This window comes from Oryza sativa, chromosome 12, assembly GCF_034140825.1.
Source record: "Oryza sativa Japonica Group chromosome 12, ASM3414082v1".
NCBI classification, from domain to species: domain Eukaryota; kingdom Viridiplantae; phylum Streptophyta; class Magnoliopsida; order Poales; family Poaceae; genus Oryza; species Oryza sativa.
In genome coordinates this window covers 26,285,763-26,353,852 of record NC_089046.1, presented here as the reverse complement: position 1 = coordinate 26,353,852, position 68,090 = coordinate 26,285,763, and the positions used below count along the sequence as shown (strand labels likewise).

General features: G+C 45.2%; 9 protein-coding genes across 13 annotated transcripts in view; 2 read left to right on the top strand and 7 right to left on the bottom strand.

Annotated features, from left to right (window-relative positions):
• Positions 1-5,832, bottom strand: part of LOC4352746 (ubiquitin-like-specific protease 1C) — a 6,000-nt gene extending 168 nt beyond the window's left edge. Inside the window, exons 1-14 of one of the 2 annotated variants that reach the window (XM_015764625.2) lie at positions 5,402-5,832; positions 5,193-5,238; positions 4,714-4,802; positions 4,351-4,553; positions 3,516-3,558; positions 2,974-3,050; positions 2,863-2,892; positions 2,681-2,776; positions 2,253-2,355; positions 1,803-1,885; positions 1,518-1,640; positions 1,268-1,379; positions 946-1,053; positions 1-838 (exon numbers count right to left, since the gene is read on the bottom strand). The exon at positions 1-838 is cut by the window's left edge and continues 168 nt beyond it. In XM_015764625.2, the coding sequence (XP_015620111.1) occupies positions 251-838; positions 946-1,053; positions 1,268-1,379; positions 1,518-1,640; positions 1,803-1,885; positions 2,253-2,355; positions 2,681-2,776; positions 2,863-2,892; positions 2,974-3,050; positions 3,516-3,558; positions 4,351-4,553; positions 4,714-4,802; positions 5,193-5,238; positions 5,402-5,731 (2,031 nt within the window). In that variant the 5' untranslated portion in view covers positions 5,732-5,832 and the 3' untranslated portion in view covers positions 1-250. The remainder of the gene's footprint in view (positions 839-945; positions 1,054-1,267; positions 1,380-1,517; positions 1,641-1,802; positions 1,886-2,252; positions 2,356-2,680; positions 2,777-2,862; positions 2,893-2,973; positions 3,051-3,515; positions 3,559-4,350; positions 4,554-4,713; positions 4,803-5,192; positions 5,239-5,401) is intronic. The other variant, XM_015764626.2, reaches the window with a different exon arrangement.
• A 1,282-nt stretch (positions 5,833-7,114) lies between these two features.
• LOC136354660 (uncharacterized) lies at positions 7,115-7,631 on the top strand. Its single transcript, XM_066306174.1, has one exon. The coding sequence runs from the start codon at positions 7,116-7,118 to the stop codon at positions 7,629-7,631; it is 516 nt and encodes a 171-aa protein (XP_066162271.1). The 5' UTR covers position 7,115.
• A 2,413-nt stretch (positions 7,632-10,044) lies between these two features.
• LOC4352745 (uncharacterized) lies at positions 10,045-15,523 on the bottom strand. 2 transcript variants are annotated; one of them, XM_015763203.3, is made up of 13 exons: positions 15,336-15,523; positions 14,018-14,114; positions 13,840-13,920; positions 13,483-13,575; positions 13,258-13,378; positions 12,721-12,787; positions 12,600-12,641; positions 12,319-12,447; positions 12,169-12,228; positions 11,973-12,015; positions 11,622-11,704; positions 10,900-11,406; positions 10,045-10,814 (listed from the first exon to the last, which is right to left on the bottom strand). In XM_015763203.3, the coding sequence occupies exons 1-13, from the start codon at positions 15,405-15,407 to the stop codon at positions 10,314-10,316; spliced, it is 1,896 nt and encodes a 631-aa protein (XP_015618689.2). In that variant the 5' UTR covers positions 15,408-15,523; the 3' UTR covers positions 10,045-10,313. The 2 variants fall into 2 exon arrangements, with proteins under 2 accessions (XP_015618689.2, XP_066162770.1); XM_066306673.1 differs by having other exon boundaries at positions 13,840-13,887.
• A 7,658-nt stretch (positions 15,524-23,181) lies between these two features.
• Positions 23,182-23,706, bottom strand: LOC107275539 (uncharacterized). The gene has a single exon (XM_015763834.1). It carries the CDS (start codon positions 23,704-23,706, stop codon positions 23,182-23,184), a length of 525 nt encoding a protein of 174 aa, XP_015619320.1.
• A 281-nt stretch (positions 23,707-23,987) lies between these two features.
• LOC107276867 (putative F-box/LRR-repeat protein At3g58880) lies at positions 23,988-25,974 on the top strand. The gene is made up of 2 exons (XM_015763833.2): positions 23,988-25,247; positions 25,465-25,974. Exons 1-2 carry the CDS (start codon positions 23,988-23,990, stop codon positions 25,825-25,827), a joined length of 1,623 nt encoding a protein of 540 aa, XP_015619319.1. The 3' UTR covers positions 25,828-25,974.
• Positions 25,975-26,634: 660 nt separating this feature from the next.
• Positions 26,635-32,827, bottom strand: LOC4352744 (uncharacterized). 3 transcript variants are annotated; one of them, XM_015762729.3, is made up of 18 exons: positions 32,703-32,827; positions 32,451-32,539; positions 32,157-32,317; positions 31,769-32,029; positions 31,587-31,681; positions 31,095-31,257; positions 30,887-30,997; positions 29,161-30,291; positions 28,937-29,089; positions 28,743-28,842; positions 28,475-28,569; positions 28,221-28,394; positions 28,095-28,151; positions 27,944-28,015; positions 27,653-27,751; positions 27,451-27,582; positions 27,180-27,353; positions 26,635-27,072 (listed from the first exon to the last, which is right to left on the bottom strand). In XM_015762729.3, the coding sequence occupies exons 3-18, from the start codon at positions 32,295-32,297 to the stop codon at positions 26,941-26,943; spliced, it is 3,090 nt and encodes a 1,029-aa protein (XP_015618215.1). In that variant the 5' UTR covers positions 32,298-32,317; positions 32,451-32,539; positions 32,703-32,827; the 3' UTR covers positions 26,635-26,940. The 3 variants fall into 3 exon arrangements, with proteins under 3 accessions (XP_015618215.1, XP_066162585.1, XP_066162584.1); XM_066306488.1 differs by having other exon boundaries at positions 32,451-32,536; XM_066306487.1 differs by lacking the exon at positions 32,451-32,539.
• Positions 32,828-44,590: 11,763 nt separating this feature from the next.
• LOC4352743 (L-type lectin-domain containing receptor kinase IX.1) lies at positions 44,591-48,299 on the bottom strand. Its single transcript, XM_066306112.1, has 3 exons — positions 47,849-48,299; positions 47,264-47,590; positions 44,591-45,888 (listed from the first exon to the last, which is right to left on the bottom strand). The coding sequence occupies exons 1-3, from the start codon at positions 48,297-48,299 to the stop codon at positions 44,591-44,593; spliced, it is 2,076 nt and encodes a 691-aa protein (XP_066162209.1).
• A 6,281-nt stretch (positions 48,300-54,580) lies between these two features.
• On the bottom strand, positions 54,581-57,770 carry LOC4352742 (serine/threonine-protein kinase 52). The gene is made up of 6 exons (XM_015763945.3): positions 57,299-57,770; positions 56,412-56,533; positions 55,952-56,178; positions 55,690-55,867; positions 55,378-55,521; positions 54,581-55,127 (listed from the first exon to the last, which is right to left on the bottom strand). The coding sequence occupies exons 1-6, from the start codon at positions 57,606-57,608 to the stop codon at positions 54,906-54,908; spliced, it is 1,203 nt and encodes a 400-aa protein (XP_015619431.1). The 5' UTR covers positions 57,609-57,770; the 3' UTR covers positions 54,581-54,905.
• Positions 57,771-58,959: 1,189 nt separating this feature from the next.
• Positions 58,960-64,519, bottom strand: LOC4352741 (methylcrotonoyl-CoA carboxylase subunit alpha, mitochondrial-like). The gene is made up of 16 exons (NM_001404739.1): positions 64,037-64,519; positions 63,432-63,553; positions 63,185-63,332; positions 62,757-62,894; positions 62,551-62,646; positions 62,410-62,469; positions 62,183-62,275; positions 61,663-61,774; positions 61,315-61,419; positions 61,100-61,236; positions 60,538-60,763; positions 60,293-60,456; positions 60,051-60,167; positions 59,711-59,953; positions 59,521-59,616; positions 58,960-59,305 (listed from the first exon to the last, which is right to left on the bottom strand). Exons 1-16 carry the CDS (start codon positions 64,373-64,375, stop codon positions 59,288-59,290), a joined length of 2,214 nt encoding a protein of 737 aa, NP_001391668.1. The 5' UTR covers positions 64,376-64,519; the 3' UTR covers positions 58,960-59,287.
• Positions 64,520-68,090: the final 3,571 nt, after the last annotated feature.

The window sequence follows — 68,090 nt, the reverse complement described above, 5'->3', positions numbered from 1 at the left end:
AAAAACTACCACCATGGGCAAAGAACAAGAGAAGGGAGAGGGAGGCAGATTATGTGTAACCCACCTTCACTCATTTACTTCTTCAATTCAACAACCATCATGCAGTTGAGATGTTGTATCAGGTAGTCACATCATCCATTTGGCATGTGGCAACAGGCATCTCCAAAATTTTTGCATGCACAAGCATCTGCCAAATTTTGTTTATCATCCTGGAAATGGAACAGATGGTGTGACGCATGAGCCCTTCATGTCAAAAGATGCGACAATTTTGCTTGTTAGTTCTTTGATATGGATCTTCAATGATCTTCACATCGTCCATCTCACTGTCGGAGCTGTCGCAACATATATCTGGCTGTGGCTGTTTATGTGTGTTCTCTTCACTGTTTTTCCATGCACCAGGGGATAAAACTGCAACTTCTTGTTCATCTTGTGAGCTAACAGGATCTGCTTTTGTAGTGTCTTCTTCATCCTTCATCACGCTATCCGACAATGTAGCTTCTTCCAAAAGAACACAGCCCGCGAGATTGTCAGCGCTTCTGCAGATGCTAGAGCTTGCTTCTTTTGATGCCGCGACCCCCTTGATGTCTTCATTACTTATGCCAGTGTCTCCACCCTCTACGATCATTTCTGAACTACCATTGCCAGGGGCTGCTGCTGCTGCTGCTTGTTCTGATTCTGCGCTCTTTGTGGCATCTTCTTCATTATCGGATCGGTCAGATGTGTCAGCCTCCGACAAAGCTTCATCCAGCCTGGCACTTTCAAATTCTTCCAACAGCAGTTCTCGTATTCTCTGTCTTAGATCAGAAGCATCTTCAGGCTGGAACCAACTACGACTAAACTGTATAACAATTACAACCGCAGTGTTAAAATTTCGAAAACACACTGAGATCTAAACAGATGAAGTTCTACAAGAAACAAGTACAGAAAAATGACAGGGCCACTAACCATGCTAAGATTATCTCGAGTGAATCTTTCTGGTGCTAGCCTTATAAACCGTTCAATATAATAAAGCATGAAGATACCACAGTCATACTCATTCTTCTGCTGTGGAACCTGGCAGGTGTGAAAATTGTGTACAAATTGAATTAAGCGCAAAAACATCTAAGTGTTTATTGCAGCATTACTGTAATCTGAACAATTATTCAACACAAATATTCAATATGCATGCAGTCAAACAAGCACAACAAAATTGTACCATAACCTTCTAATAGAATGTTAATTGATTAATACTATTGATATGTACATCACATGTCTAACAAAGGTTTACCTGAACTTTTTCTTTCTGTATATTGCTTGGAAGATCATCCCATATTGTCTCTGAAATTGAAATATCGGGAGGGGGATTCTTCCGTAAATGGCACCATTCTGCTTCAAGGTATCTATAACATGTATAGTTGCCAACATCAGAAAAGAGGTCACTTGCGCTAGAACTCAGTATAAGGTTAAGTTATCCACAAAATAGTGGCAGAAAACAACTTTTAACATGATCAATTATGAATAGGAGATCAGCCACTCACCTCCTAACGGTGTCAAAAATCTTAGCACTCGAATGCAGCTCAAGGGAGTCCAGATGAAGTATGATCGGCCCTGAATTACTTTCTTTGGAAGGAAAGCAGATGATAATCAAGCTCCAGTGTGCCCTGATTTAGGAATGCAGATAGGCAAACTCATCATAAATTGAAACCTACTGTAAACAATTACACAAGGTATGGCATTAAAGGCACACTAGCAGTAACATACAATGTTGGTGTGAATATTTCAAGAAAATGTTTGAATTATTATCCGTATGAATAGCAACTTACGTTCCATGGATTGGCAAGATGATGTATGATGTGTGATATATATTGACACCTTTCCACCATCTTCTCAATTTCAGAAACTCACCCTAGAACAAGCAACCAATTAAAACGTCTCTATGTGAGATGAGCTATATACAATATTTCAGTCCAACATTATCATGTGAAGATAATACAACACTGAGAAGCAAAATGAGATAAAGCATCATAAAAGGTATATAACAGCAGATATAACAGAAGAGATCAACAAACAGCAATAGAATCAGGGTACTAGCAATGTTAGCACTACTACAAAACAGAAGTGGTATTCTTCATACTGCTTTTTATGGAGAGAGTGATTAAGGTTTGTACTCCACACTCATGGCAACCACGACAATAGAGTTAACCTTCTCTTTTTGCGTCAAGAAAAGAAACACAGTCGGCAGAAAACATAGTGTTCATTGCACACAATAGTACCTTCCCCAATAAAGCCTCTTCAAGCTTGCTATAGAAATATGTGTTAAATATGTAGAATTTTTCTCTGCAATCATCATCATGCAGTTTGGTCCTCTTCATGTACCTGCCATAACATTATGTAGAAAGAGTAAACTAACAATATTTATAAAATGAGATATAATCCAAATTCAGGAGTCCTAACTTTATGAGGTATTCATATTTTTTGTGCAACTAGATTGATCAGGAATGCATATCATTTTAAATATCTTGACTTTGTTTTATATATTTAAATGTCAAATGGCAGAAAAACTAGCATCAAAACAAATCCTGCACCAATTATTTCTTTTTAAAGGAAGAAAAAGATTACACTCAAGTAGTCTCCAAAGAATATTTTAGATATTAGAATGGTTAAAAGCTCAAACTTAAAAGATAACAAGGTGCATTCTTACTGAATGTAGAAGTTTATCACTGGTGATGATAAATATACCCCAGGATCAAGACATTTAATATCTGAGCTGCTAAGCTCTACAGCTTCTGGATCATCTCTGTTCATATAAATAACATTAACAACATAAGGAAAAAAAACACTTCCATGAAATCAAAACTTTCAGAAAGAATGGAAAATGTTCACCTTGATGGGTAGTAAATCATGGTCTCGTTCCTGAAAACACATTTGTTATGTTACATAAATCAATATTGTGGCTTGAAGTACACAACAACACAATTTTCTCGAGAAGCTTACCTTCTGTCATGCATCCTACAGTCTACTTGACCCTCAGGCTGAACATCTTCATCATCCAAGAGAACTACGTCTTGAACCTGATAGGTCAAACATTTTAATTTGAATAGTGAAACTTGCATGTGGTATTAGGATCACCACTAATGTGCCATACATAATAATACTGAGGGAATATAATGATTTTCACTCATACAATGTATGATGGCCAAATTTCTAAGCAAAGAATTTACTGGAATGGGCAAACTATTAAATGAAAGCATATCGCAACAACAAACCAAAGACATCACCACCCACTCAGTCATCATAGAGTTCGTGAAGTCTGGCAAACATAATATCCTCAGTTATGTACAGCATGGAAAAGAAATGCATATACATGCAGCTTGTTTAATTCTCACTTTTAGCTATTGATCCAAAATGAAATAGACAGTGCTTTGAGCATTCAATAGATCAGTAGGGAAATATGATAGTTTGTATGGAAGAAGATACTACAGAAAAGAATAGGTTCATCTTGGGATAGATGCTTTATCACTTATCAGCGTACCCACCTTTTGAAAATCAGAGAGACACGACTGATGTTTTTCCTTCCTCCTGCAAAGAAGAATTGAAGAGGAATTTTTCGTTGATTGAACAAAATAATACACAATTAACATATCAATGCATCAAACTGATACATGAAAAGAGATGTGAGGTACTAGGTGATACTTCTCACACTAGAGTCCCACCAGAAATTAGATTCCTACCTATCGACTCAATGGTATGTTTCCATTAAGCGATGCCCGAATCAGAGTAACAAAGTAGTGAGTAGTGATTCCAAAAATACTCCTACCCATAATGTAAGACCAAAAAAGTAAAATACGCCTATACTGGACTAAAGAAGCATAAGAGATGGAATTGTTAATAATGAGAGTGCTCCAGAAGCATGACCTTGCTGGACACATAACTGTGCATGTATGAACTCTAGATCAATCAAAGATACAAAGGTTTCGTTACATTTCTCGTTGGAAGGATTAAAGGTTCTTGATATCTCTATCTTCGAAATTTCATGAACAATAACAAGTATTGCAATACTACAGAACAGAATGAACCCATCATAGAAAATTCACAATGTTACAAAAATATTTCCTTACTAATAGGAATTTCAAAAAAAGATGCAGTAGTAAACATCACTTATATATCTGCGATTCAACAGAACTACAGAAGTAACTAGGAATTTCTCTAATAATAGCACGGTGTCATCATGGAACATCAAGCATGCTTAAAAAAGTTAGTTACTTACACATAATGTTAAGGCAAAATTATTGAAATTCAGTAACAGCTCAGGTTGAACAAGGAATACATAGAACAAGCGTTCTAAACAGCTTAACAGTTATTGATACATACTTCTTAATATAATTTCTGAAAGAGTATCTTGTACTTGGTTCAGATTTTTCATCATCAGCTTTCTCATCAGGATCAATGGCATGAACTCTCAGTTTGTGCCCAGATAAAGTTGAAGAACATGGTTTGCTCGAGTACATCTTATCCACTGAAATGGGTTTCCGCTGTTCAATTTGCCTTGAACTTCTCCGTGTTTCAATACCTAGCTGCATTGAAAGAAAACATATCTCATCCTGGTTACTATGGAATATCAAAAGAAACCCCTCACCTACCCGCGCACGCACCCCCCCCCCCCACACCCCCCAAAAAAAAGAAGAAAAAAAGAGAAAGAAGAAAGCCAAATGACGTCATCACATTACTGTATACCTGACCATAGTTCTCCTTTGTAGAAGAAACGGGCCATGGTTTACCACAGAACCTGCGAGATGCATCTTCCCCAAGCTGATCTTCAATATCTGCAAACACACCGAGGCATATAAATATTGTGTCAATGGTAGATCATCAGGATGTACCTTTTGTCTTGATGAAACAGAATATAAAAAGGCAACAGCAAATGATCTCCCATTGCCATGTCTATTATCCCTAAAAAGCCAACCAAGGTATCTTTTACCATATGGTGATAAGTTTTCCCAAATACTATAATCTATATTCCTTGACAATGTATATAGTTTAATAGTAAAGGCTCCCCCACCCCACCCCCCTACTCGTCAGACTAACCGAATGTGTTTTCCACAGGAATTCACTAATACAGCAGATGAACAAAAAAAAAAACTCCTAATCATTCTGTTGGCGTTGTGGTATAAGCCTAGAAAAAACAGCACCGACACTGAATGCGAAGATCATACCGAAACTGAATACATCGCGTGAGGTAGAGTGACGGTCATCTCCATCCTGAAATAATAATAAGGACACTGGTTAGTGGACTAACCAACAAACATAAGCCAGAAATGCACACTAATTGCTCCACAAATGGATGATCAAACACTCCAATCTCATGGGGGAACGAAGCTGCAGCTACAACCCAGTCCAATCCGATCACACACGAGCAGAATACCTTCGCGGCGGCAGGGCCGATCCCCCGGCGGCGCGCCTCGGCCTCGAGCAGCGCGCGGCGGCGGCGGTTCCCCTCCCCGCCGTCGCAGAGGATCCCCTCGAACCGGGGCCGGAGGCGGCCCGCGAACGCCATCTCCCTCCGCAGCTCGTCGTCCCTCATCCTCACGATCTCCGCCTCCTCCTCCGTCCTCGCCCCCCGCGGCCGCAGCCGCTGCGCCACCGACGACCGCGTGGAGGTCGAGACGAAGCGGACCTCGACATCGTCGCCGTGGGAGGAGGAGGCGGTGGTGGTGGTCGGCATCACCTCCTCCCAGTCGATCTCGATCGGCATCGCCGCCGCGCCGCCGCGATCGGCGGCGGAGGGCGAGGAGATTGGGGTTTTGGCGCGGGGGGGGGGGGGGGAACCGAAGGGATGGGAGAAGAAAAGGGAAGGGGAAAAATTTTGGGTTGGGAGGGGGAGGTTGCGTTGCCGCCCGCCTAATCAATCACCAGGAGCAGCTTTACACATCAAGATTTTGGTTTGAAATATTTGGATTTAATTAATGCTACTTTCAAATATACGAATTTACTGCTACTTTTGAATGAGGTTTCACGAAAGTTCCAATCAGAATTTATGAAATTTCATGAAATTTTCATAAGTTTTAGCCTAAACCCTGCAATATTTGGTTTGAAATACTTGGATTTATACTACTTTCAAATACGAATTTACTGCTACTTTTGAATGAGGTTTAATTTCACGAAAGCTCCAATCAGATTTTATGAAATTTCATGGAATTTCCATAAGTTTTAACCTAAACCTATTATTACAAAGTGAAACGAGAGATACGCTTTTACCGATGTAAATTGTAATTTTTATACTCTCTTAATTAGATTAGATAATATGGTAGGAGTGGTGTAATTTTTATACTTCTCTTTAAATACCGATGTAAAAATCATTTGTTTGCTCGGAGTAGCACGTACAGTGTACGGACCGCCCAGTATTTACATGGCCGTGTATTCTAGCTGGGCCCATCACGTTCCCGATCCGGCCCAGCCGATATCATCATCTAGGCCCAGCCAACATGAATTGCCTTGCGTAGTCCCTAGGGGTCAGCCGGATAGGAAACGTGTGCACATTGCGCACGTAAAATGGAGCCATGCATCGGCACGTGATTAATTAAGTATTTTTTAATTTATTTAAAAAAATAGATTAATTTAATTTTTTTAAGCAACTTTCGTATAGAAATTTTTTGTAAAAAATTCACCGTTTAACGGTTTGAAAAGCGTGAGTGCGAAAAACGAGGGTGGAGAGATGGAAACTCCCAGCAACTAACACAACCCGGTGTGGTTCGGAAACGGAAATTGATAAGGGAAAATTGTAATCATGCCATTATAATTTTGTAAAATTTGAGATATGACATTTTGACCCACATATCATTGAGTCCTATGTGGGTCCTACATATCATTGAGATACCGATGGTATATCTTAAACTTTGAAAAATTATAATGGCATATTCCAAATTACCCGATGGATAACTACCGTTGGATCAGGTGGCTTGCGGTATAGATCGACGACGGACCGTATGCTCAAGTAGAAATTGTTTCCGCGTACGGTCCGTCGTCCACGGCAAACAAAGGAATTGTTCATAAATTAAAAGTCCCTCCATGCATGCCGATAAACTAACGATCATAGCTAGATTAGATAGCTTTGAGGAACAAGCTTCAGGTAGGAGGAGATGGACGTGAACGCCGCGGCGGCGGCGTCGTCGACGGCGGCGACGATCAACTTCTGGAAGGACCCAAACGCCGAGTCGTGCTGCATCTGCGGCGGCGAGGCGGCGGCGGCGACGACGGTGGCGGAGGCGGAGGAGGAGGAGCACACGGAGCTCACGTGCCCCTACAACTACCTCGCCCCGGCGGCCGCGCGCTGCTACGTGCCGTGCCGGGCGAGGCGCGCCGCCTGGAGGGGGGACGCGGCGGGGGCGTCGGAGCGCCGCCGCTTCCTCCGCCGCTTCGTGCGCGTGAGCAACCTGCCGGCGAGCTGCCGGCCGGCCGACCTCGCCGGGCTCCTCACCGGGTTCGGGCCGCTGCGGATGTGGCACGTCGCCATGGACGGGCCCCGGGAGTGCAAGGGGTTCGCCGCCGTCGTGTTCGAGCGGCGGGAGCACGCCGACGAGGCCATCGAGGGGCTCAACTGCTTTAGCTTCGGTGGCCGTAGCTTGCGGGTAGATTGGGCTTACCCAAGTGCCTAGCATACAATTTTTATTAAAAAAAATAAATATTAATAAACTATTAGTTATCTTAATTTTTAAGTGCTACTACTAATGTAACACGTATATACTCCCTCCGTTTCACAATGTAAGTTATTTTAGCATTTTCCATATATATATATATATATATATATATATATATATATATATATATATATATATATATATATATATATATATATATATATATATATATATATATATAAAGATTCATTAACATCAATATAAATGTGGGAAATACTAGAATTGACTTACATTGTGAAACGGAGGAAGTACAAATTAATTTAATTTCAGCAATTGGTGTGATCGATAATCGATACTATATTTGTTTTATAGTTTATTATTGTTATATGATCATATAATGTGGCTGCTCGATCATCGGGTGACGTGACGTCGCGGAAGGGACACAGATGCCAAAGTGGACGCGGCATATGGTGCGGTGCGTCGGCGCAGCATTGCGTCGAGCACTTGGCGGGTGGTGGGGGAAACGGGCCGTCACGGCGGTTGGGCACTTGGGCTGGGATGATGGGTGGAGCGAACGGTGACGGAATGGGCCGGCCTATCTGGGGGAAAGGAAACGGGCTGGCCTTGAGGAGAGAGAAGAGGGAAAGGGTGCACTTCCCTCAAGTCCTCGCACTCGCCGGCGACAGCGTCGCCGCCGCTGTCAGCCTCAGCTGGTTGGGCATCACGAGCTCCATGGCGAGATGGCCGACGGCGAGAGAGCAGGCCTGCAGGAGCTGCATGGTGTAAGGGGCGTCGATCGAACTGGTCGCGCCGCCGGACCACCGCGAGCTTGAGTGGCCCGTCGAGCCGGCGAACACGCGCCAGGCCGGAGCGGAAGGGTGAGATGCTCCGGGTAGCTGCAGTGCCAGCCGGCGGCCTCGATACTCGGCGCGGAGACGGCGGAAGCAGGAGCGGACGTTCAGGTTCAGGCACCGGAGGTTTGGGCGCCGACACGTCGAGGGCTTCCAGGTCGTCGACGCCGTTGATGTCGAGGACCTCGAGATGGTCCAGCGTGTGGAGGGCCAGCCGGCGCACGGCGCGCAGCCTCAGCCGCGGGCAGCACGACGACAGGCTCAGCTCGGCCAATCTGCCGAACACCTGATGATCGTCGTCGGGGAAGTGTCAGGACGGTGACGCGCACGGAGCCGATGGCACGCTCCATCGCCTGGCTGAACTACCATCCGTCGGCGGCGACGTTGATGTAGTGGTCGATCTCGAGGGAGAAGGAGGGGATGCCGGTGGTCGGGAACCGGAGGAGGGCCTCCCTGGCGGCTGGCGAGAGCGGCGAACTACAACTAGCTGGCGCATCGGCAAGTCCAGTCCAGGTTGAGCGCGGCGACGTCCGCGGGCCACACTCGCCGCCACCGCCGCGACAGCTGGGACGTGAGCGCGGCTTCCCGGGTGGGCAGGAAAGAGAGGATGCGGCAGATCAAGTCGTCAGGGAGGCTGCTCAGACGATCATCGCCGGCGACGGCGACGACTTCATCTGGGTCGACGTCTGACTGATCTGATGATATCTCCTTGCGTTTCATCATGCCTGCGGCCTTCGCATCGATGGATCGATGTGTTGGGATATTGCCATATTGGAGATCATACTTAAAAAACATTATAATTTAACTTGGAAATTCATTACCGTATCCGTATACAACAGCGATTAATATAGAGATAAATAAATATAATTAGGTATTCGATCGCAACAAGAACAATAATAAGAGAAGAAGGGTCTGTTCACTTTGATGCCATTTTAAACCTTACTAAATTTTGGTAAAGTTGCTAAAAAAGTGGCTACATTTAGTTTGCTGCCAAATTTTAATAACTATATAAAAAATCCTACCAAAATTTTGGCATAGTTGTCAAAATTTGGTATTGCCAAAATTTAGTAAGGTTTTTTTTGGCATCAAAGTGAACAGGCCCGAAGAATCAGCAGAACGGGACATGGCAGCCACCACGATGACGACCAAAGAGGAGGCGACGGCGGGCGGAGATGCAGCATCTGTGGATGGCGATCACACAGCGAGTGCTTCAGCGTCTTCAAATACATGGACGGGTGTCTCGCAGGTCGCAGCTTGTACCTGCAGAGAGCTGGCCAAGAGGAAAGAATACAAGTATCCATTCATACTGCGATCACACAGACAATAATTAGTCATCAAACATCGATCAGCAATTAAATCAAAGCTTGGAACAGCATTATTGACGCCAATCTTATCCAATTTTTATCCATCAGAGAATAGCATCCCGCCCTATCGCACCGACGCCGCATATTACAACAACGCAAGCCAAAGATAGACGACGAAACACACACACACACACAGTGAATACATCAAACAACACCACCACAAAGAACAGGCACAATACATCAGAGAGAACCACACAAACAGAGACGCAATGGAAGTAAACAATTGGAACAATCAGTGTGATAAATGAAGCTTGTCAGTAGTCAGTACACTTAAATGTACTCAATCAATGACTGAAATCAGATAAGTAGTCCACTCATCAGGTACACAGTACAACCCTACCAAAGTACTGTAAGCAGTTGCACTGAAAATATGCCAAAACGGTTGACAATCAAGATTGGGTTGACAATGAACATTCAAGATGAACACCAATTCTAGTGAAGTATCCGATTCTCCCGTGTGTGGGGTGGACTCTCAGGTTTCATGTCTAACTAAGTCGCAGCCTCTTAGTTGCTTGGGCAGTCTTCTTGCCTTTGCCCCTCATATTCTTCGTGTCGGCTTCTTGTTTTGGTCCACCATATCCTTCTGCTGCTGCTGCCAACATCTTTGGCTCCTCTTTTGCTGCTGCTGCTGCTCTACTGTCTTCACCGGGTTTCAACAAGTACGTTCTAGTCGCCCTATCCAGTTTGCCAACCCCTCTCAGCTCCAACCCATCCTTGTGCACTATGCAGCATTTCTTATCGTTAAAAGTGAACCTATGGCCGCTTAAATCCAACATTGGGCCTGATATCATTTTTCTTGTGACTTTTGGGCAGCACAACACATCCCTCAATATGAGATTTCCCTCCTTGACCAATCCTTTATGGGTTGATGACACGATTCCACATGCTGCTTGGAATGTGACCTCCTCACGCTTGACTTGGGTTAGTATACTAATATCTGGAATCATGTGTCTCCCGCACCCTGTGTCAATTACCCAGCATTTCTTCTGCATATTGACCAAAATAAAGGATAAGATAATATATGAAACCAAAGTTATTGAGAACTTAGAGAGAGAGTTATGAGTGACTCACCTCCTCTTCCTCATCGATTTCATCATCATCTGCCCGCAAGGGTTCAATTAACTTCTCATCATCACCTTCAATCTCCCGGATCAATGATTTGAATACATATTCATGGTATACTCTGCCATCAACTTTCTCTGTTTTTCTTTGTAAATGCCCTTCACCAACCACTCTCGCTTCCTTTGCATCAATGACACTGAACCGACCATCCCCGCCTGTTGTTATCAAACCTTGGACTGCCAATTGTCCAATGGATACGACATTGAATTCCATTTCAGGTATATAGCCCACTTGGCTGAGTTTCATATCTTTTGTGACCACAGTTCCCATCATTTCCGCTTTCAGCTCTAACCCACCACATGAAGCAAGTGAAACTTGGTACTCCTTCTTCACGTCCTTCAAATTGCGCATGATGGCTTTATCATTACAAATATGGTGAGAGGCACCTGAATCCAAAAGGAACTTGATCTTTTTTGAAGAAGATACCAGCACAAATCCAGTTTTCCTTTTACGCGTCTGCACCACAATTCACACATGTTAGCTCAGCTCAAAACAAGTATTGGAGAAGGCAACTGATAGACAACAATTATATCTGAAAATACACCACAAAGCATTTCAAGGAAGAATACAGACAAATTTCAGTATCAAGGCATGGTTTGTTTTAAATGCTTTTGTGTGACCTTATAAACTTTGCACAAAAAATAGCAATATAAGGAACAATAGTAAATTACCATTTGAGTTCCAGTGTCTTGTGGGTACCATGCTTTAATTGGTGATGCTAGCATTCCCGTGTGATAGTCTTCTTCAGTATCATCTGCAAACATAGCATGTCAAAAGAGCAAACATGCATGTAGAATAACAGCAGTAACATGTATCGAATTCAGAAGTGCTGGAAATACAAATACATCACTCAATTAACAAAATATGGCTCTCTAAGTGGTAAGGAATGAATAAACCTACGCATTGGCAAACATTAAGCTACACACACCAAATATACCTTCTGCAATAGTACCGGTACTTGGACCTTTGCATTAGTTACAGAAACACCAAGTACAAAGAAACATTATTGAGGAAACAATTACCATTGGGAGCTGAAGTGTAACCATATGTTTCGCATTCGCACATCTGTGGTACAATGAAAGATTATGTCAAGGAACACTTCAAATAATAAAGAAAACAGGAATATAGATTTACTGTATCTTAATGGTAGTAACACACAGCATTGCACATTAATGATACTAAAATTTGTTCTCATTGTATGATTTGTTTGATGTTCACCTCATAGTCAGAACAATCATCAACTATACTGTTCTTGCAGTAGGACTGGGCACTCTTAACCTGCATAAAGGAACAAACTGTGATAAGAATCATCTTTAATTAAAAGGGGAAAAACATGGCAAAGCCCTTCCGCCTTATTCTCCATTTTACCTTCAATGTTAACACAACGTGCTTGTTGTTTATATTCCCTACTTCCATCTTCAAGATGTTGTTGTTCCATATGGCTACATCCTCACTGTTAACACAATACTTGGGAAAAGGTGGCTCATAATCTTCAGGCTGCCAACATAGAAAATAAACCAACAAATTTAAATAGAACAATGGAATTTATCTCCTTATTTGTTGAGATAAAAAAATAAGGTTATATGTAGTGGAGGTTCCCAGGAATCAATAAGGTTAAATAAATAAACAACAAAAAAAGTTTTACTCACAGTTGTATCCTCGTAGAACGATAGCTTCATTTCAATAGCATGCTGAACATAACAAACCACAATATCATCTCATCACAATCAGTTGTGACTTTGCAACAAAAGTAGAATGTGAAAAAAGTACCTCCTCTTGTACCGGGTATGTCCTTGTCTGCTGAACTATCAACCGAATCATCTTACAAGCAGAGCTCCTGAAACAAAACCGTGGCAATGTCAATATATGACCATCATAGGTGACAATTTTACTTTCCCACCTAACAGGCACATATCAGAAAAGGATGAAGTAATCTTTAGGACATGAAAAACATCAATTCTACAAAGATGACTACCTCAAAACCTTCAATACTACAGGCTTGTAAGCCAAATGAAGAAAACCAAGAATAGTTTGTGGCCGTAGTGTCCGCTAATGGAACTGAATAAGTTCTTATGATGCCATTCATTTTTTAAAGACTTCCACATCATAAGCTATGTGCCTAGCAATTTTCAGTATGTCCTTAGTTCTTGCACAAAGAAAAAAACATGTGACATTTTAAGTCTTTAGACTCCTAGTTTGTGCTGCCAACTTCTTAGTTCTTACAATCATAATGTTTGTGAAGACAACTACTTTTGTACGGAAAATGCAATTTCATGTAAGAAAATTGCATTTAAGGTATGAAACCACCTCATTTGATTAGGAGTTACTTTGACAGCACTTGCTTCGAACTTTGTAATCACTTTGCTTCCTGTGCGAGTCATCATCATCACAACTTCATCAGGACCTGTGCTGGGGTAGCTAAACGAGACTGCAGGTAAACATTGGCACATAAAAGGCAAATGTGTGACATATGATTCCCAATCCAAATTATAAATATTACAGGTTATTCAGATTCCACAAGGCATAACTTACAAATGAATTCCTGAAGCACCGGGCCTTCGTATTTTTCACAGATGGAAAAGACCAGTGTTTTCAAATACTTCTTCTTCAGTGCATCACACAAACCTAAAATTTTGATTTCAAAAGTTTGTTGAAATAACAAATTAGAAAATTATCATCACACACTCTGTGCTAGAATTTATAGCAGTAGAATTTTCATCAAAGTACTTTGGTGTCGTTGCATTCTGACTATGATTTGCTCGTGTAAATTTAGAAACATAATGGTGAAAGACATGTTGGACCACAGAAACAACAAAGGTCTATTGTAAGGCAAGAGATAGATAGTACATTAAAAAAAAGAACAGTAAAATCATTGAGTGAGTTCAGTACATGCTTCAGCTTCATCTATCAAATTCATCAGCCTTCTTGATTCAGAATCTACGATTGGGACAAGCTGCTTTATCACCATGTCTATAGCAACAAAAGGTCATTTGATATGATAACTTGATATCATATATACTAGATTTTGGATACAAAGCCTTAATTTGACGTCATATCCAATTGTTACCATCTTCTCGAACTACAATGTCACTGAAGTAGGCATCTGGAAAAAATCCTTCAACATATCCAATGTTGTAGATAGCAATACGGAGTAACCTCCTTATCTGTTTTATAAAAGTAACATGACTGTTATCACAGATTGAAGAAATTGAAACGTCAACATGTCACAAATTATTGCTACCGACATAAAGAAATATTGAGAATGAGTCAATGTCATAAAGAAATACATCAGATGTGTTGTGCCATTCGCTACTGAAACACAGAATAAGCAACATACTATGGGTTTCTTTTGTTCAAACAGAAAGTTACACCGTACATAATTTCTAAAAACATATAAAGATGAGCTTATGCACTGATTCTTGTAATATAAACGGTATCCTAATGGTCTAGAGCATTGTGCAGTTGCAAGGAATAGCATCACACATTAAAATCCCACCCACCATTTCCAAGGGAATTTCTGTAACAAATAAACCATTCAGTAAATAACTTATATTGCATCAATGTCTGGCTAAATTGAAATAAACATTGTGCTGTTCAGACCAAATTCCTACATAACAAAGACAATACACATGATACATCAATGTGTCTCTTACTCTCAGTTCCACATGCAAGCAGCATTAAAGAGATTAATAAAAGGTAAGTACCAAACCTGCTTGTAAAACAATAAATTAAGAACGATGACGCACTAATTGATCAACAGAAATGAAGTGGGACTTCAATTAGATAACATTTTCTAGAGATTCCTATATGTATATGGTTTGCATCCCCTCAAAAAATAAATAATTGAAGCAACGAGCTTGTATGGAAATCCGTCCGATCGGAACTATATGCATATACCACACAATTCTGAGACAATTGACAACTATCAAAGTTGGGAATCAACTAATCCATCCCCCCTCCCTTTTCCACCCACACACCACCACCACCACCCACCCACCCACCCAACAAACACACACACAGATCACGCTCCAAATCGGCTTGAATCCCCACGCAAAAATGTGTAAAAGCCCACCGACAAAATTCGCAAAACGGAGATCACGCATCAACTCGTTACACGCGATCCCGGGTCCCAAATCAAACAACAATCCGCAGCTCGCGAGCAAACACGTACCCGGGGTGACCTAATCAGCACTGCACTGAGGTATGCATATTTCACAACGGATCAAACAAAAACCAAGCGGAATCAACTGGTGGGGAGCGGGAAGCCAGTAGAGCAAAACGCCTCAAATCGCAAGCTCTCGACGAACCCTAGCAAGCGGCTAGCCGCAAGCTCGCGACGAACCCTAGCAGCGGCTGGAGGAGGAGGGCGAGGAAATCGCGCGTACCTTGTCCACTGGATCACCCTCGCGTCCCTCCCCCATGACCTCCTCCCCGTCCTTCGCCTCTGCGCTCGCCATTTCCCTCCCCTCTCTACGGCCTGCGCTGATCTCGCCCGAGAGTTTGCGTGCGAGCGAGCGAGCGAGAGAGAGAGAGAGAGAGAGAAGCCGCAGAGCGCGCGCGAGGGTTTGGGAGGGAGAGAGACGGAGAGAGAGGGAGGGAGGGAGACAGATTTTGGGGGGAGGCAGCGTCAGATTTGGGCGGTGCTAATTGCTATACTAGCACACTGTACACGGCACGCCACCACGCCAGCCTCGCCAAAAGCCCAAGACCTCTCGCCGATTCTCCGTTATTTTCAAACCAAAAAAAAAAAACAGAGGAACTCGTTGCGCTGACAAAAAGGATGATGGATTTTTATTTTTGAGAAGTAAGGGTAATGGAATCTAGAGTTTACACAAGAAGAAGAGCACATGATTTTGATTACGATGGAAGTTTTTGTTTGTGATCGCCAGTACGAATGGATGCTTGCTCTCATTACAAGCATAGGCCAAGCCCGTTCTCATTACACGGCCCAATCAGGCCCACGATACTTTAGGTTGCTTTTCCTTGGGAATAAGTTCACCGAAGGTTCCTCAACTTTAATAGCGAGATTTTTTGAGATCCCTTAACCACAAAACCATAAATGTATACCCCTAAACTCATACAAACCATGCACTCAAGGTCCCAGGGCAGTATACATGGGTGGTTTCGTTGATGTGGCATCCTAGTCAGCAAAAACTATTAAAAAAAGTATGTGGGGCCCACATGTCAGCTGCGCATATTTTTTATTCTTCCTTTTCTTCTCCTTCTCTTCTCTTTTCTCTCCTCTCTCTTCTCTTCTTCAGTCAACTCAGGGAGGCCGGAGGTCGGCGGAGCGGCGATTGGCGCGCGGCGGGCGAACGCGGCGGCGGGCCGCGCAGCAGCGGAGGCGGCGGGCGTAGCGGATGCGGGCCCGCGCGACAGCGAAGGGGTGGTGGGCGAGCGCGGTGGCGGGCCCGCACGGTAGCAGAGAGGAGACGGGCGAGCGCAGCGGGCGAAGCGGCGCCCAGGTTGCGGGCGGAGCGAAGGCAGGGGAGCCACGAGTTCTGCTGCTCCGGCTCGTCGAGATTATCCTCCTCGTCCGGCCGTCCGAGCTGGTGTGCCTCGTCTGCGCCTCGGCCGTCTGCAAGCAGGCCATCTCCTCACCGACCCAGCCTTCCTCCGCCGCTTCCGCGACTACCTCCCCTGCTGGGGTTCCTCCAAAATGTTGCCGGCGGCAGTGAAGATCGGTACGTCCCCGCCGGACATCGCGTGCCTGTAGCGCCCGTTCCGTCGCGCCTAGCGGGAAAATTTAAATTCTAAAAAAAAATAATTGCAAAATCTGTTTCTTTGCTTGTTGTCAGTCTCCGTGCCAATCCCTGATCTCGAATCCCCAATCTATCGTCAAATTCAAATCCCGAATCCAAATCCTTCCCAAATCAAATTCCTCCGCAAAAGTCTATTTTGCCTCCCTCAGGTTCGGTGGGCCGATTTCCTCTCGGCCCATCTCTCTCTCTCTCCCTCAGCTCTGCCCGTGCGCCGTGTGAGCGTGCGCATGCGCGTGAGCCGACGCCGAGCCGAGCTCTCCCTCTCTCTCTCGTTCTCCCGCTCTCTCTCCCCGCTCCATCCCCGGCAAGCTCCCCACGCGCCGTTGCCTCGCGCGCGCGCGCCCGCGCGGTCGCTGCCATCATCAACCGCCTGCTTCCCGTGCCTGCGCCATCCGGCCCCGCGCCCTGCCGCGCTGCGCCGCCTGCCCCGCACCCTGCCCCGCGCGCGTGCCCGAGCCGTGCCTCCCGCTCCCATCCCTCTTCCTCCCCAAACCGGCATAGCGCGAGCCTTCTTTCTCCCTCTCCATTTCCCGCTTTCCTCTCTCGGCCCGGCCTCTGCTCTCCCTCCGCTCGGAGCTGGCGCCAGGGCAAAGGAACAGCCGCGCCGCGCCAGCCTGTCCTCCGCCGTTTGACCGCGCCCGTGAAGCCTATCCCTTCCCCTCGAAGCTCCCTCGCCCCTAGTGCCGTCCAAGGTTGGTTTCCGAACTGACATTGCCGCCCTATAAACCCGAGCCCCTCCCCAAACCAATCTCCCCCGTTTTCGCCCTCGCCATTGCCGCCCTGCCCTGTTCGCCATCGCCGTTCGTCGTCGCGCGTGTCGGAGGAGCCGGCACGAGCGAGGACGCGTGACGTGGACTCCGGGCGCACCCTCTCCTTCCTCTTCCCCGGCCCGAGGCCGGAGCGATCACGCCTCGCGCCGTCGGCCATCGTCACTGCGCCCCTTCACCCCGCACGGTAGTGCATCCTCCCCATTCTCCCTCTCGTTCCTCCTCTTCCCCTTAGCTTTCGGTAGAGGCTTGTATAGCCTCCCCGTAGCTAGCTGGCGCCGCCCCGACCGCTGCCGCCGCTCGCTGTGTGCTCGCCGCCGTCGCCGCCCGTGCTCGGTAGCGCCCGCACGTCGCCGGCCTCTCTCGTAGTGTCTCCATCTAATCCGACGCTAGAAACGGACTCCGGTGGCCGCGTAGATGCTATAGTCTGGAGGAATTGATCCCTAGTCGCGTCATCGCCGTTTCCCTTTTTTCTCTCCGCCGGTTGCCGCCGCCGCAATCCGCCGCCGTCGAACTCCTTCCGGCGAATCCGAGCCGTTGGTTCGTCTCCCCTCGTCTCGTGCAACCACCCGGTGTGCTATCTTTCGCCTGTATCGCCGTGGTTCGCCCCGCTGTTCGCAGCCACCGTCCGCCGTCCGTTCCGGCCGGCGCCTTCTTCAACCTCCCGCCGGCCCGCGTGGCAGCCACGTAGGCGCCAGCTCGGCCGAGACTGGGTCAAGCCGACATCGGCCTGCCGCTCCCCTCTGCCCTGCTCGCGCGCGCGGTCCACCGCGAGCCGTGAGGCTGCGCGTGGGCCCGCCGCATCCGCACCCACCACGAGCCGTGCGCGTGCGCTGCGCCCCGCTCCAAACCCTAGCGCCGCGTCACGTGCTCCTCGCTCACGGTGAGCCGAGCCGCCGTCAAGCGGGTCCCACTCAGGACCACGCGAGATGGACCCGGCCCACCGGCTCCCTCTCTCCTTCCCTCCCGCGCGTGCCTTGGGCCGCCTTCTCGGGCCGGCCGGCCCATTAAGCTCGGCCGAGCCGCCCCTTTCTCTCGGGCCGCGCCCTAGCCGCCCGAGGGAAGTCTATTCCCTCTCCCTCTTTCATTTCTTTTTCCAAAAGGGTTTAAACAAATCCTTTTTCCTTTAGACCAAAAATCCAATAATCTTAGAAATTCAATATCTTCTCAACCGTGTGTCCGTTTGACTCCGTTCAACTTCCAAAATTCCCCAAATCTCGAGATCTATCTAATGGCAGGCTTAGAGGTCAATAATAGGGCTTTATTTTCGCCGTTTGTTGAGTTGTCCCGTTTCGCATGTAGTTTCGGAGCCCGAAGACCCGCAGTGCGAGGATTTCGAGGATCAAGCTCAAGATCTCGAGCAAGGCAAGTCACCTTTGATCATCTTGCACCTATAATTTAAATCTAAGTATTTCTTTTCCGCAAATATTGCATGAATAGGATTAACACGAGTAATTCGGCCACGGCTTGCGAGATAGCCTACCGGCCCCCAAATCCTAATTGCTGCAATTACCCTTCTTGAATTATTGAACACTTAAACCTCCTTTGTCAACTGTTGTGCTTCGATGCATGGGCCCTTAGGCACGCGCATCGGAACACCTCCCCTCATATTTAAAATATCCAACGATGGGTAAAACTTGGGGTTTTACAAAAGACTTGGAAAAAAACCCGACACCTGGGTCGGTGCTTGCGAATTAAAATGAATTTCCAAAATCGCGGACCGGGGGACGTACCGGGAGTACGGTTTCCCGCTCTTGCACTTAAGGACCGTTTCCTTGGAATTTCATCCGAACATAAGGCAAGTGTGACCACATGGGTGGAATGGGATGCCCCTGCCTGAGTAATTAGCTAATCGGGGGAGCCATGATGCCAAGAGACATGTGGATTCAACGGGGTGGTGCCGGGGAGAACCCCCGGGCTTCCTGGCACAGTATGGTCTGGGACCTAACCTGTTGTCGGTCTGGGACCCCTCTCGTTGGCATATGGTGAACCTATGTCAGCTTCCGAAATGCCTTGTCATGAAAGCCTCAAGGTCTCCAGACGTGGCTGTTCTACACGGGCTGGGTGATCCGGGTTAGTAATGTCGTGTGGGTAAAGTGTACCCCTTCTGCAGAGGTTATTAAACTGTTTGAACAGCCGTGCCCACGGTCATGGGCGGACGTGAGGTGATTCCTAGCGTAGTTTTGTTTGACTACTGCTTTGTGAAACTGATGTCGTGGAAAGGATTCGATGTTGGGAAAATCTGCGGCTGATGGGATCAGCTAGGCCCGGGTGGCCGTTTGAAAGCTGTTGGCCGGGTGCCAACCCTGAATCAATTCAAAGACTGATACATTGCACATACTCCGACCGGACGAGACGCACTGTCTCATCCGTGTCGTTTGAGAAGCACTCACTTAGTTGTTTCAAAAAGGAGTTTAAATAAAATCAATTGCAAAAACAACAGCCTTTCCTTTGAAGCCTGCATTAAACACTTAATTCCCAAGGCTTGCTGAGTACTCCCGTACTCACCCTTGCTCTATATAAATAATCCCCCCCCCCCCAGTTGCTGAAGAAGACGAAGTGGATCCTGCTGATGAGGAGTTCTTCCAGGAGCAAGTCGGCTACGATGAGTTTTAGGGTTTCGGCCTAGTTCCCGGGTCGCGCCTGTGATGAATGGTCCAAGTCTTGGCTTCCGTTTTCCCTTTTGTAATGCAGTTGTGAGCTCGGGATCTGTTCGCAGCCCAACATGACTGTACCCCTACTCTGTAATAAAGAGACCTCTGTTGCTGTGATATTCTGTCTTCCTGTGATACCAGCACTGCTTCCTGGGACTGGTATCGATTAACAGGTTAATTTGGAGCGTCACGGGCTAGTTCCGTTTAGGGCTAGCTCGGGGCGTGACAGTGCCCTTGCTGGGTCACCCTCGACTACCGCCAAGGCCACGCCCTCCTTGACGAGTTCCCCTTCAGCGCCGACTTCACCGTGTGGCACCTCAGGACGGGACGACGGCGCCGGCTCCCCCGTCCGAACCTCCCCTACTTCAGGTCCTACGCCACCGCGGTGCTCTGCTCCGCCGTCGGATGTAACCACCTCGACTGCCGCCGTAGCGGCCCCTTCCTCGTCGTCAAAACCACCCATATATACTGCCCTGGGACCTTTCGCCCGCCGCCCGCCGGTCACCCTGAGTTGACTGAAGAAGAGAAGATATAGGAGAGAAAAGAGAAAAGAAGGGGAAGAAAAGAGAAGAAAAAAAACAAAGATGTGCAACTGATATGTGAGTCCCACATACTTTTTTTAATTTTTTTTTCTGACTATGATGCCATGTCAACGAAACCACCCATATATACTGCCCTGGGAACTTGAGTGCACGGTTTGTGCGAGTTTAGAGGTATACCTGTCTGGTTTTGTGGTTAAGGGATATTAAAAAATATCGCTGTTGAGTTGAGGGATCTCCGGTGAACTTATTCCTTTTCTTTGTACGCTTCTCTTTAGCCTTGTTGCCTCCAGGATTGCCGCATGACCGCCTTCATCTTCCTTGTTGCTCCCACTCCCAGGATCATCAGCTGGTCTGTCCGCCGATGCCCTGACAATGTAATTTCTGTTGGATGAATATATACTAAGGTTAGGCAAGGAGCAAGGTGAAGGGGAGGAAAACGGTTTGTGAACTTACAAGTTATTATACAAAATCAATCACTCTGTAGCATCGCCATGTAATCCGGAATTTTAAAAATATAATGACGTCTCATATGAAATTAGTGAAAATATATTGGCTTCTTCTGATGATATCATTAGCATGGATAGGACGCATGACCAAAAGCCCTGAAAATGCAGAAGCAAAATGAGTGAAACAAATTAAGGCATTCCTCTGACAGGGTAGAAAAAGATCGAAACCAATATATTGTGCGGAAATGACAGATAACAAATAGCTCCAATCTTTCTGAAATACATCATTTAGAATAAGTACGTAGTGAACAATGCTTATGTTTTTGCTAAATGCACTGAACATCTGTCCGTAAATACTTTTCCTAAAGGCAAAATTTGCTACCGGCAGCGCGGCGAATTCAGGAGTGCGTACGCTAAACAACGGTGGAGACGACGGCGGCGTGTTATGACCAATGTGTTGGTTAAGTTGGCCGTTAGGCCATGTAAGAGCTGGGCCAAGGCCCATGTACGGATGGAACACTTCATAAACCTGTGTAATAAGTTTTACTTTAGGTCTCTCAATTTGTCGACCAGTCTGATTTTTATCCTTGAACCGCAAAACCGGATACAAGGCATCTCTCAACTTACAAAAACAGTGCACATAAGGTCCCAAGGCGGTTTGGATGACAATTTTGGTTGACGTGGCGCCTACGTGGCTGGTTTAAATTGGTCCTCGTTCTACGTGGCAATAACATGGACTAGAAGTAAAATGTATATTTTTAAATGTGAGGCCCACGTGTCAGTCAAACAAAACATAAAAAATGTTGGGGGAGCATCCTCTTTATCTCTACGGATGGTGGCTATCCTTCCCGGCAATACCTCCCTCCTCGAGCTCCCTCGCCAGCGGGCGGTAAGCCGCCCGAAGCTCCTTGGCCACGGCGCTCGCGCAGTCTGGACCAGGTAGTTGGTGGCGGCGGTCACTATGGCATCCGCAGGAGGCGGCGACGGTGGTGGGAGGTGAGGAGGTCCACGGTGATGGGGCTTAAGAAGGCATAGGCGGCGACGAAGCAGATGCAGGGAAGGAGCTCAAGGAGGCGGAGATGGTGGCTGCTGGGGATGTTGGTGGAGGCTTCTTTCTCTGCAGGAGGGAGGGAAGGGGCGGGTGGGGGAAGGGGAGATGAGATCTACGTGAAGAAGCCAGTGGCGGCGGCGGCGACGCAGGATGAGACGTTGGTGGCAATGCTGATGTCGTTCATGACGAGGTCGGTGGTGGGGAAGTGGTTCTACCGCAAGGCTCCCGTGCGGCGCACCGACGACAGGAACAACGGGAGAAGAGGCAGCGGTGGGGCGGCGGCCGGGGGAGGGGGTGTCTCGCTTTCGGTCGCGGAGGTGATGCCTCCCGTGAAGGCCTCCCGTGCGCACGGGTGCACGGAGTGCGGCGTGGAGTTTGACTCGGCGTCCACATACGGTGGCACCACGTCGTGGGCTCCGAGGCTGAGGAGGTGACGAGCGGGGCGGAACGGCGGCGCGGAGAGAGGGCAGCAAACGAAGCGGGTCGGGCGGAGCGGCGGCCGCCCTGACCAGGCACTCGAGGCCATCGACTTCGTCAGTTCGTCGCCCACGCTGCCAAGTGCCACGCACCCGCTCAATAGATATATATCAATTCCTAGAAAGGGGCCTTGTTCTATTTGAACATCATAGCTAGCTTTATAGATAATTATGGTTGCAAGAAGATGGAACAAGTTCTGATAACTTCATGCATGATGGATGGATGTTTTTGGGCGACGGGCGTCAGCTCCAATATATCAAGAATGCCAATTAATTTTGAATTGTTCTGATAATGGGGAAAGTGAAATCATCCCTCAAGAGGATATCCCTTGATAAGATTTCTATAAAGTATTGTAATAGGGAAGAAAACCAAGTACTAGCTTATGAATTGGCCAATATAGCTTTATTAAAAATTCATGTATCTGGGTCGATAAACTTCCTCGCTTTTATTACGAACAAATTGGTTAAAGATGTAACTATGTTTTCAGATCAATAAAGTCTAGCCAAATGGCTTCAAAAAAAAAAAAAGAACTTCATGCATGATGACTGAGCACCACGACGCGAGGGTACGCCAAGTCGACTCGCAGCCTACGGTCGCCGGCGAGATGGCCATTCAGCCCTTCCACCGCCGCCTCCGCGTCGCCGCCGCTGTAGAACGTCACAAACGCCAGCCCGCCGCCGTCGCCGTCGCCGGCGGGCTGGCCTTCCCTGGACAGGGAGCACGCGCGTACGGGCCCGAACCGCTGGAAGAGCCACCGGAGGCTATGCCCCTCGACGCCCGCCGCCACGTTGGTGACGCGGACGAAGCAACGCCGCCACTCGTCGGCGTCGAAGTCGTCGGCGGCGGCGGCGGCGTGCCGGTGCCACCCCGGCTTGCACTGCTCCCTGCAGCTACGAGATGAGAAATAGCCGTCCATGTAGTTGAAGACGCAGAAGCTCTCGTTGTGTGATCGCCATCCGCAGATCCTGCACGCGTCGTCCTCCACACATCTCCTCCCGCCGCCGCTCGCCGCCGCCGCCACCACCATCTCTTTGTTGCTCGTCACCGTCGTCGTCATCTTCTTCTTCTTAATTATTGTTGCGATCGAATACCTAATTTTATTGGTCTTCCGGCTAGCTTCATAAGGCGTTAGGCTAGACAATCTAGATTCGAAACCTTACCTTTTCTAATTATTTGATATTAGCTTATTTCCTAATATTCGCGTCTAATTAATTATATTTATCTATAATAAAGTTTAAGCCAATTGTAGTTGTATACGGATACGGTTGTGAATTTCCAAGTTAAATTATTAAGGTTTTTTTAGTATCATCTCCAATATTCCAACTCATCCAATCAGGCATGATGAAACGCAAGGAGAGATCATCGGAGTTAGAGGTCGCCGTCGCCGGAGATGATGACGATGATCGTCTGAGCAGCCTCCCCGACGACGTGATCGGCCGCATCCTCTCTTTCCTGCCCGCCCGGCAAGCCGCGCGCACGACGCAGCTGTCGCGGCGGTGGCGGCGAGTGTGGCCCGCGCACGTCGCCGCGCTCAACCTGTCCGTCCTGGACTTGCCGCGGCGGCGCCGCCGGTGCCCGGGGATGATCCAGAGAGAGTTCGCCGCTCTCGCCGGGGAGGCCCTCCTCCGGTTCCCGACCACCGGCATCCCCTCCATCTCCGTCGAGGTCGACCACTACATCAACGTCGCCGCCGACGGATGGTTCGGCCAGGCGATGGAGCGCGCCGTCGGCTCCGTGCGCGTCACTTCGCTGCGCGGGCTCGTCGGCTGGCTGCCGCTCCCGCCCTGCGCCCGCGCGGCGGCCATGGCCGTCGCCGCGCCGCGCACCGTGCTGACACTCCCCGGCGTCGACGACCGGCAGGTGTTCGGCAGATTGTCCGAGCTGAGCCTGTCGCTGGTGCGGCTCGGCGGCGGCGGCGAGCGGCCGCTGGACGAGTTCCTGTCGTCGTGCTGCCCGCGGCTGAGGCGGCTGCGGCTGCGCGGCGTGAGGGGGCGCCACGCCGTGCGCCGGCTGGCGCTCCACACGCTGGACCATCTCGAGGTCCTCGACATCGACGGCGTCGACGACCTGGAAGCCCTCGACGTGTCGGCGCCCAACCTCCGGTGCCTGAACGTGCGCTCCTGCTTCCGCGGCGGCGGCGGCGACGTCGCCGTCACGGCGCCGGGGATCGAGGCCGTCGTCTGGCACCGGAGCTACCCGGAGCATCTCGCCTTCCGCTCCGGCCTGGCGCGCGTTCGCCGGCTCGCCGGGCCACTCAAGCTCGCGGCGGTCGGGCGGCGCGACCTGTTCGACGCCCCTTACACCACGCAGCTCCTGCGGTCGTGCTCCCTCGCCGTCGGCCATCTCGACATGGAGCTCGTGATGCCGGAAGACATGGCTCTCGCCAACTGGCTAGGCGGCGGCGGCGGCGCGTGCGAGGACTTGATCCGCCATCTGCCGGAGCTGCCGCGTGTCACTGTACTCTCGCTCAACATCAGGTGGAGCTTCGCCAGCGGCGGCGGCGGCGGCATTGCGGCGAGCTTGGCGTCACTACTCTCCAAAACACCAAGCTTAACAAGGCTTCACATTCGAACAAGCCCCTACTGCTTCTCAGTCTTTGTATGCTCCCTCATTGTTTCTTGCAGACCTGAAACGTGTGCCCTCATTTTCCACGCTCACACTCCCCGAACAGCTAAACGTTATAGTATATAACTTTTTTCAAAAAAAATTATAGAAAAATTGTTTTAAAAAGTTGTATTAATCCATTTCCTAGTTTTAGAAATGTAATACTTAATTAATCATACGCACTCTAAATGTGTTTTTTTTTTAATCTTAGGAGGGCCAAGAGGAGGTTGAGGCGGTGGCGGTGGCGGCACGAGGAAGCTGGCACATGTGGATGACAGATGGTGAGGACGATAGCCGGAAGCCGAGGCTTGGTCGTCGTCTCGACTCCCTTCGAGAGGTGAGCGTGGACGGGCTCACCGGCGGCGACCGTGAAGAGTACAGCGTCGTCGTCGAGCTCTTGCTTGCGACCATCGTGCCACCGTCGCTAGAGAGGATGTCTCTTGCGTTCCATGGCCATGCCGCGCCAGCCATCATTGATGACATCGCTAGGGAGATCCCGCTGCACTTCCCTATCATGGCGACCGGCCGCTGGGAACGCTCCCCGCCGAGCGCGGTCACATGGAAATCAAGCTAGATGACAGCTCGTCAGCTCCCACGGGGATGCAACTGGGACGGGCAAGCGGTTTTTTTCCTTCCCGTTTATCACAATTTAGTTAAATTTTTCTTTCAAAATTTGTGTATTTCCTATATTTTTGAAATATATGGCGCATTTATGTTTGTTATAGCCCTATATTTTGACTGAGAAATGTGTGTACTTCCTATTTTCTTTCAAAATTTGTAACTTTTTTCCTTCTATATTGACAATATGAACTTCGCATTGTCTGGTGTGAGTCGTTCAAAAAAAAAACACTTAAAATCCAATCTTCCTCCAACTGAAAGGCGTCACGTCGGCTAAAACTATTCTCAATACTATAGAGGGACTCGATTTGCTCTAGTTAAGAAGTTGTGGAGGTGTTACATACCTGATTTTGTGTGGTTAAAGGACGCGAATGAAACTCAATGTGTTGTGCAGCTCCCGCACCCGCTGCGCCAGGTGCACGGCGCTCCCGTCCGGCCGCGTCATCACCAGGCACCTGCCGCAGGCGAGCTCGAGGAGCGCGACGCCGAAGCTGTACACGTCTGACTCCACGCTGGCCCTGCCAGTCACCATGCACTCCGGGTGACCTCGAGCTACCGGTCCAACAAAAAGGAAAAAGGAAGATTTGCTCCGCTCCATCAAAAAGTACCTCGAGCTACCGGTACCTCACAGTATCAAATCATTTTCGATCATTGGATTTAACAATGTCCATCCTACCTAGATAGATCCAACGATCAGAAACGATTTGGTACTTCGAGATACTTTATGTTGTACCGGAGTAAATCTCTTTCAACAAAGCCTCAATTGAACGCGATGGCAAACGACTTGTATTTAAGCCATCATTGAAGGTGAACGTGGGATAAGTATTGAAAAAACAACAACAACAGACTGGCGCAAAAATTTACAGCTTACAGAAAACCATACTGGCACAAAACTTACAACCTACAAATCCCTAAACATTCTGTAAGAATGCATTTGCATCCTGGGATATGGTGATGCCTTCCTGGCTGCATCAGCATTGACCACACTTTACAAATCCAGTATATACATTCCCCACAAAATGGAGAGCAACACCTAAGATCCTATATTCCTATGAGCACTGCAAGACTGCTACCGTGGCCGAGATCCAGGGATGGCAGAGAAGCTTCCGCTGTCAGACATGTAATAGTGGTTGTAATTGATTCTCGTAACGAGATCCGCCAGATGGGGGAAGTGACCAACATTGAGCTTGAAAGATAGGATCTGAAAAAGGATATTGAGATTGTCATGAATCTACTGAAAATACCAAGTTCAGACAACATAGGAGATCATCGAGTTTTGCTGGTAGTAGATGGAAACAGGAAACATACCCGCAGGAGAAATACAACGCACTCGTCAAATTGCTTCTCGATGCGATCCACTTCCATCTCACATCTTGCCTTGACGGCTGGAGCAGTTCCACCAGTACCAAGAGTCTGTTCTATGTTGTGGAAGTCAAGTGCCAATCCAAGAATGGTCTTAACTCGACTGGCTATGAGGGCCCACTGCACACAGGCAATTGCCGCAATGAACAATCTTAGCTAGAATAAAGTTTTTGGAATTAAGCTTTGATGATTGTAATAAGAACGACAAGTTACTCACCAACTTATCAGAGGCCACAAAGCATTGTCGCTGAATAGAAGAGAGGTATGCTTCATGAACTTCCATGACTTCATCCAGTGTAGTGGCGGATGCCATGCCATCACAAAGCTCAGTCCACGCACTATGGTATACCTACTCAAAACTGTGTCATGAGTACAGTAGAGAGATGTAGAAAGGAATGGATCAAAAATACCCAACTCACCCGATCCATGACATATTGATGAAATGCATCAACAAAATGAAGGAGCTTCTGCTCAACTATTAAATGTTGCTTAAAATTATGCGTAGTGCTACCTCCGCCCTGCCAGTGGGGAAAGGTTTGATACATCAGAATGAATCTATCATATTGAGAAGTTAGAGCAGGTTCAAGTACCCAACTATCAAACACTATATGAGTTTATACTGTTTCCAGATTTATCAGACGACAACATGAAAAATAAATAAATAAATAGATTCCATAAGATGGTGACAGGGTTATAGGATGGATAAGTACCTTCCACATCCACTTTCGAGTTTTGTCCAAAATAAACTTTGCACGCTTGACCTTTAGTAAGAATGCCATGACCTGATCGAGCAAAACAGCAAAAGGTCAAAAGCCATCAAATACATGGCACTGTTAAATAATTAGTCTAGAAAGTAAGTACCTGGTTATACTTCTTCAGTGCCTCCGTATTGACAATCAGATCAAGAGGCCAAGACACCTGCCACCCAACAGCATAACATGAACACATGGTAAAGAACGCAGAATATTGGTGCTGTTTTGTGCATACCTTATATGTAAAATTAAGCACATCAAGTGCCTCAATGCCAAAACCTTGTGCACGACCTTTCCTAGAAATTGATGTAGTTTCTTCATCGTTGCGCGTATCATGCTTTGCTAACGAGACAACCAAAGAATCTGGCGCAGTCAGGAGCATTTTGTCAGCTGAGTTTCTTATGGATTCCTGCAGACAAAAATTGATAAAGCTATTAAGATCCTTATGTGGCATCAATTTTGTCGCACTAGATTAGCATAGTGAATCACCTGTAGCAAAGTATTCAACTCAAAATCATCATCCCAGGGATTTCCTTTATCGAGCTTGTCAAAAATTGTTACCAGAAACTGCTGCAGCATGTCACCTGAAGGCTCAAGTTGGTCAATAGAATTGTATTTATTTCTACATTTGGTTTGAAAATAATGTTTGTTTCTTTGATGAAACATGTATTTAACCTAGACATAGTAAAAAGATTTTTTCAGGGAAAATATTACGAGAGGTTAAGAACAACTCAATGATAGGTTGATAGCATAATACCTGACCCTAGCAAATAAATAGCACGTAAAACAAAGAGTTCGTCCATTAATCTCCAGTCACCCATTAGCTTTGACAAGATTTGCTTGCCAATGTGATCAACCTGTTGAGGGGGAAAATGCAAAAACCTGTTATACGGACGACTAACAAGATATATAACGTAAATAACTAAATGCTAGTATAATGTTTGAGCAGACCTGTCTCTTTATACATTTAGAAAGGCATTCTTGGATGATACCAACTGGTTGAAGAGGATCTCTCAAACTCATGCTCTGAATAAACTTCAAAGCTCTTGAGGCAAGTGTGCTATCTTTCTGCAAAGGTAAGATCTCTGACAGCGGGACATTTTCCTGAAGGGTGAAAAGGTTAACAACTAATAAGAAAACATGAACAAGACACTATACTTCAGAATCAGTCTCACATTTACACATGGCAGAAGAGTCGGGAATGTATAGAGAGACTCCAAGGTTCTCCTGTCATCCTCTTGGCGGATATATTCTGAATCATCAAACTGAAAACCAAACTTGTAATCAGTTCCGTCTAGTCTGGGGAAATATGTTGTAGATAGGGTATCACCAGGGCTAGTCCCTGAAGAGTCTCTATCACCAAATATAGACTTCCGTATGTTCTCATCATTCAGTGGAGGAAGATGGAAACTTTTAGAGATATTTAAGTCGCTCCAGGAGTTTTTGTTCCTCTCTAGTATTTCTTGACAAGCAGTGATGCCAGGGTTTTCATAGCAAGATAGGTTGAAATGGCTTTCTACTGCAGTGGAAGATACATCTTGATGATCTCCAGGGACAAATGTTGGATCCCTCATAACAGCATTTTTTGCTAAAGTTTTCTCCATGCCGTCATAGTCCCTACCTGATGTAGCATCTCTTAGGAGCTTTAACCAAGTCTTCTCAGAGCTGTTTTCTCCACATACCTCTTCTGTTTCTTGTACATTACTCTTACTGTGCACAATTGATTTGTTAACTGGAGCATGATCAGCACACAACTTTCTTAAGTAATCATCAACATGGTCACCATTTTCCAACAGACCAGATAGGCATATCAAGAAACTCTCAGACAAGGTTAAGAAACCCATTTTGCAAGCATTATTTCCAAACTGGCCTGCAGATTCTTCAATAATATCTTCACGCTTATCTTGAATTCTTATACTTGAGGTATCAGGCCGAAACTTCTGTTGACTAATGTAATTGCCATGCTGATCAACATTAAACTCATGTACGACTTCACGAGTTTGAATCCGATGTGTCTCTTGAACATGCTGAACAAGCTGAAATGATTTCCCAGCAGATAAAATGGCTCTTGCAATATCTTTCAAGAACACTGGGCATAATATGTCCGCGCAACCTTGATTGCTAGATTTCAAGAGAGCTGCTGCAGCAGTTGCTTCCTGGTTGATTAATTCCTTTTTCCTGATAGATTCATTGTCAGCTAATGTTGATGAGCTATCAGTTCGTGGTCCTCGTACTCTGAGCATATAACTCATTTCCCAGAATGCTGGTTGATCTATTGTAACTGCTTTGTTCGCGTAAAAGAACATCTGCAGAAAACAGGTTCCCAAACCACAACAGGGAAGTTTTAAAAATGCAAATTTAAGTAACACATTTCATGACAGTTGCTCAATAAAATTAAAATTAAAGGACTTACATCCCTAACAGGATTACATTAGGCATCGAGGTAATGTTTAACTACATGATCACACGCAACTCCTCAGCAGGCATTAATAAAACGGAAGGGTTTATAAGACTCACCAAACTTAAAAAATGAGCCCAACACAAAGAAACATTTCAGACACAAGAGTAATAACCTTATACTAGAAAGGATTATAGTATGCTCATACGGAGTAGAAGATATACAGGTCAGGATCATAATTGCATATACTTATATGTGACTTTCAGGAGACAAATCGAATAGGATTAAGATCTCTGCCAAGCGCCAATCCAACAAAAAAAAACATTTGCGTTTATAACATAATGATATTATCATGATTTATGTTTGAACCAAGGTAGCTCAGGTCAAGCAAAGGATGGCCATCCTTACAGTATTTCACAGCTAACGTGTAGAGAAAACTTTAAATTTAAGAATACCAGTTAATAATTTCAAAATGTAGTTCAAAAAATGTCTTCCTTCAATACCTCTTCATAAGGGTCATCAAGAATACCATCATAGAGCCAGGAATCAAGACACTGGAGATATGGTAACAAGGTTTCAGCGAATATCACAAGCAGCATATGATAAGGTTCACCCTGGAATTTATAAAGATTTCAAATGTAAGAGAGTTGAACATTCTGTTAATAAACAAATAAGACCAAGTATTTGGACAACTGGCTTTTTTGTGGCAACCTCGCCATCTTCCACAAGACAGACTTCATTTAACTTCTTAAAAAGATGGTTTACAGCATGAACCGCCACTTCACTAGATGCTATCTGTGCGCCAGAATTCCAAAAGGCATCAGGCACAGCTCCTTGCACAACTTGATACAAATGTTCTGCTCCAGAACATAAACTGCATAAGATTTTATATTATGGGGTGAGTGAAAGCAACAATCTGTCAAGTGATAAAGAAGCATGAAACTGAAAACACAAGTTGTCAGTTGTACAGTCCTCTCCGGCTTTTAGAAAATTACCTAAAAAGGTAAAAAGGAAAAAAAAAAGGACTATACTATCATGTCTCTATAATCTCATATCTCTATGCAACTTTTTTTGCCATCACACATTACATAGAGTTGCTGATGTCTCTAGAATCACCTATAGTAGCATACAACATCACTACTAAAAACTAACCTAGTTATCCATTTCGTACAACAGTAATGTTATAGTAGAATAGACCATGACCTTGACATAGAATCAGTCAATCCCAGCAGAGTTATAGTCCTGTCAACTGAAAGAAACAACTGCTCTTCCTCCTTCAGAGCTGCTTTGCGGAGCCTCTGATATTAACATGACAACAATGTAATTTCGGACAAAACAAACATCATCCCCGAAAAATCTATGCACAGTCTGAATTGCAACCTCACCATTAGCCAAGAATCGACCGAACTAGCAAATGCACTCAGCGTCGGAGTTCCATGACCGCACGATCTTACCCTCCCAACAAAGAGCTCCACCTGCTTCAACCATGTCGCAGCAAACAGAAAAGGCTTGAGCACAGCTCTGAGGCTCGTCTGCGACAGGTGCGAAACATAGACCCCTGCTTTCTCACAGTATCCAGGTGCAGTCTTATCCCAGTAGAGCAAGACCGTGTCAAAGCCTTGGAGCACTTGGAAAACACTTTTAACCTGTAACATGTGCAACACCAATATAGTGCATATCTACATGATATCATACACATAAAAGAAGCATAGCACCAATTCCCACTGAGAATGAAAGGAACAGACGTGAAGGCAGTCAGAATGAATTACCCACCAATTCATGCTCTTGCGTACTCAGTTCTGGAACAGGCGCCGCATGAGGAAGGCCATCAGAAACGCTGAGCTGCAGCTTGCGTATAAAGCTCGCAGAGCCATCGGCCTCCATCAATCCCGCGTTTTGCTGGGGAAGAACCATGGGTGGATCCACTCGAGACCCTGCGACATTTGCGTGAATGAAAAAGAGTTAATTGCACATTGAGCTAGGTACATTGGCCATCCATTTCAATTGACGCCATAAATTTGCATAACTTTGCAGGTTGAATAAAAAAAAATTAAATGCAGATTGTACCAGGGTGGGCAGAGAAACATTGCACCCAAGTCCCCAAAATGGCCACCCAAAATCACAAAATAAACAGGGGCGGATCCAACTTGGGACTTCTGGGTGAACAAACAAACTGTTATTACTTGAATTATTTAAGAGAGGTTTAAGGCTATCAAATCAAGGAGGAGGAGAAGATCTAGAAGAGAAGCGCAAGCAGATTCCAGTCCCGGTGGGGTGGGAGGGAGAGAGAGAGAGAGATGAATCAGAAAGAGGACGCACCAGGATCCCCTCCCCTCCCCTCCGCTGCGATAGAGATCGCCGCCCAGCCCTCCCCTCCCCTGTTCAGCCGCGACTCGTCTTGGCGGCGGCGCAAGGAGCGGAGGAGACAACCAGAGATTTCTTTCTCTTTTACGCGATACTCGACTCAATATTTTTATTTACCACTCCCTCCGTCCAATGTTTAACTTTTGTCTTATTTAAATTTTTTTTATTATTAGATGATAAAACATGAATAATATTTTACATGTGACTAATTTATTTTAATTTTTTCATAAACTTTTCAAAGACGGACGATCAAAAGTTCGACACGGATTGTCATGGTTGCACTTATTTTGGGACAACACGGTATTTTAAAACTAGCTAGTGCTATTTCTTTATATAACTGGTGACCAACGTATCATCAATACTTAGGAAAAAATTAAACGATTGTGTCAAGAACAAATTCCTCATACCACCAGCAACCGCTAATTAACTGCCACTCTACGCACCGCTCTTTCTCCATGAGCCACAATCGTTTCTCCCCTTTGCCTTTACATGCGCGGCCTTAACCTTTAGGAACCGACATATCTTTTTCTCCTCCCCTATCGTGATGCGCACTATTGTTATGGTTGCCATTGAGGTCGGAGATGTCTCAATGGTCGGAGATGTCGGGTTTGCAGGAACTTTGGAAAGCAGGAGCTGACCTGACGAAGAGCGCTATATCCGGGCTCTTTCTTGCTAGATCTATCGGTTATCCAACTGTCGGATGGAAAAAGAAAATGGAGAGAGAGAGAGAGTTAATGTGCGAAGTGATTACTGAGTCACCGGACTTGGAGATGGATAGAATATGGTGGTCCAAATTAAAATGTAAAGTTAGCTATTATGTAAATGAAAATGGTTAAAGGATAACATTATATGAAAACTTTTAAGAATTTCTAAGAATACATAGTATAGTATGGATTGTAATTTACTCCCTTTGTAAAAAAACGAATGTAAAACTGGCGTGACACATTCTAGTATAACAAATCTGAACATATGCAAGTCTCGATTCACTGAAAATTTTTAAAATTGAAACCACGCCACTCCCGTCCCTTCTTCCGTCTCCTCTCTCACGTCTTTTCCGTTTCCATCCACATCCCCTCCCTCTTTCCTCATCTCCGGCGATTGAGCCGGGCGAACTTCTGGTCCTCGATCGATCATGTCGTCGGTGAGGCCGAACTCCCTCAGCTCCTCCACCGAGTGGTGCACCAGCAGGGCTGTGTTGGAATTAATGAATGGGCCTTAGCCCACTCGAAGATTAATTCTTTGGAAAATCACAAAAGCCCACCTCATGGGATGGCATGCTTGTGGAGTTTAGTACCACCTTGCTTATTCTAGGAGAGGAGGACCTCCTTAAAAGGGAGGATGTCCTCCTAGCCACTTGAAGCATGTGTGGTGGAGAGAAGAGGGGAAACACGCGCGCGCTCGCTCGCCTCGCCTCGCCTCGCCGGGCCGGCGGCGCGCGTGCAAGACGTACGCGTCGAATGGTCCGAAAAATTGGCTCCTTACCCTTGCGCAGATGCAGCCTCCTTTTGCAGTTTTGTTTTGCTGCAAATTCGGATTCGTTTTTGTTTTGGAAACGTTCCGAAAAATCCGGTGCGTGCAAACGGCGTGGAGTCCGGATAAGTTACGCGCGACTTATCCGGTTCGGTTACGCGCAGTAGAGATCGTGCGGGCGCCCTGATCAAGCGACCCTTCTCTATATAAACCGACCTGCCGTCTTCACGCAACAAGAGTGAAATCAATCTAGGGTTTGCCTCCAACTCTGTACTGCGCCGTCGCTCGTAGACTACTCCATCCCGTTCGCCGGCGTGCACCGGCGATCGGGAGAGCAGGTCTCCGGAACCTCTGCCTTCGACGTCCTGCACCGGGAGAAGGCGGCAATAAGGTTTTTGGGAAGCGCTTCGCGCGACTGCTCCCTGTTTTGTTCGCGACGGCTCGCCTTCCTCTTCGCTCGCGTGTTTCGTGTCTTCGTAGACACCTGCGAAAAGTTTCGACCAAGCAACCGGTCTTTCCGTCACCTCGGTACGTATTCAATATGTTGCGCATATTTGATCTGTTCGTGTTTTACTGCTTAGTTTACATGTATAGATCTAATGACACGTTCATGCTAGTTTTCATCTGTAATGTCATGATTTATTTATAGAATAGATTAAATCATTATATGTCTATAATCTCAACAATCCAAAAACCTTATTATAGGCACTGTGATTTTACTATGGCTGGTTTTGCCGATGCACTGAGGCCGGATAAATTCACCGGTGTGCATTTTAAGAGATGGCAGATCAGGGTCACTCTGTGGCTGACAGCTATGAAATGCTTCTGGGTGAGTACTGGCAAACCTGAAGGAGTTCTTACTGCTGAACAGCAGAAGCAATTCGAGGAAGCCACTACTCTCTTTGTGGGATGCATTCTTAGCGTTCTTGGCGATCGTCTGGTCGAGGTGTATATGCATATGACCGACGCTAAGGAGTTGTGGGATGCACTGAATACTAAATTCGGTGCTACTGATGCTAGCAATGATTTGTATATCATGGAGCAGTTTCATGACTACAAGATGGCTGACAACCGTTCTGTAGTCGAACAGGCTCATGAGATAAAAACCATGGCTAAGGAACTCGAACTCCTTAAGTGTGTCTTACCCGACAAATTTGTGGCCGGGTGCATTATTGCAAAACTACCTCCATCTTGGAGAAGTTTCGGTGCTGCACTCAAACACAAGAGACAGGAATACTCCGTTGAGGGGTTGATTGCGTCTCTTGATGTTGAGGAGAAAGCTCGGGAAAAAGATGCCGCGTCTAAGGGCGATGGTGGGCAGTCCAGTGCCAATGTTGTGCACAAGGCCCAGAACAAGAGCAAGGGGAAATACAAAGCTCAGCAGACCACCAACTTCAAGAAGCAGAAGAAGAACAACAACAATCCTAATCAGGATGAGAGGACTTGCTTTGTGTGTGGCCAAGTTGGTCATCTGGCTAGAAAGTGTCCACAGCGCAAGGGGATGAAGGCACCTGCAGGGCAGACTTCTAAGTCTGCTAATGTGACCATTGGCAACACTGGAGATGGAAGCGGGTATGGTAATTTACCTACTGTTTTTTCAGTTAATCAATCTACTAATTGGTGGGTTGATACTGGGGCCAATGTACATGTTTGTGCTGACATCTCATTGTTTTCTTCTTATCAGGTCGCACGGGGTTCCACCGTCCTAATGGGGAATGGGTCACATGCTTCTGTTCATGGTGTTGGCACGGTAGATCTGAAGTTTACTTCGGGAAAGATCGTGCAGCTGAAGAACGTGCAGCATGTCCCTTCTATCGACAGGAATCTTGTTAGTGGCTCCCGTCTGACTAGAGACGGATTTAAGTTGGTTTTTGAGTCTAATAAAGTAGTCGTGTCTAAACATGGATATTTTATTGGTAAAGGTTATGAGTGCGGAGGCCTGTTCCGCTTTTCCCTTTCTGATTTCTGCAATAAGTCTGTGAACCATATTTGTGGCAGTGTGGATGATGAGGCTAATGTTTGGCATTCACGTTTATGTCATATTAATTTTGTCTTGATGTCTCGGCTTTCCAGCATGTGTTTAATTCCTAAGTTTTCTATTGTCAAAGGTTCTAAGTGCCATAGTTGTGTGCAATCGAAGCAACCTCGCAAGCCTCACAAGGCTGCCGAGGAGAGAAATTTGGCACCACTAGAACTCTTACATTCAGATCTTTGTGAAATGAATGGGGTGTTGACGAAGGGTGGAAAACGATATTTCATGACATTGATTGATGATGCTACTAGATTTTGCTATGTGTACTTGTTGAAAACGAAAGACGAGGCTCTAGACTATTTTAAAATTTATAAGGCAGAAGTTGAAAATCAACTTGACAGAAAGATAAAAAGGCTTAGGTCTGATCGTGGTGGAGAGTTTTTCTCGAACGAGTTTGACTTATTCTGTGAGGAACATGGCATCATACATGAGAGGACGCCTCCCTATTCTCCCGAGTCTAATGGGATTGCTGAAAGGAAGAACCGCACACTGACTGACTTGGTGAATGCCATGTTGGACACCGCGGGACTGCCTAAGGCATGGTGGGGGGAGGCATTGTTGACCTCAAATCATGTGTTAAACAGAGTTCCTAACAGAAATAAGGACAAAACACCATATGAGATATGGATTGGTAGAAAACCAACACTTTCTTATTTGCGCACATGGGGGTGCTTGGCGAAAGTCAATGTACCAATAACGAAGAAGCGAAAACTTGGACCTAAGACTGTGGACTGTGTTTTTCTGGGATATGCTCATCATAGCATTGCCTATAGATTTTCAATAGTTAAATCTGAGGTACCGGACATGCATGTTGGTACAATTATGGAGTCTCGTGATGCTACCTTCTTTGAGAGCTTTTTCCCAATGAAGGATACACATAGTGGTTCGAACCAACCCTCTGAAATAATTCCCAGTTCAATCACACCACCAGAACAAACTGAACATACACATGAACTTGTCTCTGAGGAGGATGTCAGTGAAGCTCCTCGAAGGAGTAAGAGACAAAGGACGGCTAAGTCTTTTGGTGATGATTTCACTGTGTACCTCGTGGATGACACTCCTAAGTCAATTTCAGAAGCATATGCATCTCCTGATGCAGACTACTGGAAGGAGGCTGTCCGTAGTGAAATGGATTCCATTATCGCTAACGGGACTTGGGAGGTGACAGAGCGACCCTATGGGTGTAAACCTGTGGGGTGCAAGTGGGTGTTCAAGAAGAAGCTTAGGCCTGACGGTACTATTGAAAAGTACAAGGCTCGGCTTGTTGCTAAGGGCTATACTCAGAAAGAAGGCGAAGATTTCTTTGACACTTACTCACATGTTGCTAGATTGACCACAATTCGTGTGCTACTTTCCCTAGCAGCCTCACATGGTCTTCTCGTTCATCAAATGGACGTTAAGACAACTTTTCTTAATGGAGAGCTGGATGAGGAGATCTATATGTATCAACCTGATGGTTTTGTAGTTGAAGGTCAAGAAGGCAAAGTGTGCAAATTGTTGAAGTCTTTGTATGGTCTGAAACAAGCTCCTAAGCAATGGCATGAGAAATTTGACAAAACATTGACATCTGCAGGCTTTGCAGTCAATGAGGCAGATAAATGTGTGTACTATCGCCATGGTAGGGGTGAGGGAGTTATTTTGTGCTTGTATGTTGACGACATACTGATATTTAAGACAAATCTTGAGGTGATAAATGAGGTTAAATCATTCTTGTCTCAAAATTTTGATATGAAGGATTTGGGAGTAGCTGATGTTATCTTAAACATTAAGCTAATTAGAGGTGAGAATGGGATTACACTCTTGCAGTCCCATTATGTGGAGAAGATCTTGAATCGTTTTGGCTATATTGATAGTAAGCCTTCTCCAACACCTTATGATCCTAGCTTGTTGCTTCGCAAGAACAAGAGAATTGCTAGGAATCAACTGGAATACTCCCAAATCATTGGCTCGTTGATGTACCTGGCTAGTGCAACTAGGCCTGATATCTCCTTTGCTGTGAGCAAGTTGAGCCGATTTACCTCTAATCCGGGAGATGATCACTGGCGTGCGCTTGAGCGAGTAATGCGCTATCTGAAAGGTACTGTGGAATTGGGGCTTCACTATACTGGGTATCCTGCGGTACTGGAGGGTTATAGTGATTCTAACTGGATCTCTGATGTGGATGAGATCAAAGCCACTAGTGGATATGTTTTCACACTGGGTGGTGGTGCTGTTTCATGGAGGTCTTGCAAACAGACCATTTTGACGAGGTCAACCATGGAAGCAGAGCTAACGGCACTGGATACTGCTACTGTTGAGGCAGAATGGCTGCGTGATCTATTAATGGATCTGCCTGTTGTTGAAAAACCGGTGTCGGCTATCCTTATGAACTGTGACAATCAAACGGTAATTGTCAAAGTGAATAGTTCTAAGGATAATATGAAATCGTCTAGACATGTGAAAAGACGATTGAAGTCTGTCAGGAAATTAAGAAACTCCGGAGTTATAACGTTGGATTACATCCAAACAGCGAGAAACCTGGCAGATCCTTTCACGAAGGGACTATCACGAAATGTGATAGACAATGCATCGAAGGAGATGGGTTTGAGACCCATGTGAGTTATACTATGGTGGTAACCCAGTCTATGTGATCGGAGATCCCGTGAATTAGATCCTGGGAAGAACAAATCATTAATAAACTAGAGGAGAGTACCATATATATACCCTCTCCAAGTGAAGATGCATATACTCTCGTGAGCTGCAAGGCAGGTTGGCTATGCCTTAATGAGTTCTGTTGGCTTTAATTAGCGAAGATGTTGTCCTGCAGAGCATTCTTGAAAGAACTCACCTTTGTGAGCTTGACTGTTGGTCGCAGTCTATGAAGATTTTGGGTGAATCTTCTAGGAAGCTTATTAAAGACCTAGGAGTATGACTTATACGCTCCACCCGAGGGGTAGTCTACAGACGGTCTAGTACCAGATAAGACTTTGAGTGAAACTTGCTTGCACAAGACTTGCAATTCAAGGCGTAGTCCATTGTTCAAGTTGTGAGTAAGTGTAGCTTGGAGTTCTAGGTGGATGTTCAACCTTAATTGGTCTCCATCGAACCGCTGGTATATAAACAGTATATTGGAAAAGGCAAATCTCAGTGGGATTTTGAGATTTGGTGGGGGATTGTTGGAATTAATGAATGGGCCTTAGCCCACTCGAAGATTAATTCTTTGGAAAATCACAAAAGCCCACCTCATGGGATGGCATGCTTGTGGAGTTTAGTACCACCTTGCTTATTCTAGGAGAGGAGGACCTCCTTAAAAGGGAGGATGTCCTCCTAGCCACTTGAAGCATGTGTGGTGGAGAGAAGAGGGGAAACACACGCGCGCGCTCGCTCGCCTCGCCTCGCCTCGCCGGGCCGGCGGCGCGCGTGCAAGACGTACGCGTCGAATGGTCCGAAAAATTGGCTCCTTACCCTTGCGCAGATGCAGCCTCCTTTTGCAGTTTTGTTTTGCTGCAAATTCGGATTCGTTTTTGTTTTGGAAACGTTCCGAAAAATCCGGTGCGTGCAAACGGCGTGGAGTCCGGATAAGTTACGCGCGACTTATCCGGTTCGGTTACGCGCAGTAGAGATCGTGCGGGCGCCCTGATCAAGCGACCCTTCTCTATATAAACCGACCTGCCGTCTTCACGCAACAAGTGTGAAATCAATCTAGGGTTTGCCTCCTACTCTGTACTGCGCCGTCGCTCGTAGACTACTCCATCCCGTTCGCCGGCGTGCACCGGCGATCGGGAGAGCAGGTCTCCGGAACCTCTGCCTTCGACGTCCTGCACCGGGAGAAGGCGGCAATAAGGTTTTTGGGAAGCGCTTCGCGCGACTGCTCCCTGTTTTGTTCGCGACGGCTCGCCTTCCTCTTCGCTCGCGTGTTTCGTGTCTTCGTAGACACCTGCGAAAAGTTTCGACCAAGCAACCGGTCTTTCCGTCACCTCGGTATGTGTTCAATATGTTGCGCATATTTGATCTGTTCGTGTTTTACTGCTTAGTTTACATGTATAGATCTAATGATGCGTTCATGCTAGTTTTCATCTGTAATGTCATGATTTATTTATGGAATAGATTAAATCATTATATGTCTATAATCTCAACAGGCTGTACCTCCCGCTGGCGCCGGTCTGCATCACCAGCGCGCCGCCATTGCTGAGGTTAGCGAGCCGAGGAGGATGGACGAGATTGGGCTTATACCCAAGTGCCTAGCGTGCAATTTTTTTTTTGTTAAAAATAACATTTCTGCTTCCCAACTGTCAGGAGACAGATGACATGGTGAAAAAGGAATGGTTTTGGACGTGACTATACAGCTAGTGGTAGCTCCACTCCATCTAAGAGAGATACTATCCACTTATACTTTAAATGTAATTTTCTCTTAAACTACTCATCCGATCTACGATCCGATTGTATCGTTGTGTTCGTAACAATTAAATCTTTATAACAAGATCTTACATGATTATATTTTGATGAAAAAATATAAATTACTTTTATCATATATCTAAATTACTTTTAGATTTCCCTAAATTACTTCTTAGACATATAAAAGTAAATTCAATAAAGTCTAAAAGTAATTTACATATATTATAGAAGTAACTTATAAAAAGAAAGTAACTTTAATGAATGCCTTTTTTCATTGGACGTGAAGTCATATTTTTATCCCTACAACGAATTTACTTCTAATGTCGTGACAAAGTTAGTTCCATTTTGTTTTAAGCTACTTTTATAATAGGAAAAACTACGGATTACCCCCCTGAACTATGGTGGTCGTCCGAATAACCCCCTAAAGTAAAAAAAACCGGACATTATGCACCTTCAACTATTAAAACCGGAGAGTTAACCCCCTTAAGCAGAGTTAGGGCGCGGTTTTGACCAGTCCATGTCCATGTGGCAGTACAGCGTGTCACAAAGGTGTACAGTCAGCAAAGCTAGTCATTGTTCTTGTTCGTGATGGCGTCGCGGCCAAGCGGCGGCGACGAGGAGTTCCCGGAGGCGAAGGCGCCGCTGCTCGCGTCATCGGACGACGGCTAGACGACGCAACCGCCGGCACAGGCGACGCCGAGCCTCGTCTGCAAGGACGCTGAACAGCACGGCCGACCTCGCAAAGCACCTCCCGACCGGCGCCGTGCTCGCCTTCGAGGTGCTCTCGCCGTCCTCCACCGCGGACGACAGCTACACGGCCACCAACCGTGCGCTCATCGCCTGCCTCGTCGGCGCCTATGCACTCTGCTGCTTCCTGCTCTCCTTCACCGACAGCTACCGCGACGGCACGGGCGCCGTGCGCTACGACTTCGTCACGCCCAGCAGCCGCCTCCGCCTCATCGACGGCTCCGGCTCGCCGCCGCCGAGGGACAACAGGTACAGGCTCGGCGCGCTGTCGTTCGCGGTGTTCCTGGGCGTGGCCATGGTGGACTGCAACGCGGTGGCGTGCTTCTACCCGGTGGAGTCGCCGGGCGCCGGCGACGAGGCAGCTGCTCGCGGCGGTGCCCATGGCGGCCGGCGCGGCGGGGAGCTTCCTCTTCGCCATGTTCCCGTCGACGTGCCGCGGCATCGGCTTCCCCGTCGCGGCGGGCGCATGACGACATACGTTGATTACAACTGCTTTGAAAGCATCGCGTCGCGTACACACGGATCGATTGATCGAGTTGCCATCCTCAAGATGGGAGGCGGAAGGCGCCCTCCCATCCTCTATGTGTGTGCTGTTAGCGTTGACGGGAGCGGCTGGGCGAGCGGCAGCGTGCGTGGCTCCGGCCGGCGGCGGGCGAGTCAGGGAGGGGAACAGGTCTGCGGCGAGCAGCGGCAAGCGCGAATGGGACGGCGCTCCAGGCGGCGGCGGGAGCGGCGCGGAGGGGGCGAAGCGGAGAGGAAGCTTCGGATGGTGGCGACGGCGGGCCGGCGGTCGGCGTGCATGGCGGCGCGCGGGGAGGTGGAGGGGATGGGGGAAAGGCGGCCATGGCGGAGAGGTGGGCCGTCGTGGCGCCGGCCGCCGCCGCTGGCGAGGTCAGCGAGGAGGCAATCGCGCGACGGCCTCCGCCTCCGTCGCCGCCCGCTCGTCCGTCTCCGCCTCAGCCACCGCGAGCTCTGCCTCAGCCGACCGGCGCCCGGGCAAGCTCCGCCTCCTTGCGCTCGTGCTCCGCCTAGACCACCGCCGCCGCGGCCTCACGCTGCCGTCCTCAAGATGCTGCCGGCCGGCGCCACCGGCGCTCGCCTCTCCGCCATGGCGTGCCGGCGTGCGCGGCGCTGCCCGCTGCTGGCCGAAGAAGAGAGAGAAAGAGAGATGGAGGAAGAGAGAAAGAGTGGTATGACTTGTGGGTCCCACCATTTAAAAAAATAAAATGCTGACCGGACTGCCACGTGTACGCCCCGTAGACCAAAACCACCGCGGATTAGGTCGAGGGGGGTAATTCGTCCGGTTTGCATAGTTGAGGGTGAAGAATGTCTGGTTTTGTGGTTCAGGGGGGTAATTCGGCCGACCGCGATAGTTCGGAGGGGGGTAATTCGTACTTTTTCCTTTATAATATATGTACATTACTTATAGACTTTATTGAATTTACTTTTATACTCCCTCTGTTTTTTAATAGATGACGTCGTTGACTTTTTCTCACATGTTTGACCATTCGTCTTATTCAAAAAATTTACGTAATTATAATTTATTTTGTTATGAGTTGTTTTATCACTAATAGTACTTTAAGTGTGATTTATATCTTATACATTTGCATAAAATTTTTGAATAAGACTTAAAGTACTATTAGTGATAAAACAACTCATAACAAAATAAATTATAATTACGTAAATTTTTTGAATAAGACGAATGGTCAAACATGTGAGAAAAAGTCAACGACGTCATCTATTAAAAAACGGAGGTAGTATGTCTAAGAAGTAATTTAGTTAAATCTGAAAGTAACTTATATATATATATGATAAAAGTAACTTATATATATAATAAAAGTTAGGGATGTGCTTCTATGCTCCTCAAGAGAAAACTGCACGGCTATTAAAGAAAAACGAGAGGCTCAGATTAGAAGCCTAAGCATCATTTATCAAGGGTAGTTTTGTCCTTGGGAAAAGTTAGGCTGTAATTCTCTTCGATCCCTGATTCTGGATTCTCGCTGCCCCGTTCCTTTCTTCTCTCTTCTCCGTCTCCAACGCCCGGATCTCGTCGTCACTGTCAGAACTGTAGCAGGATCCCATGACAGTCCCAATAGATATATCCTTTGGCTAGTACCAGATTGATTTGGAGCGGGAGTTCATGCCCAATTGCTCCATTGCCCCCAAATCCCTTGTACTTTTCCTTCCTTCTTTCCAATCTAATTTGCTTTAGAATTCCTTGATTTGTTTGCGTTAATAGAACCGCAGTAGAGTAACTCGGTTACAAATTGGTTTTTTAATGCTTTCTCTCTCTCTTTTTTATCGATTCTGGGCAACATCGCTATGTAATCTGGATAGCAGATTTAGATGGATAGGACAGAAAACGAAAATTAAAATGAAAAGCGAATGAATTCATCGATGCTTGCTTGCTCGATCCCTTGGTGCACTGCAATGGCGATCAGAGATACGATTAGCACCCTCAAGGACGAAATTGCCCTTTCTAAAGGAAATTTAGGCTGTTAACTACCTTCTAATCAGAGCCTCTCGTTTTTCCTTAAAAGCCGTGCAGTTTTCTCTTGAGAAGCACAGAAGCACATCCCAGTTAAAGTTATTTATAAATATAAATATAAATATTTTTTCATCATAATATAATCATGTAAGATCTTGTTATGAAGATTTAATTGTAACGAACACAATGGTGTAATCGGATTGTAGATCGGATAAGTAATTTAAGAGAAAACTTTGTTTGAAGAGGAAAAATACATGCATGTCTATTAAGAAAATGCATGCATGTAGTACGATTACGATGCTGTAGACTCCACGTTTTCTCCATATTTAGGCGTCGCTGGTTAAGACAAAAACGACAGGCCTCTCTAAATAGATTTTATGAATGGTTTTGCTACGTACAACAATAAGGTGAATACGGTTCACCTTATTCAAGTTCTAGATTGGACTCCAAGTGATTTTGAGAAATTTACTTTTATATATGTTCCAATGCATGATGAAATTCAAATCACAAATGATGTGGGTAGGAGTCAAGAGAAAGAAGTTGTTCCAGACTTCTAGTCACAGGGATACAAGTGGGGTGTTCGAGCATGATTTTATTTTAATTTTTTCCGTTTATTCCACTTATAGTTCTTTTTCTTCTTCTAAAATTGTACTAACACACGAGAAATAAACCAACAAGCGACCTTTTATACGGTGTTGGGTTTGCCCGCTTGCATCTTAACTCGTAGACTCGCTAGAACGTTTGATATCCTTTGGTACCTCCTATGGGATCATCTCCATGAGAAGACTCGCTCCTGACGGAACAGGACGTGTCAACCGTCGCCGGCCGCGCGTACGCCGCCGCCGGCATCTTCGCCGGGGGCGGGAGGCTCGGCAGCGGTGCGTCGAACCGCAGCACGTTGACGGCCTGCCTGATGGCCGGCCTCATGCCGCGGTCGGGGTGCGCGCACCACAGCCTGACCACCAGCACGCGCTCCATCTCGTCGCCGTCGAACCCTCCGTTCAGCCGTCCGTCGGCGGCGGCGGTGACCCTCCCGGCGTCGTGCAGCTCCCGCACCCGCTGCGCCAGGTGCACGGCGCTCCCGTCCGGCCGCGTCATGACCGGGCACCTGCCGCAGGCGAGCTCGAGGAGCGCGACGCCGAAGCTGTACACGTCCGACTCCACGCTGGCCCTGCCGGTCACCATGCACTCCGGGTCCATGTACCCCATCGTCCCCGCCAGCCGCGTCGTCGGCGTCGCCGTCGTCTGCGACGGCGTCCTCCGGTCGCCGATGAGCCTCGCGAGGCCGAAGTCGCCGAGCTTGGCGTTGAACGAGGCGTCGAGCATGACGTTGCTGGGCTTGATGTCGCGGTGGACGACGCGCTGCTCCGTCTCCTGGTGCAGGTACAGCAGCGCCGAGCCGATGCCGAGCACGATCTCGTACCTGGCCGGCCATGGCAGCAGCGTGTCCCGGTTGTACAGGTGGCTCTCCACGCTGCCGTTGCACATCAGCTCGTAGACAAGCAAGAGTTTGTCGCCGCCGCCGTCGCCATCGCCGTCGCCTCCGGCGGCGGAGGCGGCGGGTTCATGGCACCAGCCGATGAGCAGCACGAGGTTGCGGTGGCGGAGGCGGCTGATGATCTTGACCTCGGAGACGAACTCCTTCCAACCTTGCTGGGAGCTCCGGGAGATCCTCTTGACGGCGACGTGAAGGTTCAGACCCTCCAAGAACCCACGGTAGACGGAGCCGAAGCCACCTTCTCCGAGCTTCCTGTCGTCGGAGAAGTCGTTGGTGGCGGCGGCGAGCTCGCCGTAGGAGAAGCGCCGCGGCCCGCCGCCGTGCTCGAGGTCGGGTTCCACGGATTCATCACGGGAGGAGGAAGGTAGCTTGACCGGCCTGATCTTGCTGTCCCGCCGGCGCCGGTGAAGAATGTAGCAGACTGAAAGACTCAGGCAAAGGAAGATCGCGGCGGAGCCGGCAGCCACGCCGGCGAGCACTTGTCGCCGAATGTATAGCCTCCATTGGGAACCGGCCGAGGCACCGTCTGCTTCTGCATATAGAATACTACATTGAATTGAGGTTTTCTAATAATATATAGTAATTGAAAACTCAAATAATGGAGATGTACACAACTCTCTATGAGAAAACCTTGAATTTAAAATGAGTATGGAGGGAATACCATTTTCTTTAAAGATGCTCGCCCTTATATATGGCAATAAGACCCGATACCTGACGGTCCGGCGCACGGCATGACCATTTAGCCTAGCCCAAACACGGCACGACACGACTAATGTCGGGCCCGTGCCGGCCCGGATCAACAGTTGAGCTGTGCCTGGGGCGATGCCTTGGCTCGGTGGGCCGGCCCGGCAGGCATAGTCCAAGAAAAATAGTTGAGGGAGCTAAAATAGACTTATTTTCATCTATATAAGAAAGCCCAAAGATATGAGGGAGAAAAAATAGACTTAGGGTCTGTTCAGATTGTAGCCAAAATTTTAGCAAGATAATAATATTGCCAAAATTTTGGCATTATTTATTATATATTGACCAAACGATTTTGTTATATATTTATCGACAAATTTTCTCCCAAAAATTTGACAGATGTAATTACAGTACAATCGTAGTGTAATTACACTGTAACTTACATGTAATTACACTGTAACTATAGTGTAACTTATATGTAACTTTCAAAAATCTCTTTGTAATATGTTATTTCGGTAAAATGGAGGTTGTGAGAACAAATCCTTACACATATGTGTGTGCTGTGATTTTTTTCTTCCTCACAAAAACAAATCTTGTAATAGATTTAACGATTCAAAATTACATGAAACTTATATACAAGTTACACTGTAGTTACATGCAAGTTACAGTGTAATTACATATAAGTTACAGTGTAATTACACTACGATTGTACTATAGTTATATCTATCAAATTTTTAGGAGAAAATTTATCGCCAAATGTATAGGTGGTCCCTTGACCAAATTTGGCAACAAACTAAACATAGACATTTATTCTATGAAGAAGCACGATGGACTTTCATGCCTTCGGGCGACCCAGCACGCCCAAGACTTATTGTGCTGTGCGTGCAGCCCGTGGGTAGGCGCGACCCGGCCCGACGTGTTGGCCCGACTGATCTCGGCCCAGGCTCGATTGTGCCTGGGTTGTGCCGGGGGCGGCCCATTTGGCTATCTATACTCGCCCCGTTCTCCCACGTCAACGTCATGTCCTCGGGTGTAGTTACAGGTTACACATAACGTGATCAGGTGTGACGGCACGATTTGATATACCAACATAAACTAATTTAGTACTACTGATGCGCCGTTACGTTTTCCTATAAACTTGATCAAACTTAAATAAATTTGAGTGAACAAACAAACAAAATGTGGGAGTAGTAGGTAGGTATATCAGGTAAAATAAAGGAAAATACCTTGGGGAGAAGACTGGCTGGTGATTTGGATTGGGAAGGAAGCCATGTCATATCTGCTGTAGCAGCTGTAACCCCTGATGATACCAGCGGTGTTGTTGGGGAGCCCTGTGGTGAGCTCTCCCAGCTGGTGCCTCAGGCACTTGCTGCACTCCTCCGGCAGCAACCCGCGGCCGCACTGCACCATCCCGTACACCGTCAGCGACTCGCCTCGCGAGTCCGTGTACTCCTGCTTCTTGGCGGCGACGCCGCCGTCACCTCCGCCGCGAGCCCGGTGAACACCTCCCACCGCGTCGCGTTCATGCTCGCCATGTCGTCGACGTAGACGTTCTCCCACGACACAAACGATAAAAAAGATTAATCACAAAAGACACGACATTTAACGTGGAAAACCCTTCTAAAGCAGGAGAGAAAAAACCACCATAGACGCCAGCTAGCAAAATATCTTCACTATATCATGATAAGGTTACAACGTTTAGCGGCGGTTTACGAGAAGTATATATATATATAAGATGGGGAAACTCTAAAAGGATAATGATCCAGAAGTTGACCTTTATTATGTGCAAATAAATTTGGATCACGACTCACCGTACCACCCGCTGGAGTCGGCGAAGGAGAAGAGGTTGATCTCGTCGGAGTAGCGGAGCACGCACTCGTCGTACATGACGTCCACCCTCCGGCTGTACGGGCAGAAGGCGGCGGCGCCGGAGGTCGCCGCGTCCAGGCACCTCCGGCACTTGGTCCAGTGCCGGTCGACGTAGCACATGGCGACGCCGAACACCATGTCGGAGAGGGCGCCGTAGCTGCCGCTGTAGAAGCCGCCGCTGCCGGCGGCGGCGCCGCCCGCGGCGAGGTTGCCGAGGAGCTTGAAGAGGTTAACCTGGTACCCGCTGCCGACGCTGAAGTTGTTCCACGACGAGCACCCGCCTGTGTTCGAAATCGGCGCGTAGGGTACCTCTTGGGCACCGGCGGCGGCGACCACGGCGGCGGCGGCGGCGAGGAGCACGGCGAGCAGCTGGTGGTGGCGCCGACGAGCCATGCATGCCAAATTGCCAATGTCGATCACCTTAGGAAATTAATGAAGTTCATGTACAAGTGATATGCCACTGTACTGGCTATATAAGTGAGAGCACGTACAGGTGGCGACAAGATTTGGAGGAGTCACCAATTTTCCCCTGCCTAGTTGCCTCCATTACCAGCTGGATTAATTTTGCAGCCTTCTTAGTTCTTTACTTTGGTTCATTCCACGTTATAAGATGTTTTGGCCTCTCTATCCTTTCCGTATATATTTACTAACATACATATGAATTTAGACATGTATACGAATCACATACATAATTATGTATGAATCTAGCTATTTAAAGCCCAAAAAATGTAAATCGGATGGACGAGATCACTTATCTCCCACAATGAAGTATGCTACATACTCGTATTGTTTAGTTCCAAGGAGTATGGAGTTTTGCACTTTGTCCACTTTACAAATTCTACTATTGTTTAATAAATAAATCAGGCTTATATCAAATTTTCTATTCACTAGAAAAAGACCATGCTGATATGACATCTGCACATAAACAAAACTATTCATGCCGTCCGGCCGCTGAAAATTTTTTAGTTCGCCTCCCCTGAAAGAGACCAAAAGCACAAATGTTAGCACTGACGTTTTCCATCCATCCTTCACAACTGTTTGTCGTATATAGGTTTTCTAAAGAGTGAAAGCTCACACTAATTTATAGGCAATGCCGGAAAAAGGAATTAAGGCCTCCTTTGAAACGAGAGATGGAAAAACAAATTAAGAATTCCAGCATAAATACAAATACAAAAGAGAATATTCAAAAATAAATATGGGAAAGAATATACGAATAGCCATTTAGATAAATGGAAAAGGAGAGTATTTGTAGGTGTGCGGCTAATTCAGTCAATGCAAAAGGCAAAGGGAAACCGTTGATCACATCGTCAAGATCACAATCTCGTCACCACCCAGGGGCGGAACCAAGAGTAGGGTAGCTAGGGCTAGAACCCTAAGTCCTGATCCTAAACACCTATTAAAAAACACTCCAAATCTTAAAAATCCAGTAGAAAGGAGACAAGCTATAAAAATTACATCAATTATGCCATACTTTTGAGAAATTTTTGGCTTCGCCACTGTCCATAGCCATCTATGTTATATATTAGCATTTCTCCACACCATTGTACTCAGTTCATCAATACATAAAGTAGGGGTTGCTCGACACGTATACAAATTCACAATAACTCTGTTTTGCTATACTACAAAGTATATATAAGTTTGGTTTGCTAATGGAGAATTGTGTGCTCTCGCAATACACGAAATTCTCTGATGGTAATAGGCTACTAGCTGCCATTTTGAAGTGTGCTTTCAAGACATTATCCAGTGGGCTTGTATTGGTTCATTGGCCATTATTATACAATCCAAGGTCGCGCCATTAGTGGCGGATGTTCCTAGGGAAGGAACGTAATGGAGGAAGAAACAATATTGGCTCTGAAACATTGCAATCGATCGTAGTATTCGGCTCTATCCATAGCCCAATTTATTTTCTTCTTTGCCGTCATTGGCTAGCTATAGGGTGAAACATTCACTTCTTAGAAATTAAACCAGTGAGCACTGTTTGTGAAGAATGGAGTGGAAAACGTCAAAGCTAAAATTTGGGTTTAATTTCAGCCTTTTCCATGGGACAATGAATAAAAAAAATTGACCGGGCGGCAACAATTTTCTTTTGTGTGCATATGTTATACAGTTGTCTTTTTCTGATGGTATGAATAAACTAAACTAACATTATATATATATATATATATATATATATATATATATATATATATATATATATATATATATATATATATATATATATATATATATATATATATATATATATATATATAAAATAGAAAAACTATTCTACACCCGGGTATAGAAGCTATTCTATACCCCCCTCCCTCCCAAGGGTCACACCCACCTCCCCCTCCTTACCAAGGCCCAAAACCCACCTCCCACCTCTGTAAAAGGCCGGTCAAAGCCCCCTCCCACCGGTCAAACCCGCCTACTAACTCCCCCCACCACCCACCTCTTCTCAGCTCTCATCCCACAGAACGTGCAGTAACACGACAACCAATGTGCAGTAACACTGTGTCTTATGTGTAGTAACAACGTTCAAATATAGTTGAAATATAGTCATGACGGATCTACTTTTAATAAGCACTTTTTTTCTAACATCATGGTGTAAACGGTTTTGAAAAACTTTACATCACTTGGGAGATATTGTTCTTCAAAGCTTGACTTTTTGTAATTTGACTCTCCACAAGTAGTAATGCTATACTATTACTTGTTACTACATGTCTGTTGTACGTTACTACAATCGCATAGCGATGTTACTGTAAGAGTGCTAGAAACACTATAAGTTCAGTAACAATGCATCTTACTGCATTTTTGGATAGTGTTACTGCATAAACATGTAGTAACGTGTAACTGTCATGCAGTAACACTTCCACTTTTGTACAGTAATTCAGTTTTCGTTTTGCAGGAACGGCGTAGTAACATGATGGTCAACGTGTAGTAATACGACTGCTTTCCGCAGTAATGACGTCAAAAAATAGTCATGATGGATCTAATATCATTAGGCACTTTTTTACGAGCACTATAGTGTAAACGGATTAGAAAAACAAGATATGATCTGAGAGAGATTGCTCTCTAAAGATAGAGAGTTATCTCTTTTCAGTTTTCGTCTCGTAGGAACGGTGTAGTAACACGATAGTCAATATGTAGTAACATGACTAATTTCCACAGTAACGGCGTCAAAAAATAGTCATGCCAGAAGTGCAGTAACAGGCTACAAGTTTTGCAGTAACATATCATGTTACTGCACTTCTACAGCCATGCCAGAAGTGCAGTAACAGACTATAAATTTTGCAGTAACGTATCATGTTACTTCACTTCTTCTATAACGTTACTACCGAATTATAGTAACATAATGATATCTAATCACACAATGTCATATGTTGAATGGGTTAGGAGAGCTTTTCATGAACCATGAGCTCATGTGTTCAAATCTTGAATTCACCAAATTATTTTTAATTTTTCTAGAAAAGAGAAGAAAAAAATGTTTATTTCCAAAAAAAATGAGAGAAAAGAGGAAGAGAAAAAAAGCCAAGAAAACAAGAGAAAGGGGAGGGGAGGGGACAAGGGAGATCGAGCAGGGAGGGGAGGGGAGGGGAGGAAAAAAAAGGGGAGAAGAGAGATCGAGCAGGGTGGGGGAGGCGCTAGAAGAAAAAGGGGAGGGGAGGGGAGGGGAGAAGGGAGATCGAGCAGGGAGGGGAGGGCGCCAGAAAAAGGGGGGAGGGGAGGAAAAAAAAGGGGAGAAGAGAGATCGAGCAGGGTGGGGAGGGCGCCAGAAAAAAAAAAGGAGGAGCGCGCACAGGAGACGTAGGGTGCGGGACCGGAGGGGAGAGGGATGTAGGGGGAGGGATACAGAATAGTTATTCTATAGGGGGTGTAGAATAGTCTCACTATATATATATATAATATAAATTATAGGAGTTAAATTCATATTTGAATGTTTATGGAATGATATATCTCATATTAATCTATCTTACTTTTTTTAACTTTTTATTATTTTGTTAGGTGATATGTATAGTGTTGGGAACATATTTCCAGCGCACGGAAAACGATGAGATCCATTAGTGCGTGATTAATTAAATATTAGCTTTTTTTTCCAAAAATGTATCAATATGATTTTTTTAAATAACTTGCGTATATAAACTTTTTGTAAAAAATGCATTGTTTATCAGTTTGAAAAGCGTGCGCACGGAACACGAGGGAAGTGAGTTGGGAAAGTTGGGAAAATAACTCAGGCAATGGATTCGTGTATTCTTCCTCTTTGCCAGATTGAACAGAGTTGGGGCACTTTTTCCTAGTGTAATACTCCCTCTGGGTTGATAATACTTGTCGTTTTAGACAAGGACACGGTCTCCAAAAAATAACTTTGACTATTATTTTTTATTATAATATGTATAAAAGTGTTACAAATATATACTTTTATGAAAATACTTTTTAAGACTAATATATACGTGTAGTCACCATATTTGAAAGATAAATATTTTAAAAATAATTCGTAATCAAATATTCTAAAGTTTGAAAATGAAAGTTAAGTAAGTTTGATAGATATAAGCTACTCCCAACGTCCCATATTAAGGATGATGAATATTTGTGAAAAGAGCAAATTAATGGACATGGCTACATAGCTAGTGGTAGCTACCACTCCATCTATGATAAACACTATCCACCTACACTTCAAATACAATTTTCTCTTAAACTATTCATCCGATTTACAATCCGATTACACCGTTGTGTTCGTAACAATTAAATCTTTATAACAAGATCTCACATGATTATATTTTGATGAAAAAATATAAATTACTTTTAGATTTCACTAAGTTACTTTTTAGACATATAAAAGTAATTTAATATAACCTAAAAGTAATTTACATATATTATAGAAGTAACTTATAACAAAAAGAAAGTAATTTCTATAATATATGTTAATTACTTTAAAACTTTATTGAATTTACTTTTATATATTTAAGAAGTAACTTAGTGAAATCTAAAAGTAATTTAGATATATTATAAAAGTAATTTATGATTTTTATTAAAACATAATCATGTAAGATCTTGTTGTAAAGATTTAATTGTTACGAACACAACGGTGTAATCGGATTATAAATCGGATGAGTAATTTAAGAGAAAATTTTATTTGAAGCATAGATGATAGCAATATTTGTTCTACTTGCTTGATCAATTGGTACTATAGTAAAGTAAGATTCTTCAAGACATATCTGGACCATGGCTGATTTGGATGATAGGGTCGCTCATTATGACTAAATCGAGAGCGCTCTCGATTTAGATTTTACGTAAATTAATATATTTCCCTAAAGATTGTGGAACTGGCATCACTGTATGTATGTTACGAACGCTCTACAACTCCCAACTCAAGAACACTCTCAAGAACAGCTCAAGAACACTCTCAAGAACAGGATGAACTCAGGAACCAATTTGATAATCTCTTGCGTCCAATCGGACCGAGCCGCCACCGCCTTCGCCATCAGGTTCCTATTCGATGTCCGAAAATAGATGCCACGAAAGAGTTTATATTCTTTTTTGAAACCTAAAAGAGTTTATATTCTCTCCTCTCCACGGGCGCACACTCACTCCCTTCCCTCTCATTACAAGCATGCGCCAAGCCCGTTCTCATTACATGGCCCAATCAGGCCCACGATACTTTTTTAGGTTGCTTTTCTTTCTACCCTTCTCTTTAGCCTTGAATTTTGGCTTACTAGGGCAATGGCGGCAAAGGAAGAACAGCACAATAAACTAATTACGAACAGAGTTCTGAAATCTGACTGAAGCTTCAGTTAGCAGGTTCTTCAGTACATTGATCTGTACATAACTTCTGAAATGAATGAGATAGCTAGAATGCTTCAGCATGCAGTTAAACACAGCTGTTTCAAGGCGCACACAGCACACAGCAGCAGCAGCTACATAGCATTGCGTTCTTGATTTTTCTGGAGATGCAGATGCAGAGTAAGAGGATCAATTGACATGTTGAGTATAGTTCATCTGGGTGTGTGGGGGTCGGAAACTAATTATCCGAACCCCTTCAGTTTAGCCTTTGCCAGGTCATGGGAGCTTTTGCCAAGTCGTTCATGTCAATGGATTACAAAACGAACTTGAATGCAATCTTTCCCGATCTTAAAAAAAAAGGAGATATAAAATAACCATTTGTTATAACAAAACCAATCGCCACTAAACCTTGAAACTTTTAGTCAAACATCTCTAAGTTTGATTAACTCTATAAAAAAAATTTAGAGAAATTTTATGATACTTGAGAAAGTATGTAGATGTACCAAGATTTTACAATAAAAATTTTGATATCTCGAGATACCTTATACCTAGAAGTTGAAGGTACCTAATTTGTACCTGGATGTACCTAATTTTACACTAGAAATGTAGTATCTCTCGGTACTTTCCAAGAATAGTAAAATTACCAAAAAATTTAACAACATCTACAACAATAATTTAGTTTTAATAAATTTAATTAATATTAAAATACCCATGCATTGTAATTTGTAACAGGCTTAGAAAAGAGCAAAGTTGTGGCTGCGGCGAACTAATAAAATGCTACTTTGGGTTGAAAATATTGCTATGTTTTTTCATATAAATTTAGTTAAGCTTAAAGGTTACGAGTTAAAAAAAATAGTCAAAATGTAATAGGAAATGAAGGGAGTACTAAGCTAAAATATTCCACGTGGAAATCAATCAACCAATACCTTTCATGGATCCAACTCACCAATCCTTGCTTTAATGCCAATATCCCAACACCATTCATGGATCCAAATTACCAATCCTTGCTTCAATGCTAATATCTCAAAGCAAGGAAACCGTAGCTAATCTAATTCTCATCTATCTCGTGGAAGAAGAAAAAAAAACAAAGACAACTAAACACACTGACGTGACGCTTGCTTTTTGTTGGTGCCAGGATCCAACAATAATACTCCTAAACTGCCTAATCAAGTTTACACAGGAAGAGGAGCACATGATTCTGATTAAGATGGAAGCATTGACGTGAATGGATGGTTCCTACGCGGCGCGGGGTACGAAGAAGCAGAAGCATCCACCGCCGGGATGCTTCTTCTTCTTCTTCTCCAGCAACATGCCGCCGCCATTGCTCGTGTCCAGGGACTCGAGGAGGCGCACCACCTCCTCCATCTCGGGCCGGACCTCCGGGTTGGCGTCCCAGCATCTCCGCATGATGCTCGCCATTGCGCTCGGGCAGCAGTCCGGGATCTCCGGTCGCAAATTCTGTCCAAAACAACACAAACATAAATGATCAAATATGATGAAATGCAGGGTATAGGAGAAACTACTGTGATCCAAGAGTAGTTTTGTTGATTCTTCGCAAATTCTGACCAAAAGAACACAAATGATCATATGAGGCAATGCAGGGTATAGGAGAAACTACTATGATCCAGAGTTTCTTCGCAAAGTCTGACCAAAAGAACGCAAATGATCATATGACGAAATGAGGTGAGACAAGTTTGCTTGATGATACCTTATGGACAACAAACGATGAGAAGTCTGCAAAGCTGAGGTCTGAGTAGGGTCCATAGGGCATATCACAGCAGTATGTCTCCCATAGGCAGATGCCGAAACTGTAAACATCGCACTTTCTGTTGTATGGCTTTCCATCAAGCACCTGAAGTATGATGGAGTTTCAAATAATTAAGAGAGAATCATTTTAAATGCAATAATCATGGTGTTGACACGTTATCTAAGAAATTTTTGAATTTGACGTGGAGAAAGGAATTCACAGAATACAGGAGAGGATACTGTAAAATCTGGGTTGTGAGTTGTGTATAATTACCTCTGGGGCCATGTAACCAAGTGTTCCAGTCGTGCGTGTCAAATCCTTGGGATCCTGAGCCTCAACGAGACGAGCAACACCAAAATCAGCAATCTTAAGGTTCAGCTGTGGGTCAAGTAGCATGTTCTCACTTTTGACATCCCGATGCACAATCTTTTTTGAGTGCAGGAAGCTCAATCTGAAACAAGAGATACGATGGAACGAACGCTTAATAAACGTCAGATTCAGAAGAGAGAGAAGCATAGCGAACTTGCTGAATTACCCTCTGGCCAAATCCAATGCAAGCCGAACCACCTCTTCATATAGAAGCTTCTTGTTCTTCCTGTAATGCTTTATGAGATGCTGTTTCAATGTGCCCCCAGTGAGATATTCTACCACAACACAGCATGCTCTGTCAGGCAGATCAGTGCGTGCACCCTTCCTGGAACTGTGGTCTGGAATATCTTTTGGAATATTAAGGTTTGTTGTACCCATCGATGCGCCGATGAACTTCAAGAAATAAAACAGAGCAGCACTATTTTAACAATTTTGCAACGGATCAAAAGAATCAAAACAACGAAATCCCTTAGAAGGCATATAATATCACCTAATTACATGTAAAGAGCAGGTGCACGAATGGATAACAGTATCTTAGTTCTGCACAGCTGACAATGCCAATGCCATTGCAAAGAAAATCACAGTATGGATTGGATTGCTGCAACTAGGAACAGAGAGATGATCACCTTTGTGATATTCGGATGGTTGAACTCATGCCAAACAGCAACCACCTCCTTAAGTGATGTTCTAAAATGAGCTATTTGGTCTTCAGATGAATCGCCCTCTGCGCCCCAATCCAACAGTTTCACTACACATACCATTAGAAAGAAGTAGATTAGCTACTTCCTCTGGTAGCAATAAAACATGTCATCTTCAACATCGTCAAGATCTCCAAATAAGATTATGATCACTAATTTCTTTTTTAATAAATATGTAAAAACATGATAAAATTATATAATACTGTGCAAGTAACTCAAATCCATGCACATGGTTCTCATTCGTTTAATCTAAATACATATATAAAACGTGGTAGGATTGATAACCAAAACTGAAATACATGACACTACCATTCATACGGCTTTCATATATAGCAAAGGGTCTCAACAACGACGAAAATTTGAGAACCTAACCATTGGAGTTAATTGTTTTCATGAAGCGATTTTCTGTTGAATTCAAGGATGTTCGACGTCGATCATAGACCACCATACAAAAACATTATTGGTTTATCCACATATAGGTTTCCAACTTCCAACTTCCAACCTATATCAATGCAACATGAAACAACTCCCCGTCGAATTTAAGAATGTTCATGGCAGAACCGTTCTAAAAAGAACACGGCCATGGGATCCCAATTCCAATTAAAGATAGTAGCATGGTGTAACGAACTATTAAAAGAAAACAACATCACACAATCTCATCTACCAGATCAGAACATGCATATATGGATAACAAAGGTTCTATCGACTCAATCAGCCCAAAACACCGTATGCAATTAGTATGCAGCATGCAGAGGTTTAGGGTTTAACAAAGAGGATGGGATCGATCGATCGATGAGAATGAGATCCTCCTCTACCTGCGACGTCCTGGCTGTAGTACTTCCCGCGGAAGAGCGTGCCGTGGTCGCCGTGCTCGACGACGTGGCCGATCTCCAGCTTGGAGAGGTCGATCTCCCACGCGGCCTTGGGCCCCTCGTCGCCGCGCTCCACGCCGCCGCTGTTGAGCTTGCGGAACCTGTCGGCCATCCTCTCCTCGATCTCGAAGTCCAGGCTCATGAGATCCACCTGGTCGGCGCGCAGGTAACTCCCCGCATCCTCCTCCACCGCCGCCGCCGCCGCCTTCTCCTCCACCAAATCCGCCGGCACCATGGTGCAGCTCGACGCCATCGATCGCGCCCGGCCGCTCGAGACGGAGACGACGACGAAGACGACCTTGGACGTAGGCTAGTGGAGATAGTGGCTGGAGCTAGGGTTTTTCTAGGGCTCGAGATATAGAGTGGAGGAGTCGAGAGGCGGCGGAGGTGGGTCACGGAAGTCGCGCGCGAACACGACGGGGAGGAGGAGGAGGAAGCGGAGACGGTTGCGGTGGTGGCGGTGGCGGCGTGGTGGGGCTTACGTAGGTGGGCCGGAAGCCCGGCAAGCATGGGTGGTGGTAATGGGCCAGGGCCCATGGGCCCTTTTACAACCCATCTCAGCTCTTAAATATTTTTATGTGACCACCTATATATTTGTCGACAAATTTTCTCCTAAAAATTTGACAAATGTAATTATAGTACAATTGTAGTGTAATTACACTGTAATTTGTATGTAATTACACTGTAATTTGCATGTAACTACAGTGTAACTTATATGTAAGTTTCATGTAATTTTGAATCGTTAGATCTATTACAGGATTTATTTTGGTGAGGAAGAAAAAACAATCACAACACACGTATATGTGAAAGAATTTGTTCCCACAACCTCTATTTTACCGAAATAACATGTTACGGAGATATTTTTGAAAGTTACGTACAAGTTACATTATAGTTACAGTGTAATTACACTACGACATCTGTCAAATTTTTGGTGGAAAATTTGTCGACAAATATATAGCAAAATTGTATTTTTATTAGCTAAGGGCCTATTCACTTTGATGCCAAAAAAATCTTACCAAATTTTGGCATTACCAAAATTTTGGCATAGTTGCCAAAATTTTGGCATTGGCAGAATTTCTTATATAGTACCAAAATTTGGCAGCAAACTAAATATAGCCACTTTTTTTGGCAACTTTACCCAAATTTGGTAAGGTTAAAAATAGCATCAAAGTGAACAAGCCCTAAAAAATCTACTAAATTTTAGCACATCTCATTTTTAACCCGCCGTTAGATTTTGTATGTCAAAAGGTTGTACTTGTTATTACGACCCCTATGTACGGTCTGTTTCACATGGGCTGGAACAAGACTACTTGCGGCCCCGTTTTACACAAATTCAGGTTATGTTTATCACAAATTCACAACTCCAAGATCCCAAATCCTAGATCTGAAGTTTGTAAGTTAAAATATAGTGCTTGCAAATTTTATATTTTATTAAAAATATGAATAAAATAATTCGTCCAAATATTATCATGATCCATGGATTTGTTGTGTAGCTAGAAATACTCAGCTCCAAAAAAATCTTTGATCCCGGAGCTATGCCAAACAAGACCTCAGTTGCTTTAGTTTTCACTGTCAGTGTCAGGTTAGTTCGTTCATTACTGGGATTATTCCAATTTTCACGGTTATTCCAACTTTCAGGGCAATGGAAGAACAAATGAGGTTTAATTGTTTTTGTCACTGTATGTGACAGCAGTAATGTACACTGTACAGTTTCAGGTTTGCGACAACAACAACAGGGGGTGGGTTGGGAGCTCGTCAACTAATTTATTCACACAGATGAACCCGTTGCTTATTTTTGCTTGCTTTTGTGTTGTGAACTCGATGTTGTCGCTTATTATTTGCTTGCTTTTGGACGGCCGGCAGCATCATCAGCCAACTTATGAAGCGTCTGTGAATTGAGCTGTACAGGTCGTGAATCTCTGCCTGGGTTTCTCAATTTGGCTTGTTCTCCTGCAAAAGGGAAATTTTTTCGAGTTCAGACGAGTAATGGCGTAAAAGCAACCATAAACATATCATCTTCTAATGTGTTCGGAAATCTTTCAACAAGAATGTTTTCTGCTGGGAAAAGATTAATGATGGTGAAACTTGCACTGAGCATATACCTCCTTGTAACAAAGGTGAGCAAACTGAAAAATTCCACGATATGATCAATAATTGTGACGTACCTTCACGGTGAAAAGGACACTAGAGTCAAAAACTTGTTGTCCGGCAGTAGCCTTCAGCCCTTCCACATATCCGGCACAAGGCGCCTTCACAACATGCTGAGAAAAGAGGAGAAAAATATAGTGAGTTTTAACAGTTTTCTCAATTTTTTTATGAATTACCAGTGCCACCAGCAAGTTCATTCATTCAGACCTCCATCTTCATTGCTTCCATAACCATGACAGGCTGACCTTCCTCCACCCGTGCCCCGTCTTTAAGCAAAACCTTTACAACCAGACCAGCCATTGGTGCCAAAACACTCCCCTTTGGATGTGACCTCGCCTCAGAGGAAGCGCTAGGTTGAGAACTGTCATCAGGTGACTGCTCAGCTCTCAACGTCTGCCTGTAATGATGATGATGCTTCCCATGCCAGATGTGTATATGGTTGCAATTGTCCTGAAAGAAGCAGAGGAAAGAAATTTAAGGAGGGTATTACAGTCAGAAGTAACTGATGAATATGCTCACTACCACCATAGTGAAGTATCAAATTTACCTTTGAATAAAATGCTAGAGTTACGTCTGTTTGCAGCCCACCAACATCAACCCGGAAATCATGGTCACCTCTGCTATCTACTTTGACATCCAATCCAGGAGAAGAACCATCTTCAGTCTGGTCACAAGTCCAAACACCATTAATAGGACTTCATGAACTGGTCAAGGATAGTCAATAGTGTATTGTTCAATGCCAACCAAGGATATTCATCGGAACTGCTAATATGGGATGTGTGAGATCACCTCAACGAAGTAGGTTCCGTCAGATCTATATGTTACCGACAGTTTAAGAAGATCATCACTTGATCCACCAAGTTCTCTATCCAACTCAAATTCCATTAGACGCTTGGCAAAATGATGCATCCTGAAAGGTGGATGGGCGTACCACATAGAAAGTTTCTTATCATCTGCCAACAAAATTATGTCATTATCAGTCCATACGAGCAAAATGTTGCATGACAAAATTAAAGGACAGCCACATAACATACGAAGTGACACTTCAGAGGAAACATGATCCTTCTTGCAAATGCAGGCAGCAGCCAAAATTGCACCAAGCTCTTCTGCTTCATGTGATCCACTCAAGGCTTGAGTAGAAGTACTCAGAAGATCATTTTGATAGCGTTCAATGAAATGTGTATCGACTAGGCCTTTTTCAAAGGCACTATGACCTGCGAGTTCTTGGAGGAAACCAACATTGGTCGGCAAACCTGCAATCTGTTTATCCATTAACCACAATATGACAAGCAGTGAACTATCAAAATGATCAGATAAAGATTCTTCATTTCGAAGTTCAATAAACCATTTCTTCGCAATTGATTATCTCCAAGGTAGGGGGCATTTAATAAGTAACAACAAAAAAAGGTACACCAATTTTTAACATATACCATTGAGTTTTCTATGGTTGGTAAACAAAATTACTAAAGCCAATAACTAAGCTTGTTGAAGTAAGTTGGCACAGGACCAAGGGCATAGGACAAGAAACCACCCCCGATGATTAGGAAAACTACATCATATTCAATCAAATTTGAGTAAATGTGGGGGTTTATATACCTGAAAGTTTGACAGGCTGTTCTTTAGCTTGACTAGCGCAGCATTGCGACTTTCACCCCAAACCACAAGTTTGGCTATCATGGGATCATAATGCATGCTGACAGTATCTCCTTCTTCAACTCCAGTTTCAACTCTTACTAATAAAGAATACGTCAAATGACATACTGATATATAGCTGGTAATAAATTATGCTGCAGGGTGTCTCCTAAATTTACCTGTTGCGGTAGAGGGAACTGGCCTGTAGTGGTGTAAGGTTCCTGTAGCAGGAAGAAATCCCCTTGGCACATTTTCTGCGTATATTCGGGCTTCAAACGCATGTCCTGAATCAATGAACACTGATAGTTAACCATATTGTCTAAGAACATTAGAATAACTAACTGACATTCATCTAGACATCCAATCTACCAGTTCATGTACCAAGAGAAGTATTTTTTATCACCCATGTTATTGTTCAAAAAGCAAACAAAAGGAATTCAATGCCCTGACAAAGAGATAAAACATGGTACTAAGAAATCATCTATAAAGACATCTGGATGAATCATGACTGCCCTAAGAAGTATTACCATTTAACGGAACCTGCTCCTGAGATAATGGTAGGCACTCTCCATTTGCAATTCGTATTTGCCACTCAACAAGATCTTGGCCAACGATCATCTCGGTCACTGGGTGTTCAACCTTCAAATATCGATTCACCATGTAAAGTATTTTAATATTTGAGATGACCACATCCAATTTGTACTGAAGCTTAATGCGGTTAACAGGCTATCCAGATAAAGAAAAAAAATCTAATATATATATGTGCTAGTTTTCAGATCTTGATTTATATTTCTGGTACTTGAAGATTTGGAGAGTTTTTGTTTCACAAGTTAGGCAATTTTTCTCATGGTGAGAATCTCTTTTGTTCAGGCAGGTAGTCGCATGCATCAAAAAATACAACCCCATCTCAAGTAGAGCTTACAAAAACCTAGGCTCAAAGTCAATTGTTCAGATAACATTTACAATATGGACCCAGCATGTGATCGCACAGCATATAAAAAATGCAACGTATTCAAATACCTTAGATCATCATCAGAAATAAAGTACCTGGAGCCGAGTATTCATTTCCATGAAATAGAATTCTCCGGAAAGAGTATCCACGATAAACTCCACTGTTCCAGCACTGTAGTAACCAACTGCCTTCAACGCAAAGAATCCAATAAGTGACCATGTGCACAAGATATAAACAACAATAATGAACAGAAACTGGAATAATGAAATTCATCTGTAAAATCACAGAGCACGATATTCAGTAGAATTATCAAGCATGTCACCTTTGCAGCTGATACAGCAGCTTCACCAATATGAGACCGAAACTGAGCTGTCACATTTGGCTGCAGAGCGTACATAAATGGAAAGCTTGAGGTTTTATTTTATTCAAAACAAACCCTAGGGCATAGGTAATGGAGCCTTACAGCTGGAGCTTCCTCGATAATCTTTTGGTGCCTTCTTTGTAGACTACAATCTCTCTCATAAAGGTGAATCACATTTCCATGTTGATCTCCAAATATCTTCACCCATTGAAATGGTGTCACACACAAAAAAAAAGCAGATGGCTACTGCAACTGCAAGTATATGTTTAGAAAATGACTGAAGCAGTACTGAAATCCTTGAATATTACCTGGACTTCTATATGTCTGGGTTGGGTAATATACTTCTCAACCAGCAGCGTGTTTATGCCAAATGATGCTGCGGCTTCTCGTTGAGCACTCAATACAGAATCCACAAAGTCCTCAGGCCTTTGAACTATTCTCATCCCCTTCAAAAAATGCAAAGATCAAAAGAAAACAGGATGAAGTGGGAACAACGCGCATACAAGCAACATTATAAATGCGCTCTTAAATGGATTATGGGCATGCACGCACATGAGAATAGAGCATACAATTCTAAAAATGTTCTTCATTTGGCCATAATGGTTTATGCTCGAATCAACTACACTGAGAGCTTTTTTCAGGAAAATAGGAAATGAACACGAACAATGAACAAATAAAAAGCATATGCAGATAGCTACAACAAGCATGTCCTTTGTGAAAGAAATTTCAGCTATACCTTGCCCCCTCCACCATGTGTGGGCTTGATCAAAACTGGATACCCAATCTTATTGGCTTCAAGTTTTAACAGCTCAATGTCTTGTTCAGCCCCATGGTAACCTGGGACGAGCGGTACACCAGCAGCACCCATGATCCTCTTAGAAGCACTAGTTTTCACATAGCTTCGTTAGAACACATTGTTCTATTAAAAAAGAAAAGAAAAGAGGAGGCAACATATGCACAAATCAGACGAAGAAGATATTTACCTCTTGTCGCCCATGTCTCGGATAGCAGATGGTGGTGGTCCAATGAATGTAAGCCCCTCGGCTTTACAGAGCTGCGCGAAATCTGCGCTCTCCGAAAGAAAACCATATCCTGGGTGGATAGCCTACAATTACAAACATATATTATTTTTTTTCAGGATTCAGAAGTATCGATATCCCCATCATGGCACGCCTCATACTAGAATGCCGCAGTACAAAGTAAGTAGAAGTAACCTATTTGTGGTTGTGATGCTAACTAAGACATGATCCTAAGCAACCAGCATTGATTCCATTGAATAAATCAAGCAGAAGACATGTAGAACTTCACATACTCCATTTTTTAGGCAATGCCCGGAGCTGAGCAATTATGATAGCTCCGCAGTAGAGTATGTACCAAAATCAAATGTGATCATATCATCACACTACTCCATTGCGACTTACTAGCAGTTAGCAACCATCAATCAATTGGCTGAACCACAAAATTCCACATACTACCAACTGTCAGTTAGCATCAACGTTGCCGCCGCGGAATTCAGTCAGCTAACGAACGGATAGGTGGGGTTGGATTGGAGAAAGGGTGGGGGGCAGGAGAGGAGGGCGAGCGGAACCTTGGCGCCGGTGCGGAGCGCGGCGTCGACGATGGCGGAGGCGTTGAGGTAGCTCTCCCTGGCGGGCGGCGGGCCGAGGCGGACGGCCTCGTCGGCGGCGCGCACGTGGAGGGCCCCCCGGTCGGCGTCGCTGTAGACCGCGACGGTGGGGATCCCGAGCCTCCGCGCCGTCCTCATCACCCTGCACGCGATCTCCCCCCTGTTCGCCACAAGCACCTTCTCCACCGCCCCACCACCGCCAGCCTCGGAGGAGGATGAGGAGAGGAGCCGCGCGAGGAGGAGGCTGGCGCCGCCATGGCGGCTGCGGCGGCGGGGGAGGAGGAGGAGGCGGGAGGCCATGGGTGACGCGACGCGGAGGAGTGGGCGCGCGCGGCGATGGGGGTCCGCGTGATTGGGGGTGGTTTAGACCTTAGAGGGAAAAAGGATAAGGGCGGTGACTGGTTGGTGAGGCAGTGAGAGTGAGAGAGTGAGCGAGTTCCCGACGGCTCTCCCTCCCTCGGCCCTCCCTTCTTCTCTCCCTCCGGCGACGTCGGATGGGGGGTGTACGTACGGCTTTTGGCTAACTTGGAGTGGGACCCACCTGTCAGGGAGTGACTCACTGACCTGTACGCGTCACGTTTTATCTATTTTTAAAGGCCACGTGCCATGCGTGTACCTTCCTTTTCTTTCACTCACTCGCTCTTGGATGTAATATTGGACTATTCGTCTTATGCAAAACAATCATATAAATATTACTCCTTCTATCCTATAAGACGTGATTAAAGTTGATTAAAGTTGGCACGGTCTTCAAAACTAATCTTTAATTTATAATTTCTTACTAGGAAAATATGTTTGTATGTTGCAACGGGTGAAAACATTTTTAATCTTATTACTGTGATACGGTTTAAGTCTAATTGCGAGACAAATCTTTTAAGCCTAATTACGTCATGATTTGACAATATGGTGCTACAGTTAATATTTGCTAATGACGGATTAATTAGACTTAATAAATTCATCTCGCAGTTTCCAGACGGAATCTTTGTTATTAGTCTAAATTTAATACTTCAAATGTGTATTCGTATATCCGATGTGACATACCAAAAAATTTCGTTCACGAACTAAACAGGTCCACACTCACTCTTGACGAAGATGGAAATTTTTCGAGTTACGCGTATCAAATTTGAGCTTGATGACCCTACTTAATTTAGGTTTTTAACCATTAGTCCCTCTGATTTTGGATGTATAATGCCGTTGATTTTGGATGTGATATTTGACTATTCGTCTTATACACAACAATTATATAAATATCATTTGTTTTATTCTAACTTGTTTTATCATCAATACTATGATCTTAACTTATACTTTTACATAACGGTGTCATATATTAAAACTCAAAAATAGGATGGAGTGCCTTTTTTTTAGTTTTTTAAGCTGTCAGGTTACATTTTATCCTATTTCTGTTATGCACGGATGTAAATGTGAGTGGTAGCCCGACAGACGTGTGCTCACATTCTCGCATTACCAAATAGTGTGAGGTCACATTGTTTTTAAACTGTCAAATTGTGTTTTCTCCTATTTTTAGTTATGCACAAGTTTAGATGTGAATGATAACCCAGCGGATATATATGCACTCACATTACAGAGAGGTGTGAAGGTTACATTATCTTTCTTCACGTCTTATTTAGCCATTAAATGTTTATAGTTCAGACTATAAGTACCATGTATTACCTATGTGCTATTCTATATATACCACACAAATGGATTTGTTACATGACATTTGAATGAAAGTAAGGATATAATATTACAAGTTCCTGATATCTCGGTTTGGTTCATGGTTCATACACCATTGAGCTTCTTCTCCATCTCTGAACTTTCATGATCTCGGTGAATTCCAATAACTACGCATGCGATGTTGAGCGGTTAGGGTTTGGAGTTGGGATAGAGACAAGAGGTGGATTTCCTAGGCTTTAGCCCAAACACTTCCTTTTACATAACATAACTGGTATACATGTCGGAATAGTGGAGATGGTGGACTCCGAATCAATGTTATGTTGTCGAACAACCAAGTCAAATGGAGCTCATAGCCCACAAGGATATTTTTTTTCGACTTTTTTTTTTTACAATCCGATTCAAAAATTACTTTTTACATAAAGTTTTGGCACCATAAAATTTATGCGTACAAAGTTTGTAGGTACAAAGTTTCCATTATAAAGTTGTCATGTACTCCCTCCGTCTCAAAAAAAAAGGCAAACCCTAGGTTTTCGTGTCCAACTTTGATTGTCCGTCTTATATGAAATTTTTTTATAATTCGTATTTTTATTGTTGTCAGATGATAAAACATGATTAATATTTTATGCGTGACTTGTCTTTTTATTTTTTTTTCATAATTTTTTCAAATAAGACGGACGGTCAAATGTTGAGCACGGAAACCAGGGTTTGTCTTTTTTTGGGACGGAGGGAGTACAAAGTTTTCCATATATAATACTTTTTTTGGGGGCCAACACATTGCTTGCTATGACAAAAACATGTGAGCTAAGAAAATGCCTTAGAAGAAAAAGAGGGGGGGCTATATCCTACGCTAGGTTCCCGAACATAAGGTTTTCAATAATGAGAAAATTCCATATATAGCATAAAAAAAGTTGCTCTTCTCTCTATAGCATCCAAACTTCAAAAGTTCCCTATACAAACACCCTCAAAATTTTTCTTCCCTATCTGGCATTTCTGTTACTCCCGTTAGCCTCCACCGTCAAAACATGAGACATGGACCCACCGTCAAGAGACCAGCACGGGCAGCCAGCCCCAGGCCTGCTCGGCCCTGTAGCTCTTGCTCTCGTGACCCATTTCAGTGCTCGACCAAGCGCAAGAGGAGAGAGCTCAAGTGGTGACGCGCGACCTCGCCGGCGCCGCCACCGCTGTCCCGGCTGATGCGGTCTCTGTCACCGCTGCCTCCCACACGTCCTTGTTGGAGATGGAGCCCAAGAAGTCACACTTCGACAGCGCGAGCCGGCAGCAGGACCTCGAGCTCGTCGGCCTCCTCTTGGGCGTCCTGACGGCAACGCGGAGCTGGAGGGGAGAGGCGGCGCGGTTTAAGCGGCAAGGTTAATGTAACGCCCCGATTTTCGTTCGGGATTAAAAATCATTTAATAATGCATTTTCTAGAAATTAAATAACAGTTAAACCAATTTAATCAAGTAAAATAATGGGAGAATTTGAAATTTTCCTTTAAAAATCATTGGCCGGGAATATTTTGTAATATTCTTTGTGCCCTAATGTACTCTCCGGAATTTTCCGTGAATTTTCGGAGCTCGAGAAATAGTTTTAATAGCACAAAGATCATTGCATCAATTAAAATAAAAAGAAAAACAATTAAAATCCCCCTTCCTCTCTTTGGGCCATTTTCGGCCCAAGTCTCCTTTCTCTCCCGCGGCCCGCGCGCCCCTTTTCTCTCCCTCTCGGGCCGGCCTTCTACCTCGGCTCGCTCGGCTCTCTCTCTCCCTCAAGTCTGCTTTACCTCCCGCCCGTTTTCCCCTCTCTCTCTCCCCGACAGGTGGGACCCGAGGCCCCACCTGTCATCCCCAACCTCCGGCCAGCTCCAACCGTCGGCCACGTCGCCCACTCCCTCCACCGATCCCGCGCCTCCCCTCGTCCCAACCGGCGTGGACCCGAGTCCCCTTCCACCTCGCGACCACATCCCGCCCCACTCCCCCTCTCTCCCCGCGGGAATCGACGCCACGCCGAGCCGCCACACCCGCCACGATGCCGCCCCACTCCCCCTCGAAATCCGCCGCTCCCCGGCCCTCTCCTCGCCCCCTTGAGCTATAAAATCAATCCCCGTGGCCTCCTTTTCTTTTTTCACCGTTTTCCCGAGTCCCCCACGCCCTCTACCGAGCTCTCCACGCCAATCCCCATCGCCGCCGCTCGCCGGCGATCTCCAGCCGCGCGCCGCCGCTGCCCCGCCATCGCCGCGCCTCACCACATGTGCCAGCAGCTTCGCCATCCCGCGCCGCACGCCGGCCTCCACTCGGTTTCCTTCAACCGCCATCAGAACCACCTCTCCACTGTGCTCCCTCTCTCC

Excerpts from the sequence above, each read along its gene's own strand:
- LOC136354660 (XM_066306174.1), top strand. The coding sequence starts at position 7,116 with ATGGACGTGAACGCCGCGGCGGCGGCGTCGTCGACGGCGGCGACGATC.
- LOC4352745 (XM_015763203.3), bottom strand. The coding sequence starts at position 15,407 with ATGGCGAGCGCAGAGGCGAAGGACGGGGAGGAGGTCATGGGGGAGGGA. Across the intron at positions 13,921-14,017 it reads CATTGTAGTTCGAGAAGATG|ACATGGTGATAAAGCAGCTT; the intron begins GTAACAATTGGA and ends TTGTTGCTATAG. Across the intron at positions 11,407-11,621 it reads AAGACACTGGAACTCAAATG|ACGCGTAAAAGGAAAACTGG; the intron begins GTAATTTACTAT and ends ATTGTGGTGCAG.
- LOC107275539 (XM_015763834.1), bottom strand. The coding sequence starts at position 23,706 with ATGACGACGACGGTGACGAGCAACAAAGAGATGGTGGTGGCGGCGGCG.
- LOC107276867 (XM_015763833.2), top strand. The coding sequence starts at position 23,988 with ATGATGAAACGCAAGGAGAGATCATCGGAGTTAGAGGTCGCCGTCGCC. Across the intron at positions 25,248-25,464 it reads CCTACTGCTTCTCAGTCTTT|GAGGGCCAAGAGGAGGTTGA; the intron begins GTATGCTCCCTC and ends TTTTAATCTTAG.
- LOC4352744 (XM_015762729.3), bottom strand. The coding sequence starts at position 32,297 with ATGGTTCTTCCCCAGCAAAACGCGGGATTGATGGAGGCCGATGGCTCT. Across the intron at positions 28,016-28,094 it reads CACTGAAGAAGTATAACCAG|GTCATGGCATTCTTACTAAA; the intron begins GTACTTACTTTC and ends TTGCTCGATCAG. Across the intron at positions 27,583-27,652 it reads ATCAATATGTCATGGATCGG|GTATACCATAGTGCGTGGAC; the intron begins GTGAGTTGGGTA and ends AGTTTTGAGTAG.
- LOC4352743 (XM_066306112.1), bottom strand. The coding sequence starts at position 48,299 with ATGGCTCGTCGGCGCCACCACCAGCTGCTCGCCGTGCTCCTCGCCGCC. Across the intron at positions 47,591-47,848 it reads CGACTCCAGCGGGTGGTACG|AACGTCTACGTCGACGACAT; the intron begins GTGAGTCGTGAT and ends GTGTCGTGGGAG. Across the intron at positions 45,889-47,263 it reads CAGCCAGTCTTCTCCCCAAG|AAGCAGACGGTGCCTCGGCC; the intron begins GTATTTTCCTTT and ends TTCTATATGCAG.
- LOC4352742 (XM_015763945.3), bottom strand. The coding sequence starts at position 57,608 with ATGGCGTCGAGCTGCACCATGGTGCCGGCGGATTTGGTGGAGGAGAAG. Across the intron at positions 56,179-56,411 it reads ACCATCCGAATATCACAAAG|TTCATCGGCGCATCGATGGG; the intron begins GTGATCATCTCT and ends TATTTCTTGAAG. Across the intron at positions 55,868-55,951 it reads GCATTGGATTTGGCCAGAGG|ATTGAGCTTCCTGCACTCAA; the intron begins GTAATTCAGCAA and ends CTCTTGTTTCAG.
- LOC4352741 (NM_001404739.1), bottom strand. The coding sequence starts at position 64,375 with ATGGCCTCCCGCCTCCTCCTCCTCCCCCGCCGCCGCAGCCGCCATGGC. Across the intron at positions 62,276-62,409 it reads CTGCTGTATCAGCTGCAAAG|GCAGTTGGTTACTACAGTGC; the intron begins GTGACATGCTTG and ends TTTGCGTTGAAG. Across the intron at positions 59,617-59,710 it reads TGGAAGCAATGAAGATGGAG|CATGTTGTGAAGGCGCCTTG; the intron begins GTCTGAATGAAT and ends CTCTTTTCTCAG.